Here is a 72,089-nt window from a genome sequence, read left to right as displayed (position 1 = left end):
TATAATGGTAGGTTTGGAGCATTTTTGTGTGGGTCTTTTTGGGATATGAGCTTTCCTAGTGTGTTCTGCAGTGGTTTTCGGCTGTATGTTCATTTTTAGGAAGTTAATTTGTTCAATTTGCTTTGCTGGTAGTTCGTACAATTTTGTTAGGCGAGCACGAAGTTTGAGGTTTCTGTCTGTGGTACTACAGGCCCTGTATGTGGTAGTATCATCTTGATATTGGTTTACTGTAGGTCCAATGGTTTGTTGAGAAATAGGCATGGTCAGGTAGGAGAGTGATAATACCACTAATATGATGAGGGAGGCAGCGTAGAGCGGTAACTTAGCTGTCCTATCTAGTGCAGTGATACTTAGTATGTTTGGTTTTGGAGAGTACATGCTAGCTGACTAAGTCAGGTGCGCAGATAGCAGCACAGTTAGATATAGCTTTCGCTATTAACCTGAAGATAGGGAGTTGCGGCATGCAAATCGAGGCACAGCTAGATTCAGCTTTAAACTAAAGGTATGCAGTTGTAGAATGCAACTAAAAACATAGCTAGGTTCTAAGTTCCATTTTAGCGACTAGAAACATATCACTAAATGCAATTTTAACCTACAATTGAATGGTCTGCAAGCGACCTTAAGGCACAACACAATTGAAATGGTCTGTAAGCGACCTTAAGGCACAACACAATTGAATGGTCTGTAAGCGACCTCAAGGCACACCACAATTAGGGTTGCTGCGGCAGGGTCAATTAAGAAATAACCCCAGAGAGGGCTGACCTAGTGCGGCTTGGAGAGTATGCATAGCAGGCCAGCAGCATCGTAGCAGGATCCTATAATGGCTGCAAATGGCTCAGGTCTATAGACTATAATCTCGGGCAGCACACAAGACATTGATCATGGGGGACCCTAGCAAGATGAGGTAACAATAGGTACAGCCACCTAGGTTCAAGAGTTAGCAAGTGTCATAGTGTGAGGCTAGTGGTAAAGGCAGTACAGAAGTTCAATGGAGAGCATGTAGATCAGGTTGGGTAGAGAGGTAGGTGCGGCCAAGCATGCAGAGCATAAAAATGATGGTAAAGTGTTTACAGTAGAGAGTGATGCAACGTTGCAAATCTAAACCTACGGGCAGCGTTGTCGACAGAATGGCTGCGAAGGGGGGGAGGACAGAGGTATGTGTGGAGTTGCGCTTGATGCTGTGCATGGATTAGGAGCAAGAGGAGCAACATATGCACTGTGAAGTATTTTTGGGCACAGATACATCATGCAATAAGGCATGAGTGCACGAGAATGGCATTAAGAAGCTTGTGGTAACAAAGCCTTTTCAAGAATCAAAGCAGTTCAATTCATCCACGGGCTGCGTAAGCGAAGTGGCGTTTACCGTTGTGGTTGGTCTGGAATCCGGCAGGGGGTCCGGGCGAATGGCGAGGAAGGCTGGGACAGGTGAAGACAGGTATTGGCCTTATTATCCTGGGCCTTGCTGGGAGTGGGCTGGCTTCGCCTACCGGCTGGCGATAGGCTGCTTAAGGTGGCTCAATGGCCAATCGGATGCGAGGACAGTCGGCTGTGCTCAGTTAGGCACTGGGGTTCCTTGAGACATGGCGGGCGGCCATCTTGGAAGTGTAAAAACCTTGTGGTGGCTGATGGTGGCAGGGGCAAACACAGCAGCTGTTGGCATCAATTTTAAAACATGCAGGCTGTGTAGATATTCTTGCAGGTCGGCGGATCAGTGGTGCAATTAGCAGCGAGAAAAAACGAATCTCGCACGGAATAATGATGCTTACCCAAATTCGAGGGCAATTCAGGATGGATCCAGGAAAGGGAGACCACTGCTCCTGCAGGGTCCGGGGGAGCTCCTGCTCCTCTGGTGAAGGAGGGGGTCTGCTCCACGGCTGGGACAGGTGAAGCCAGGTATTGGCCTTATTATCCTGGGCCTTGCTGGGAGTGGGCCGGCTTCGCCTACCGGCTGGCGATAGGCTGCTTAAGGTTGCTCAATGGCCAATCGGATGCGAGGACAGTCGGCTGTGCTCAGTTAGGCACTGGAGTTCCTTGAGACATGGCGGGCGGCCATCTTGGAAGTGTAAAAACCTCGTGGTGGCTGATGGTGGCAGGGGCAAACACAGCAGCTGTTGGCATCAATTTTAAAACATGCAGGCTGTGTAGATATTCTTGCAGGTCGGCGGATCAGTGGTGCAATTAGCAGCGAGAAAAAACGAATCTCGCACGGAATAATGATGCTTACCCGAATTCGAGGGCAATTCAGGATGGATCCAGGAAAGGGAGACCACTGCTCCTGCAGGGTCCGGGGGAGCTCCTGCTCCTCTGGTGAAGGAGGGGGTCTGCTCCACGGCTGGGACAGGTGAAGACAGGTATTGGCCTTATTATCCTGGGCCTTGCTGGGAGTGGGCCGGCTTCGCCTACCGGCTGGCGATAGGCTGCTTAAGGTGGCTCAATGGCCAATCGGATGCGAGGACAGTCGGCTGTGCTCAGTTAGGCACTGGGGTTCCTTGAGACATGGCGGGCGGCCATCTTGGAAGTGTAAAAACCTTGTGGTGGCTGATGGTGGCAGGGGCAAACACAGCAGCTGTTGGCATCAATTTTAAAACATGCAGGCTGTGTAGATATTCTTGCAGGTCGGCGGATCAGTGGTGCAATTAGCAGCGAGAAAAAACGAATCTCGCACGGAATAATGATGCTTACCCGAATTCGAGGGCAATTCAGGATGGATCCAGGAAAGGGAGACCACTGCTCCTGCAGGGTCCGGGGGAGCTCCTGCTCCTCTGGTGAAGGAGGGGGTCTGCTCCACGGCTGGGACAGGTGAAGACAGGTATTGGCCTTATTATCCTGGGCCTTGCTGGGAGTGGGCCGGCTTCGCCTACCGGCTGGCGATAGGCTGCTTAAGGTGGCTCAATGGCCAATCGGATGCGAGGACAGTCGGCTGTGCTCAGTTAGGCACTGGGGTTCCTTGAGACATGGCGGGCGGCCATCTTGGAAGTGTAAAAACCTAGTGGTGGCTGATGGTGGCAGGGGCAAACACAGCAGCTGTTGGCATCAATTTTAAAACATGCAGGCTGTGTAGATATTCTTGCAGGTCGGCGGATCAGTGGTGCAATTAGCAGCGAGAAAAAACGAATCTCGCACGGAATAATGATGCTTACCCGAATTCGAGGGCAATTCAGGATGGATCCAGGAAAGGGAGACCACTGCTCCTGCAGGGTCCGGGGGAGCTCCTGCTCCTCTGGTGAAGGAGGGGGTCTGCTCCACGGCTGGGACAGGTGAAGACAGGTATTGGCCTTATTATCCTGGGCCTTGCTGGGAGTGGGCCGGCTTCGCCTACCGGCTGGCGATAGGCTGCTTAAGGTGGCTCAATGGCCAATCGGATGCGAGGACAGTCGGCTGTGCTCAGTTAGGCACTGGGGTTCCTTGAGACATGGCGGGCGGCCATCTTGGAAGTGTAAAAACCTTGTGGTGGCTGATGGTGGCAGGGGCAAACACAGCAGCTGTTGGCATCAATTTTAAAACATGCAGGCTGTGTAGATATTCTTGCAGGTCAGCGGATCAGTGGTGCAATTAGCAGCGAGAAAAAACGAATCTCGCACGGAATAATGATGCTTACCCGAATTCGAGGGCAATTCAGGATGGATCCAGGAAAGGGAGACCACTGCTCCTGCAGGGTCCGTTGGAGCTCCTGCTCCTCTGGTGAAGGAGGGGGTCTGCAACACGGCTGGGACAGGTGAAGACAGGTATTGGCCTTATTATCCTGGGCCTTGCTGGGAGTGGGCCGGCTTCGCCTACCGGCTGGCGATAGGCTGCTTAAGGTGGCTCAATGGCCTATCGGATGCGAGGACAGTCGGCTGTGCTCAGTTAGTCACTGGGGTTCCTTGTGACATGGCGGGTGGCCATCTTGGAAGTGTAAAAACCTCGTGGTGGCTGATGGTGGCAGGGGCAAACACAGCAGCTGTTGGCATCAATTTTAAAACATGCAGGCTGTGTAGATATTCTTGCAGGTCGGTGGATCAGTGGTGCAATTAGCAGCGAGAAAAAACGAATCTCACACAGAATAATGATGCTTACCCGAATTCGAGGGCAATTCAGGATGGATCCAGGAAAGGGAGACCACTGCTCCTGCAGGATCCGGGGGCGCTCCTGCTCCTCTGGTGAAGGAGGGGGTCTGCTCCACGGCTGGGACAGGTGAAGCCAGGGATTGGCCTTATTATCCTGGGCCTTGCTGGGAGTGGGCCGGCTTCGCCTACCGGCTGGCGATAGGCTACTTAAGGTGGCTCAATGGCCAATCGGATGCGAGGACAGTCGGCTGTGCTCAGTTAGGCACTGGGGTTCCTTGAGACATGGCGGGCGGCCATCTTGGAAGTGTAAAAACCTCGTGGTGGCTGATGGTGGCAGGGGCAAACACAGCAGCTGTTGGCATCAATTTTAAAACATGCAGGCTGTGTAGATATTCTTGCAGGTCGGCGGATCAGTGGTGCAATTAGCAGCGAGAAAAAACGAATCTCGCACGGAATAATGATGCTTACCCGAATTCGAGGGCAATTCAGGATGGATCCAGGAAAGGGAGACCACTGCTCCTGCAGGGTCCGGGGGAGCTCCTGCTCCTCTGGTGAAGGAGGGGGTCTGCTCCACGGCTGGGACAGGTGAAGACAGGTATTGGCCTTATTATCCTGGGCCTTGCTGGGAGTGGGCCGGCTTCGCCTACCGGCTGGCGATAGGCTGCTTAAGGTGGCTCAATGGCCAATCGGATCCGAGGACAGTCGGCTGTGCTCAGTTAGGCACTGGGGTTCCTTGAGACATGGCGGGCGGCCATCTTGGAAGTGTAAAAACCTCGTGGTGGCTGATGGTGGCAGGGGCAAACACAGCAGCTGTTGGCATCAATTTTAAAACATGCAGGCTGTGTAGATATTCTTGCAGGTCGGCGGATCAGTGGTGCAATTAGCAGCGAGAAAAAACGAATCTCGCACGGAATAATGATGCTTACCCGAATTCGAGGGCAATTCAGGATGGATCCAGGAAAGGGAGACCACTGCTCCTGCAGTGTCCGGGGGAGCTCCTGCTCCTCTGGTGAAGGAGGGGGTCTGCTCCACGGCTGGGACAGGTGAAGACAGGTATTGGCCTTATTATCCTGGGCCTTGCTGGGAGTGGGCCGGCTTCGCCTACCGGCTGGCGATAGGCTGCTTAAGGTGGCTCAATGGCCAATCGGATGCGAGGACAGTCGGCTGTGCTCAGTTAGGCACTGGGGTTCCTTGAGACATGGCGGGCGGCCATCTTGGAAGTGTAAAAACCTCGTGGTGGCTGATGGTGGCAGGGGCAAACACAGCAGCTGTTGGCATCAATTTTAAAACATGCAGGCTGTGTAGATATTCTTGCAGGTCGGCGGATCAGTGGTGCAATTAGCAGCGAGAAAAAACGAATCTCGCACGGAATAATGATGCTTACCCGAATTCGAGGGCAATTCAGGATGGATCCAGGAAAGGGAGACCACTGCTCCTGCAGGGTCCGGGGGAGCTCCTGCTCCTCTGGTGAAGGAGGGGGTCTGCTCCACGGCTAGGACAGGTGAAGACAGGTATTGGCCTTATTATCCTGGGCCTTGCTGGGAGTGGGCCGGCTTCGCCTACCGGCTGGCGATAGGCTGCTTAAGGTGGCTCAATGGCCAATCGGATGCGAGGACAGTCGGCTGTGCTCAGTTAGGCACTGGGGTTCCTTGAGACATGGCGGGCGGCCATCTTGGAAGTGTAAAAACCTTGTGGTGGCTGATGGTGGCAGGGGCAAACACAGCAGCTGTTGGCATCAATTTTAAAACATGCAGGCTGTGTAGATATTCTTGCAGGTCGGCGGATCAGTGGTGCAATTAGCAGCGAGAAAAAACGAATCTCGCACGGAATAATGATGCTTACCCGAATTCGAGGGCAATTCAGGATGGATCCAGGAAAGGGAGACCACTGCTCCTGCAGGGTCCGTTGGAGCTCCTGCTCCTCTGGTGAAGGAGGGGGTCTGCAACACGGCTGGGACAGGTGAAGACAGGTATTGGCCTTATTATCCTGGGCCTTGCTGGGAGTGGGCCGGCTTCGCCTACCGGCTGGCGATAGGCTGCTTAAGGTGGCTCAATGGCCAATCGGATGCGAGGACAGTCGGCTGTGCTCAGTTAGGCACTGGGGTTCCTTGTGACATGGCGGGTGGCCATCTTGGAAGTGTAAAAACCTCGTGGTGGCTGATGGTGGCAGGGGCAAACACAGCAGCTGTTGGCATCAATTTTAAAACATGCAGGCTGTGTAGATATTCTTGCAGGTCGGCGGATCAGTGGTGCAATTAGCAGCGAGAAAAAATGAATCTCGCACGGAATAATGATGCTTACCCGAATTCAAGGGCAATTCAGGATGGATCCAGGAAAGGGAGACTACTGCTCCTGCAGGGTCTGGGGGAGCTCCTGCTCCTCTGGTGAAGGAGGGGGTCTGCTCCACGGCTGGGACAGGTGAAGACAGGTATTGGCCTTATTATCCTGGGCCTTGCTGGGAGTGGGCCGGCTTCGCCTACCGGCTGGCGATAGGCTGCTTAAGGTGGCTGAATGGCCAATCGGATGCGAGGACAGTCGGTTGTGCTCAGTTAAGCACTGGGGTTCCTTGAGACATGGCGGGCGGCCATCTTGGAAGTGTAAAAACCTCGTGGTGGCTGATGGTGGCAGGGGCAAACACAGCAGCTGTTGGCATCAATTTTAAAACATGCAGGCTGTGTAGATATTCTTGCAGGTCGGCGGATCAGTGGTGCAATTAGCAGCGAGAAAAAACGAATCTCGCACGGAATAATGATGCTTACCCGAATTCGAGGGCAATTCAGGATGGATCCAGGAAAGGGAGACCACTGCTCCTGCAGGGTCCGGGGGAGCTCCTGCTCCTCTGGTGAAGGAGGGGGTCTGCTCCACGGCTGGGACAGGTGAAGACAGGTATTGGCCTTATTATCCTGGGCCTTGCTGGGAGTGGGTCGGCTTCGCCTACCGGCTGGCGATAGGCTGCTTAAGGTGGCTCAATGGCCAATCGGATGCGAGGACAGTCGGCTGTGCTCAGTTAGGCACTGGGGTTCCTTGAGACATGGTGGGCGGCCATCTTGGAAGTGTAAAAACCTTGTGGTGGCTGATGGTGGCAGGGGCAAACACAGCAGCTGTTGGCATCAATTTTAAAACATGCAGGCTGTGTAGATATTCTTGCAGGTCGGCGGATCAGTGGTGCAATTAGCAGCGAGAAAAAACGAATCTCGCACGGAATAATGATGCTTACCCGAATTCGAGGGCAATTCAGGATGGATCCAGGAAAGGGAGACCACTGCTCCTGCAGGGTCCGGGGGAGCTCCTGCTCCTCTGGTGAAGGAGGGGGTCTGCTCCACGGCTGGGACAGGTGAAGACAGGTATTGGCCTTATTATCCTGGGCCTTGCTGGGAGTGGGCCGGCTTCGCCTACCGGCTGGCGATAGGCTGCTTAAGGTGGCTCAATGGCCAATCGGATGCGAGGACAGTCGGCTGTGCTCAGTTAGGCACTGGGGTTCCTTGAGACATGGTGGGCGGCCATCTTGGAAGTGTAAAAACCTTGTGGTGGCTGATGGTGGCAGGGGCAAACACAGCAGCTGTTGGCATCAATTTTAAAACATGCACGCTGTATAGATATTCTTGCAGGTCGGCGGATCAGTGGTGCAATTAGCAGCGAGAAAAAATTAATCTCGCACGGAATAATGATGCTTACCCGAATTCAAGGGCAATTCAGGATGGATCCAGGAAAGGGAGACCACTGCTCCTGCAGGGTCAGGGGGAGCTCCTGCTCCTCTGGTGAAGGAGGGGGTCTGCTCCACGGCTGGGACAGGTGAAGACAGGTATTGGCCTTATTATCCTGGGCCTTGCTGGGAGTGGGCCGGCTTCGCCTACCGGCTGGCGATAGGCTGCTTAAGGTGGCTCAATGGCCAATCGGATGCGAGGACAGTCGGCTGTGCTCAGTTAGGCACTGGGGTTCCTTGAGACATGGCGGGCAGCCATCTTGGAAGTGTAAAAACCTTGTGGTGGCTGATGGTGGCAGGGGCAAACAAAGCAGCTGTTGGCATCAATTTTAAAGCATGCAGGCTGTGTAGATATTCTTGCAGGTCGGCGGATCAGTGGTGCAATTAGCAGCGAGAAAAAACGAATCTCGCACGGAATAATGATGCTTACCCGAATTCGAGGGCAATTCAGGATGGATCCAGGAAAGGGAGACCACTGCTCCTGCAGGGTCCGGGGGAGCTCCTGCTCCTCTGGTGAAGGAGGGGGTCTGCTCCACGGCTGGGACAGGTGGAGACAGGTATTGGCCTTATTATCCTGGGCCTTGCTGGGAGTGGGCCGGCTTCGCCTACCGGCTGGCGATAGGCTGCTTAAGGTGGCTCAATGGCCAATCGGATGCGAGGACAGTCGGCTGTGCTCAGTTAGGCACTGGGGTTCCTTGAGACATGGCGGGCGGCCATCTTGGAAGTGTAAAAACCTCGTGGTGGCTGATGGTGGCAGGGGCAAACACAGCAGCTGTTGGCATCAATTTTGAAACATGCAGGCTGTGTAGATATTCTTGCAGGTCGGCGGATCAGTGGTGCGATTAGCAGCGAGAAAAAACGAATCTCGCACGGAATAATGATGCTTACCCGAATTTGAGGGCAATTCAGGATGGATCCAGGAAAGGGAGACCACTGCTCCTGCAGGGTCCGGGGGAGCTCCTGCTCCTCTGGTGAAGGAGGGGGTCTGCTCCACGGCTGGGACAGGTGAAGACAGGTATTGGCCTTATTATCCTGGGCCTTGCTGGGAGTGGGCCGGCTTCGCCTACCGGCTGGCGATAGGCTGCTTAAGGTGGCTCAATGGCCAATCGGATGCGAGGACAGTCGGCTGTGCTCAGTTAGGCACTGGGGTTCCTTGAGACATGGCGGGCGGCCATCTTGGAAGTGTAAAAACCTCGTGATGGCTGATGGTGGCAGGGGCAAACACAGCAGTTGTTGGCATCAATTTTAAAACATGCAGGCTGTGTAGATATTCTTGCAGGTCGGCGGATCAGTGGTGCAATTAGCAGCGAGAAAAAACGAATCTCGCACGGAATAATGATGCTTACCCGAATTCGAGGGCAATTCAGGATGGATCCAGGAAAGGGAGACCACTGCTCCTGCAGGGTCCGGGGGAGCTCCTGCTCCTCTGGTGAAGGAGGGGGTCTGCTCCACGGCTGGGACAGGTGAAGACAGGTATTGGCCTTATTATCCTGGGCCTTGCTGGGGGTGGGCCGGCTTCGCCTACCGGCTGGCGATAGGCTGCTTAAGGTGGCTCAATGGCCAATCGGATGCGAGGACAGTCGGCTGTGCTCAGTTAGGCACTGGGGTTCCTTGAGACATGGCGGGCGGCCATCTTGGAAGTGTAAAAACCTTGTGGTGGCTGATGGTGGCAGGGGCAAACACAGCAGCTGTTGGCATCAATTTTAAAACATGCAGGCTGTGTAGATATTCTTGCAGGTCGGCGGATCAGTGGTGCAATTAGCAGCGAGAAAAAACGAATCTCGCACGGAATAATGATGCTTACCCGAATTCGAGGGCAATTCAGGATGGATCCAGGAAAGGGAGACCACTGCTCCTGCAGGGTCCGGGGGAGCTCCTGCTCCTCTGGTGAAGGAGGGGGTCTGCTCCACGGCTGGGACAGGTGAAGACAGGTATTGGCCTTATTATCCTGGGCCTTGCTGGGAGTGGGCCGGCTTCGCCTACCGGCTGGCGATAGGCTGCTTAAGGTGGCTCAATGGCCAATCGGATGCGAGGACAGTCGGCTGTGCTCAGTTAGGCACTGGGGTTCCTTGAGACATGGCGGGCGGCCATCTTGGAAGTGTAAAAACCTCGTGGTGGCTGATGGTGGCAGGGGCAAACACAGCAGCTGTTGGCATCAATTTTAAAACATGCAGGCTGTGTAGATATTTTTGCAGGTCGGCGGATCAGTGGTGCAATTAGCAGCGAGAAAAAATGAATCTCGCACGGAATAATGATGCTTACCCGAATTCAAGGGCAATTCAGGATGGATCCAGGAAAGGGAGACTACTGCTCCTGGTGGGTCTGGGGGAGCTCCTGCTCCTCTGGTGAAGGAGGGGGTCTGCTCCACGGCTGGGACAGGTGAAGACAGGTATTGGCCTTATTATCCTGGGCCTTGCTGGGAGTGGGCCGGCTTCGCCTACCGGCTGGCGATAGGCTGCTTAAGGTGGCTGAATGGCCAATCGGATGCGAGGACAGTCGGCTGTGCTCAGTTAAGCACTGGGGTTCCTTGAGACATGGCGGGCGGCCATCTTGGAAGTGTAAAAACCTCGTGGTGGCTGATGGTGGCAGGGGCAAACACAGCAGCTGTTGGCATCAATTTTAAAACATGCAGGCTGTGTAGATATTCTTGCAGGTCGGCGGATCAGTGGTGCAATTAGCAGCGAGAAAAAACGAATCTCGCACGGAATAATGATGCTTACCCGAATTCGAGGGCAATTCAGGATGGATCCAGGAAAGGGAGACCACTGCTCCTGCAGGGTCCGGGGGAGCTCCTGCTCCTCTGGTGAAGGAGGGGGTCTGCTCCACGGCTGGGACAGGTGAAGACAGGTATTGGCCTTATTATCCTGGGCCTTGCTGGGAGTGGGTCGGCTTCGCCTACCGGCTGGCGATAGGCTGCTTAAGGTGGCTCAATGGCCAATCGGATGCGAGGACAGTCGGCTGTGCTCAGTTAGGCACTGGGGTTCCTTGAGACATGGTGGGCGGCCATCTTGGAAGTGTAAAAACCTTGTGGTGGCTGATGGTGGCAGGGGCAAACACAGCAGCTGTTGGCATCAATTTTAAAACATGCAGGCTGTGTAGATATTCTTGCAGGTCGGCGGATCAGTGGTGCAATTAGCAGCGAGAAAAAACGAATCTCGCACGGAATAATGATGCTTACCCGAATTCGAGGGCAATTCAGGATGGATCCAGGAAAGGGAGACCACTGCTCCTGCAGGGTCCGGGGGAGCTCCTGCTCCTCTGGTGAAGGAGGGGGTCTGCTCCACGGCTGGGACAGGTGAAGACAGGTATTGGCCTTATTATCCTGGGCCTTGCTGGGAGTGGGCCGGCTTCGCCTACCGGCTGGCGATAGGCTGCTTAAGGTGGCTCAATGGCCAATCGGATGCGAGGACAGTCGGCTGTGCTCAGTTAGGCACTGGGGTTCCTTGAGACATGGTGGGCGGCCATCTTGGAAGTGTAAAAACCTTGTGGTGGCTGATGGTGGCAGGGGCAAACACAGCAGCTGTTGGCATCAATTTTAAAACATGCAGGCTGTGTAGATATTCTTGCAGGTCGGCGGATCAGTGGTGCAATTAGCAGCGAGAAAAAACGAATCTCGCACGGAATAATGATGCTTACCCGAATTCGAGGGCAATTCAGGATGGATCCAGGAAAGGGAGACCACTGCTCCTGCAGGGTCCGGGGGAGCTCCTGCTCCTCTGGTGAAGGAGGGGGTCTGCTCCACGGCTGGGACAGGTGAAGACAGGTATTGGCCTTATTATCCTGGGCCTTGCTGGGAGTGGGTCGGCTTCGCCTACCGGCTGGCGATAGGCTGCTTAAGGTGGCTCAATGGCCAATCGGATGCGAGGACAGTCGGCTGTGCTCAGTTAGGCACTGGGGTTCCTTGAGACATGGTGGGCGGCCATCTTGGAAGTGTAAAAACCTTGTGGTGGCTGATGGTGGCAGGGGCAAACACAGCAGCTGTTGGCATCAATTTTAAAACATGCAGGCTGTGTAGATATTCTTGCAGGTCGGCGGATCAGTGGTGCAATTAGCAGCGAGAAAAAACGAATCTCGCACGGAATAATGATGCTTACCCGAATTCGAGGGCAATTCAGGATGGATCCAGGAAAGGGAGACCACTGCTCCTGCAGGGTCCGGGGGAGCTCCTGCTCCTCTGGTGAAGGAGGGGGTCTGCTCCACGGCTGGGACAGGTGAAGACAGGTATTGGCCTTATTATCCTGGGCCTTGCTGGGAGTGGGCCGGCTTCGCCTACCGGCTGGCGATAGGCTGCTTAAGGTGGCTCAATGGCCAATCGGATGCGAGGACAGTCGGCTGTGCTCAGTTAGGCACTGGGGTTCCTTGAGACATGGTGGGCGGCCATCTTGGAAGTGTAAAAACCTTGTGGTGGCTGATGGTGGCAGGGGCAAACACAGCAGCTGTTGGCATCAATTTTAAAACATGCACGCTGTATAGATATTCTTGCAGGTCGGCGGATCAGTGGTGCAATTAGCAGCGAGAAAAAATTAATCTCGCACGGAATAATGATGCTTACCCGAATTCAAGGGCAATTCAGGATGGATCCAGGAAAGGGAGACCACTGCTCCTGCAGGGTCAGGGGGAGCTCCTGCTCCTCTGGTGAAGGAGGGGGTCTGCTCCACGGCTGGGACAGGTGAAGACAGGTATTGGCCTTATTATCCTGGGCCTTGCTGGGAGTGGGCCGGCTTCGCCTACCGGCTGGCGATAGGCTGCTTAAGGTGGCTCAATGGCCAATCGGATGCGAGGACAGTCGGCTGTGCTCAGTTAGGCACTGGGGTTCCTTGAGACATGGCGGGCAGCCATCTTGGAAGTGTAAAAACCTTGTGGTGGCTGATGGTGGCAGGGGCAAACAAAGCAGCTGTTGGCATCAATTTTAAAGCATGCAGGCTGTGTAGATATTCTTGCAGGTCGGCGGATCAGTGGTGCAATTAGCAGCGAGAAAAAACGAATCTCGCACGGAATAATGATGCTTACCCGAATTCGAGGGCAATTCAGGATGGATCCAGGAAAGGGAGACCACTGCTCCTGCAGGGTCCGGGGGAGCTCCTGCTCCTCTGGTGAAGGAGGGGGTCTGCTCCACGGCTGGGACAGGTGGAGACAGGTATTGGCCTTATTATCCTGGGCCTTGCTGGGAGTGGGCCGGCTTCGCCTACCGGCTGGCGATAGGCTGCTTAAGGTGGCTCAATGGCCAATCGGATGCGAGGACAGTCGGCTGTGCTCAGTTAGGCACTGGGGTTCCTTGAGACATGGCGGGCGGCCATCTTGGAAGTGTAAAAACCTCGTGGTGGCTGATGGTGGCAGGGGCAAACACAGCAGCTGTTGGCATCAATTTTGAAACATGCAGGCTGTGTAGATATTCTTGCAGGTCGGCGGATCAGTGGTGCGATTAGCAGCGAGAAAAAACGAATCTCGCACGGAATAATGATGCTTACCCGAATTCGAGGGCAATTCAGGATGGATCCAGGAAAGGGAGACCACTGCTCCTGCAGGGTCCGGGGGAGCTCCTGCTCCTCTGGTGAAGGAGGGGGTCTGCTCCACGGCTGGGACAGGTGAAGACAGGTATTGGCCTTATTATCCTGGGCCTTGCTGGGAGTGGGCCGGCTTCGCCTACCGGCTGGCGATAGGCTGCTTAAGGTGGCTCAATGGCCAATCGGATGCGAGGACAGTCGGCTGTGCTCAGTTAGGCACTGGGGTTCCTTGAGACATGGCGGGCGGCCATCTTGGAAGTGTAAAAACCTCGTGATGGCTGATGGTGGCAGGGGCAAACACAGCAGTTGTTGGCATCAATTTTAAAACATGCAGGCTGTGTAGATATTCTTGCAGGTCGGCGGATCAGTGGTGCAATTAGCAGCGAGAAAAAACGAATCTCGCACGGAATAATGATGCTTACCCGAATTCGAGGGCAATTCAGGATGGATCCAGGAAAGGGAGACCACTGCTCCTGCAGGGTCCGGGGGAGCTCCTGCTCCTCTGGTGAAGGAGGGGGTCTGCTCCACGGCTGGGACAGGTGAAGACAGGTATTGGCCTTATTATCCTGGGCCTTGCTGGGAGTGGGCCGGCTTCGCCTACCGGCTGGCGATAGGCTGCTTAAGGTGGCTCAATGGCCAATCGGATGCGAGGACAGTCGGCTGTGCTCAGTTAGGCACTGGGGTTCCTTGAGACATGGCGGGCGGCCATCTTGGAAGTGTAAAAACCTTGTGGTGGCTGATGGTGGCAGGGGCAAACACAGCAGCTGTTGGCATCAATTTTAAAACATGCAGGCTGTGTAGATATTCTTGCAGGTCGGCGGATCAGTGGTGCAATTAGCAGCGAGAAAAAACGAATCTCGCACGGAATAATGATGCTTACCCGAATTCGAGGGCAATTCAGGATGGATCCAGGAAAGGGAGACCACTGCTCCTGCAGGGTCCGGGGGAGCTCCTGCTCCTCTGGTGAAGGAGGGGGTCTGCTCCACGGCTGGGACAGGTGAAGACAGGTATTGGCCTTATTATCCTGGGCCTTGCTGGGAGTGGGCCGGCTTCGCCTACCGGCTGGCGATAGGCTGCTTAAGGTGGCTCAATGGCCAATCGGATGCGAGGACAGTCGGCTGTGCTCAGTTAGGCACTGGGGTTCCTTGAGACATGGCGGGCGGCCATCTTGGAAGTGTAAAAACCTCGTGGTGGCTGATGGTGGCAGGGGCAAACACAGCAGCTGTTGGCATCAATTTTAAAACATGCAGGCTGTGTAGATATTTTTGCAGGTCGGCGGATCAGTGGTGCAATTAGCAGCGAGAAAAAATGAATCTCGCACGGAATAATGATGCTTACCCGAATTCAAGGGCAATTCAGGATGGATCCAGGAAAGGGAGACTACTGCTCCTGCAGGGTCTGGGGGAGCTCCTGCTCCTCTGGTGAAGGAGGGGGTCTGCTCCACGGCTGGGACAGGTGAAGACAGGTATTGGCCTTATTATCCTGGGCCTTGCTGGGAGTGGGCCGGCTTCGCCTACCGGCTGGCGATAGGCTGCTTAAGGTGGCTGAATGGCCAATCGGATGCGAGGACAGTCGGCTGTGCTCAGTTAAGCACTGGGGTTCCTTGAGACATGGCGGGCGGCCATCTTGGAAGTGTAAAAACCTCGTGGTGGCTGATGGTGGCAGGGGCAAACACAGCAGCTGTTGGCATCAATTTTAAAACATGCAGGCTGTGTAGATATTCTTGCAGGTCGGCGGATCAGTGGTGCAATTAGCAGCGAGAAAAAACGAATCTCGCACGGAATAATGATGCTTACCCGAATTCGAGGGCAATTCAGGATGGATCCAGGAAAGGGAGACCACTGCTCCTGCAGGGTCCGGGGGAGCTCCTGCTCCTCTGGTGAAGGAGGGGGTCTGCTCCACGGCTGGGACAGGTGAAGACAGGTATTGGCCTTATTATCCTGGGCCTTGCTGGGAGTGGGTCGGCTTCGCCTACCGGCTGGCGATAGGCTGCTTAAGGTGGCTCAATGGCCAATCGGATGCGAGGACAGTCGGCTGTGCTCAGTTAGGCACTGGGGTTCCTTGAGACATGGTGGGCGGCCATCTTGGAAGTGTAAAAACCTTGTGGTGGCTGATGGTGGCAGGGGCAAACACAGCAGCTGTTGGCATCAATTTTAAAACATGCAGGCTGTGTAGATATTCTTGCAGGTCGGCGGATCAGTGGTGCAATTAGCAGCGAGAAAAAACGAATCTCGCACGGAATAATGATGCTTACCCGAATTCGAGGGCAATTCAGGATGGATCCAGGAAAGGGAGACCACTGCTCCTGCAGGGTCCGGGGGAGCTCCTGCTCCTCTGGTGAAGGAGGGGGTCTGCTCCACGGCTGGGACAGGTGAAGACAGGTATTGGCCTTATTATCCTGGGCCTTGCTGGGAGTGGGCCGGCTTCGCCTACCGGCTGGCGATAGGCTGCTTAAGGTGGCTCAATGGCCAATCGGATGCGAGGACAGTCGGCTGTGCTCAGTTAGGCACTGGGGTTCCTTGAGACATGGTGGGCGGCCATCTTGGAAGTGTAAAAACCTTGTGGTGGCTGATGGTGGCAGGGGCAAACACAGCAGCTGTTGGCATCAATTTTAAAACATGCACGCTGTATAGATATTCTTGCAGGTCGGCGGATCAGTGGTGCAATTAGCAGCGAGAAAAAATTAATCTCGCACGGAATAATGATGCTTACCCGAATTCAAGGGCAATTCAGGATGGATCCAGGAAAGGGAGACCACTGCTCCTGCAGGGTCAGGGGGAGCTCCTGCTCCTCTGGTGAAGGAGGGGGTCTGCTCCACGGCTGGGACAGGTGAAGACAGGTATTGGCCTTATTATCCTGGGCCTTGCTGGGAGTGGGCCGGCTTCGCCTACCGGCTGGCGATAGGCTGCTTAAGGTGGCTCAATGGCCAATCGGATGCGAGGACAGTCGGCTGTGCTCAGTTAGGCACTGGGGTTCCTTGAGACATGGCGGGCAGCCATCTTGGAAGTGTAAAAACCTTGTGGTGGCTGATGGTGGCAGGGGCAAACAAAGCAGCTGTTGGCATCAATTTTAAAGCATGCAGGCTGTGTAGATATTCTTGCAGGTCGGCGGATCAGTGGTGCAATTAGCAGCGAGAAAAAACGAATCTCGCACGGAATAATGATGCTTACCCGAATTCGAGGGCAATTCAGGATGGATCCAGGAAAGGGAGACCACTGCTCCTGCAGGGTCCGGGGGAGCTCCTGCTCCTCTGGTGAAGGAGGGGGTCTGCTCCACGGCTGGGACAGGTGGAGACAGGTATTGGCCTTATTATCCTGGGCCTTGCTGGGAGTGGGCCGGCTTCGCCTACCGGCTGGCGATAGGCTGCTTAAGGTGGCTCAATGGCCAATCGGATGCGAGGACAGTCGGCTGTGCTCAGTTAGGCACTGGGGTTCCTTGAGACATGGCGGGCGGCCATCTTGGAAGTGTAAAAACCTCGTGGTGGCTGATGGTGGCAGGGGCAAACACAGCAGCTGTTGGCATCAATTTTGAAACATGCAGGCTGTGTAGATATTCTTGCAGGTCGGCGGATCAGTGGTGCGATTAGCAGCGAGAAAAAACGAATCTCGCACGGAATAATGATGCTTACCCGAATTCGAGGGCAATTCAGGATGGATCCAGGAAAGGGAGACCACTGCTCCTGCAGGGTCCGGGGGAGCTCCTGCTCCTCTGGTGAAGGAGGGGGTCTGCTCCACGGCTGGGACAGGTGAAGACAGGTATTGGCCTTATTATCCTGGGCCTTGCTGGGAGTGGGCCGGCTTCGCCTACCGGCTGGCGATAGGCTGCTTAAGGTGGCTCAATGGCCAATCGGATGCGAGGACAGTCGGCTGTGCTCAGTTAGGCACTGGGGTTCCTTGAGACATGGCGGGCGGCCATCTTGGAAGTGTAAAAACCTCGTGATGGCTGATGGTGGCAGGGGCAAACACAGCAGTTGTTGGCATCAATTTTAAAACATGCAGGCTGTGTAGATATTCTTGCAGGTCGGCGGATCAGTGGTGCAATTAGCAGCGAGAAAAAACGAATCTCGCACGGAATAATGATGCTTACCCGAATTCGAGGGCAATTCAGGATGGATCCAGGAAAGGGAGACCACTGCTCCTGCAGGGTCCGGGGGAGCTCCTGCTCCTCTGGTGAAGGAGGGGGTCTGCTCCACGGCTGGGACAGGTGAAGACAGGTATTGGCCTTATTATCCTGGGCCTTGCTGGGAGTGGGCCGGCTTCGCCTACCGGCTGGCGATAGGCTGCTTAAGGTGGCTCAATGGCCAATCGGATGCGAGGACAGTCGGCTGTGCTCAGTTAGGCACTGGGGTTCCTTGAGACATGGCGGGCGGCCATCTTGGAAGTGTAAAAACCTTGTGGTGGCTGATGGTGGCAGGGGCAAACACAGCAGCTGTTGGCATCAATTTTAAAACATGCAGGCTGTGTAGATATTCTTGCAGGTCGGCGGATCAGTGGTGCAATTAGCAGCGAGAAAAAACGAATCTCGCACGGAATAATGATGCTTACCCGAATTCGAGGGCAATTCAGGATGGATCCAGGAAAGGGAGACCACTGCTCCTGCAGGGTCCGGGGGAGCTCCTGCTCCTCTGGTGAAGGAGGGGGTCTGCTCCACAGCTGGGACAGGTGAAGACAGGTATTGGCCTTATTATCCTGGGCCTTGCTGGGAGTGGGCCGGCTTCGCCTACCGGCTGGCGATAGGCTGCTTAAGGTGGCTCAATGGCCAATCGGATGCGAGGACAGTCGGCTGTGCTCAGTTAGGCACTGGGGTTCCTTGAGACATGGCGGGCGGCCATCTTGGAAGTGTAAAAACCTTGTGGTGGCTGATGGTGGCAGGGGCAAACACAGCAGCTGTTGGCATCAATTTTAAAACATGCAGGCTGTGTAGATATTCTTGCAGGTCGGCGGATCAGTGGTGCAATTAGCAGCGAGAAAAAACGAATCTCGCACGGAATAATGATGCTTACCTGAATTCGAGGGCAATTCAGGATGGATCCAGGAAAGGGAGTCCACTGCTCCTGCAGGGTCCGGGGGAGCTCCTGCTCTTCTGGTGAAGGAGGGGGTCTGCTCCACGGCTGGGACAGGTGAAGACAGGTATTGGCCTTATTATCCTGGGCCTTGCTGGGAGTGGGCCGGCTTCGCCTACCGGCTGGCGATAGCCTGCTTAAGGTGGCTCAATGGCCAATCGGATGCGAGGACAGTCGGCTGTGCTCAGTTAGGCACTGGGGTTCCTTGACACATGGCGGGCGGCCATCTTGGAAGTGTAAAAACCTCGTGATGGCTGATGGTGGCAGGGGCAAACACAGCAGTTGTTGGCATCAATTTTAAAACATGCAGGCTGTGTAGATATTCTTGCAGGTCGGCGGATCAGTGGTGCAATTAGCAGCGAGAAAAAACGAATCTCGCACGGAATAATGATGCTTACCCGAATTCGAGGGCAATTCAGGATGGATCCAGGAAAGGGAGACCACTGCTCCTGCAGGGTCCGGGGGAGCTCCTGCTCCTCTGGTGAAGGAGGGGGTCTGCTCCACGGCTGGGACAGGTGAAGACAGGTATTGGCCTTATTATCCTGGGCCTTGCTGGGAGTGGGCCGGCTTCGCCTACCGGCTGGCGATAGGCTGCTTAAGGTGGCTCAATGGCCAATCGGATGCGAGGACAGTCGGCTGTGCTCAGTTAGGCACTGGGGTTCCTTGAGACATGGCGGGCGGCCATCTTGGAAGTGTAAAAACCTCATGGTGGCTGATGGTGGCAGGGGCAAACACAGCAGCTGTTGGCATCAATTTTAAAACATGCAGGCTGTGTAGATATTCTTGCAGGTCGGCGGATCAGTGGTGCAATTAGCAGCGAGAAAAAACGAATCTCGCACGGAATAATGATGATTACCCGAATTCGAGGGCAATTCAGGATGGATCCAGGAAAGGGAGACCACTGCTCCTGCAGGGTCCGGGGGAGCTCCTGCTCCTCTGGTGAAGGAGGGGGTCTGCTCCATGGCTGGGACAGGTGAAGACAGGTATTGGCCTTATTATCCTGGGCCTTGCTGGGAGTGGGCCGGCTTCGCCTACCGGCTGGCGATAGGCTGCTTAAGGTGGCTCAATGGCCAATCGGATGCGAGGACAGTCGGCTGTGCTCAGTTAGGCACTGGGGTTCCTTGAGACATGGCGGGCGGCCATCTTGGAAGTGTAAAAACCTCATGGTGGCTGATGGTGGCAGGGGCAAACACAGCAGCTGTTGGCATCAATTTTAAAACATGCAGGCTGTGTAGATATTCTTGCAGGTCGGCGGATCAGTGGTGCAATTAGCAGCGAGAAAAAACGAATCTCGCACGGAATAATGATGCTTACCCGAATTCGAGGGCAATTCAGGATGGATCCAGGAAAGGGAGACCACTGCTCCTGCAGGGTCCGGGGGAGCTCCTGCTCCTCTGGTGAAGGAGGGGGTCTGCTCCACGGCTGGGACAGGTGAAGACAGGTATTGGTCTTATTATCCTGGGCCTTGCTGGGAGTGGGCCGGCTTCGCCTACCGGCTGGCGATAGGCTGCTTAAGGTGGCTCAATGGCCAATCGTTTGCGAGGACAGTCGGCTGTGCTCAGTTAGGCACTGGGGTTCCTTGAGACATGGCGGGCGGCCATCTTGGAAGTGTAAAAACCTCGTGGTGGCTGATGGTGGCAGGGGCAAACACAGCAGCTGTTGGCATCAATTTTGAAACATGCAGGCTGTGTAGATATTCTTGCAGGTCGGCGGATCAGTGGTGCGATTAGCAGCGAGAAAAAACGAATCTCGCACGGAATAATGATGCTTACCCGAATTCGAGGGCAATTCAGGATGGATCCAGGAAAGGGAGACCACTGCTCCTGCAGGGTCCGGGGGAGCTCCTGCTCCTCTGGTGAAGGAGGGGGTCTGCTCCACGGCTGGGACAGGTGAAGACAGGTATTGGCCTTATTATCCTGGGCCTTGCTGGGAGTGGGCCGGCTTCGCCTACCGGCTGGCGATAGGCTGCTTAAGGTGGCTCAATGGCCAATCGGATGCGAGGACAGTCGGCTGTGCTCAGTTAGGCACTGGGGTTCCTTGAGACATGGCGGGCGGCCATCTTGGAAGTGTAAAAACCTCGTGATGGCTGATGGTGGCAGGGGCAAACACAGCAGTTGTTGGCATCAATTTTAAAACATGCAGGCTGTGTAGATATTCTTGCAGGTCGGCGGATCAGTGGTGCAATTAGCAGCGAGAAAAAACGAATCTCGCACGGAATAATGATGCTTACCCGAATTCGAGGGCAATTCAGGATGGATCCAGGAAAGGGAGACCACTGCTCCTGCAGGGTCCGGGGGAGCTCCTGCTCCTCTGGTGAAGGAGGGGGTCTGCTCCACGGCTGGGACAGGTGAAGACAGGTATTGGCCTTATTATCCTGGGCCTTGCTGGGAGTGGGCCGGCTTCGCCTACCGGCTGGCGATAGGCTGCTTAAGGTGGCTCAATGGCCAATCGGATGCGAGGACAGTCGGCTGTGCTCAGTTAGGCACTGGGGTTCCTTGAGACATGGCGGGCGGCCATCTTGGAAGTGTAAAAACCTTGTGGTGGCTGATGGTGGCAGGGGCAAACACAGCAGCTGTTGGCATCAATTTTAAAACATGCAGGCTGTGTAGATATTCTTGCAGGTCGGCGGATCAGTGGTGCAATTAGCAGCGAGAAAAAACGAATCTCGCACGGAATAATGATGCTTACCCGAATTCGAGGGCAATTCAGGATGGATCCAGGAAAGGGAGACCACTGCTCCTGCAGGGTCCGGGGGAGCTCCTGCTCCTCTGGTGAAGGAGGGGGTCTGCTCCACAGCTGGGACAGGTGAAGACAGGTATTGGCCTTATTATCCTGGGCCTTGCTGGGAGTGGGCCGGCTTCGCCTACCGGCTGGCGATAGGCTGCTTAAGGTGGCTCAATGGCCAATCGGATGCGAGGACAGTCGGCTGTGCTCAGTTAGGCACTGGGGTTCCTTGAGACATGGCGGGCGGCCATCTTGGAAGTGTAAAAACCTTGTGGTGGCTGATGGTGGCAGGGGCAAACACAGCAGCTGTTGGCATCAATTTTAAAACATGCAGGCTGTGTAGATATTCTTGCAGGTCGGCGGATCAGTGGTGCAATTAGCAGCGAGAAAAAACGAATCTCGCACGGAATAATGATGCTTACCTGAATTCGAGGGCAATTCAGGATGGATCCAGGAAAGGGAGTCCACTGCTCCTGCAGGGTCCGGGGGAGCTCCTGCTCTTCTGGTGAAGGAGGGGGTCTGCTCCACGGCTGGGACAGGTGAAGACAGGTATTGGCCTTATTATCCTGGGCCTTGCTGGGAGTGGGCCGGCTTCGCCTACCGGCTGGCGATAGGCTGCTTAAGGTGGCTCAATGGCCAATCGGATGCGAGGACAGTCGGCTGTGCTCAGTTAGGCACTGGGGTTCCTTGAGACATGGCGGGCGGCCATCTTGGAAGTGTAAAAACCTCGTGATGGCTGATGGTGGCAGGGGCAAACACAGCAGTTGTTGGCATCAATTTTAAAACATGCAGGCTGTGTAGATATTCTTGCAGGTCGGCGGATCAGTGGTGCAATTAGCAGCGAGAAAAAACGAATCTCGCACGGAATAATGATGCTTACCCGAATTCGAGGGCAATTCAGGATGGATCCAGGAAAGGGAGACCACTGCTCCTGCAGGGTCCGGGGGAGCTCCTGCTCCTCTGGTGAAGGAGGGGGTCTGCTCCACGGCTGGGACAGGTGAAGACAGGTATTGGCCTTATTATCCTGGGCCTTGCTGGGAGTGGGCCGGCTTCGCCTACCGGCTGGCGATAGGCTGCTTAAGGTGGCTCAATGGCCAATCGGATGCGAGGACAGTCGGCTGTGCTCAGTTAGGCACTGGGGTTCCTTGAGACATGGCGGGCGGCCATCTTGGAAGTGTAAAAACCTCATGGTGGCTGATGGTGGCAGGGGCAAACACAGCAGCTGTTGGCATCAATTTTAAAACATGCAGGCTGTGTAGATATTCTTGCAGGTCGGCGGATCAGTGGTGCAATTAGCAGCGAGAAAAAACGAATCTCGCACGGAATAATGATGATTACCCGAATTCGAGGGCAATTCAGGATGGATCCAGGAAAGGGAGACCACTGCTCCTGCAGGGTCCGGGGGAGCTCCTGCTCCTCTGGTGAAGGAGGGGGTCTGCTCCATGGCTGGGACAGGTGAAGACAGGTATTGGCCTTATTATCCTGGGCCTTGCTGGGAGTGGGCCGGCTTCGCCTACCGGCTGGCGATAGGCTGCTTAAGGTGGCTCAATGGCCAATCGGATGCGAGGACAGTCGGCTGTGCTCAGTTAGGCACTGGGGTTCCTTGAGACATGGCGGGCGGCCATCTTGGAAGTGTAAAAACCTCATGGTGGCTGATGGTGGCAGGGGCAAACACAGCAGCTGTTGGCATCAATTTTAAAACATGCAGGCTGTGTAGATATTCTTGCAGGTCGGCGGATCAGTGGTGCAATTAGCAGCGAGAAAAAACGAATCTCGCACGGAATAATGATGCTTACCCGAATTCGAGGGCAATTCAGGATGGATCCAGGAAAGGGAGACCACTGCTCCTGCAGGGTCCGGGGGAGCTCCTGCTCCTCTGGTGAAGGAGGGGGTCTGCTCCACGGCTGGGACAGGTGAAGACAGGTATTGGTCTTATTATCCTGGGCCTTGCTGGGAGTGGGCCGGCTTCGCCTACCGGCTGGCGATAGGCTGCTTAAGGTGGCTCAATGGCCAATCGTTTGCGAGGACAGTCGGCTGTGCTCAGTTAGGCACTGGGGTTCCTTGAGACATGGCGGGCGGCCATCTTGGAAGTGTAAAAACCTCGTGGTGGCTGATGGTGGCAGGGGCAAACACAGCAGCTGTTGGCATCAATTTTAAAACATGCAGGCTGTGTAGATATTCTTGCAGGTCGGCGGATCAGTGGTGCAATTAGCAGCGAGAAAAAACGAATCTCGCACGGAATAATGATGCTTACCCGAATTCGAGGGCAATTCAGGATGGATCCAGGAAAGGGAGACCACTGCTCCTGCAGGGTCCAGGGGAGCTCCTGCTCCTCTGGTGAAGGAGGGGGTCTGCTCCACGGCTGGGACAGGTGAAGACAGGTATTGGCCTTATTATCCTGGGCCTTGCTGGGAGTGGGCCGGCTTCGCCTACCGGCTGGCGATAGGCTGCTTAAGGTGGCTCAATGGCCAATCGGATGCGAGGACAGTCGGCTGTGCTCAGTTAGGCACTGGGGTTCCTTGAGACATGGCGGGCGGCCATCTTGGAAGTGTAAAAACCTCGTGGTGGCTGATGGTGGCAGGGGCAAACACAGCAGCTGTTGGCATCAATTTTAAAACATGCAGGCTGTGTAGATATTCTTGCAGGTCGGCGGATCAGTGGTGCAATTAGCAGCGAGAAAAAACAAATCTCGCACAGAATAATGATGCTTACCCGAATTCAAGGGCAATTCAGGATGGATCCAGGAAAGGGAGACCACTGCTCCTGCAGGGTTCGGGGGAACTCCTGCTCCTCTGGTGAAGGAGGGGGTCTGCTCCACGGCTGGGACAGGTGAAGACAGGTATTGGCCTTATTATCCTGGGCCTTGCTGGGAGTGGGCCGGCTTCGCCTACCGGCTGGCGATAAGCTGCTTAAGGTGGCTCAATGGCCAATCGGATGCGAGGACAGTCGGCTGTGCTCAGTTAGGCACTGGGGTTCCTTGAGACATGGCGGGCGGCCATCTTGGAAGTGTAAAAACCTCGTGGTGGCTGATGGTGGCAGGGGCAAACACAGCAGCTGTTGGCATCAATTTTAAAACATGCAGGCTGTGTAGATATTCTTGAGGTCGGCGGATCAGTGGTGCAATTAGCAGCGAGAAAAAACAAATCTTGCACGGAATAATGATGCTTACCCGAATTCGAGGGCAATTCAGGATGGATCCAGGAAAGGGAGACCACTGCTCCTGCAGGGTCCGGGGGAGCTCCTGCTCCTCTGGTGAAGGAGGGGGTCTGCTCCACGGCTGGGACAGGTGAAGACAGGTATTGGCCTTATTATCCTGGGCCTTGCTGGGAGTGGGCCGGCTTCGCCTACCGGCTGGCGATAGGCTGCTTAAGGTGGCTCAATGGCCAATCGGATGCGAGGACAGTCGGCTGTGCTCAGTTAGGCACTGGGGTTCCTTCAGACATGGCGGGCGGCCATCTTGGAAGTGTAAAAACCTTGTGGTGGCTGATGGTGGCAGGGGCAAACACAGCAGCTGTTGGCATCAATTTTAAAACATGCAGGCTGTGTAGATATTCTTGCAGGTCGGCGGATCAGTGGTGCAATTAGCAGCGAGAAAAAACGAATCTCGCACGGAATAATGATGCTTACCCGAATTCGAGGGCAATTCAGGATGGATCCAGGAAAGGGAGACCACTGCTCCTGCAGGGTCCGGGGGAGCTCCTGCTCCTCTGGTGAAGGAGGGGGTCTGCTCCACGGCTGGGACAGGTGAAGACAGGTATTGGCCTTATTATCCTGGGCCTTGCTGGGAGTGGGCCGGCTTCGCCTACCGGCTGGCGATAGGCTGCTTAAGGTGGCTCAATGGCCAATCGGATGCGAGGACAGTCGGCTGTGCTCAGTTAGGCACTGGGGTTCCTTGAGACATGGCGGGCGGCCATCTTGGAAGTGTAAAAACCTCGTGGTGGCTGATGGTGGCAGGGGCAAACACAGCAGCTGTTGGCATCAATTTTAAAACATGCAGGCTGTGTAGATATTCTTGCAGGTCGGCGGATCAGTGGTGCAATTAGCAGCGAGAAAAAACGAATCTCGCATGGAATAATGATGCTTACCCGAATTCGAGGGCAATTCAGGATGGATCCAGGAAAGGGAGTCCACTGCTCCTGCAGGGTCCGGGGGAGCTCCTGCTCTTCTGGTGAAGGAGGGGGTCTGCTCCACGGCTGGGACAGGTGAAGACAGGTATTGGCCTTATTATCCTGGGCCTTGCTGGGACTGGGCCGGCTTCGCCTACCGGCTGGCGATAGGCTGCTTAAGGTGGCTCAATGGCCAATCGGATGCGAGGACAGTCGGCTGTGCTCAGTTAGGCACTGGGGTTCCTTGAGACATGGCGGGCGGCCATCTTGGAAGTGTAAAAACCTCGTGATGGCTGATGGTGGCAGGGGCAAACACAGCAGCTGTTGGCATCAATTTTAAAACATGCAGGCTGTGTAGATATTCTTGTAGGTCGGCGGATCAGTGGTGCAATTAGCAGCGAGAAAAAACGAATCTCGCACGGAATAATGATGCTTACCCGAATTCGAGGGCAATTCAGGATGGATCCAGGAAAGGGAGACCACTGCTCCTGCAGGGTCCGGGGGAGCTCCTGCTCCTCTGGTGAAGGAGGGGGTCTGCTCCACGGCTGGGACAGGTGAAGACAGGTATTGGCCTTATTATCCTGGGCCTTGCTGGGAGTGGGCCGGCTTCGCCTACCGGCTGGCGATAGGCTGCTTAAGGTGGCTCAATGGCCAATCGGATGCGAGGACAGTCGGCTGTGCTCAGTTAGGCACTGGGGTTCCTTGAGACATGGCGGGCGGCCATTCTGGAAGTGTAAAAACCTCGTGGTGGCTGATGGTGGCAGGGGCAAACACAGCAGCTGTTGGCATCAATTTTAAAACATGCAGGCTGTGTAGATATTCTTGCAGGTCGGCGGATCAGTGGTGCAATTAGCAGCGAGAAAAAAACAAATCTCGCACGGAATAATGATGCTTACCCGAATTCGAGGGCAATTCAGGATGGATCCAGGAAAGGGAGACCACTGCTCCTGCAGGGTCCAGGGGAGCTCCTGCTCCTCTGGTGAAGGAGGGGGTCTGCTCCACGGCTGGTATTGGCAATACTCCATCTGTGCTGGCACTACTACATCTGTGCCATGGCTGGGAGGCCACAAAAGGTGAGGGCCGCCTCAGCTGGGCGTACTCCAAGTGGCAGGCGTGGTCAGGGACGTGGCCAGGGTGACCAGGGAGTAGGGGGACTCCAGGGTGTCCAGGGTCGCTGCAGAGGGGGAAGAGGCAGGGGTGCAACAGTTCGGCATGATGTTGTGCCACGTGTTGGTGCAGTCATGCCACCACCCCCTGCAGCTCCAAGAGATGCAGTTCTTGCATCTGGCACTGGCGCCCATGTGACCCGGCAGTCCGTTTCAGTGACTGCCATGGGCCCAAGGGTAGTGATAGGTGCAGGTGCAGCTGTGGACACCACCACCCAGGCTCAGGGTCTGCCAGCGCATGCTGCATTGGCACATGAAGAGTCCCAGGAAGAATTCCAGGAGGTCAGGAGACACACCGTAAGTGCACGCAGGGCTGCCCTGACCGAGGCACGTGTCCCTAGGGCAGTAATGTCATCTGCTGCCCCGATCAGCTGGGTGTTGGCAAGTGCATGGGCAGATGCAGCTGACACCACCCCAGTTGTGAGTCTACCATCCAGGACAGTCCTGGTCAATGACCCTGGCACAGCGGATGTTGCTGTGCCAGGGTCCATTCCTGGGCACCCAGCAGCCACTGACGCAAGTCAGGGATACCGTCCTTGTTCCACCTGCCACTCCCTCGGTTCAATCCACCAGCGCCACTACCCATACTGATCAGGGCGGCATTTGCCAGCCAGGGTCCGTACCACTGTCCAAGAGGAGAAAGGTTGCACCTGCAGTAGAGGATCGGACCCCAGACACAGCTCCAGCATCTGGCACGTTGAGGAAGAAGCCTTTCTGCGTGCAGGAACTGGACTCCCTTGTGATCTACGCATGGGACCACAACCGTGATATGCTAGTGGGGCCGAATTGGCAAACTACTGCTGCCCATCGTATGTCCCAATGGAAGCATTGTGTGAGTGCATTCGGCCATGAGGTGCGCATAGCTCAAGAATGCAAAAAGCGTTGGGATTACCTCAAACGCAGTACTAAGTCGAAGGGTGCCTCTAATTACAACATGACTCCGGGGACTGGCAGTGGGCCACCACCTAAAGAGGAAGACCTCCCTTTGCACGAGTCAGTTGCTGCGGTGTTCATACGGGCAGGAATGGTCGATGGAGTGGGAGAGATGCGGGACTTTGATGCCCCGTCCAGTGAGTGTTGTTGCGTGTTTGTCGAGTCCATGTGTGGTTTGCTTGTGTGATGTGTTGTGCTTGACTGCCACTACATGTCATGTGTACATAGTTCTCATGTGCAAGTCATGCAATGCTTCACTGATGCATGCCTGCTGTGCAGGATGCTGGACATGTAGAGCAGACGGGGACTGTCCTCATCACCACACTTGCACCCAACTCACATGCTACTCGGCCGGCTGCCCCTCCGGTCCATGTTCCAGCTCACTGGCCTTCTGCATGTAGCCTGGGGTGTCTTTCCTCTCAGCAGTGGGACTATGTCATTGCATGACTGACGTGCATGTGTCTTCTGCCTGCATGTGGGTACTCCACATAGGCATGCTCCCTTGCCCCTCCACCCCCACTGCACTCCAATTTCATCATGGCACTCCAATTTCATCATGGCATCATTTTGGCGTACTGCAATGGCCTGTTCAAGGCTCCTGTGTACACGCAAAGTTCCACCAGACAACCTGCCAGACACATACAGTGGGGTACATCCTCTGTCCTTCATGCAGGGTGTCTCACTTGGACTGTGTAGATGGCAGAAGCTCTGCAGGCACATGCGTGTCGATTCACGCTCCATATGCATTCCATGCATGCCCCTATGTGTCCTTGACTGGATGATCATTGTAGTATGTGTCCAGGATGACCTACATTTAATGGCATTTGATCATCCATTCCATGTCCACTCTGGCTCAGTCCTGCATCACACACATGTTTGGGGTGTCACAGTCTCTGTGGGGCACAGACCTCCCCCTGTTTAAGGCCCACTGACTCTGTTCAACTGGTGTAGTGGCTTCTGCACACATGGGTGTACTACTGAGGGTTCATCATGTGTCCTGCTTACTGTCCCATTATCATCTGATGTGTTGTCAGTTGACTCAGATGATGCAATTGACGCTAGTCAACACTGTCTGCCAATACACAGGTGTCTGCTCACCCTTTCGCAGCCATGCAATGCCTAGCCGCATTTTCACTTAGGGGGCTTGGGGGGTTTGCTTGTAGCCATGCAACCCATTGCATGCACATTGCACGTGATGCCTGAACTTGCCCTTGCACTGCCTTCACATTTATTGATAGACATCGTAATGTAATTGTTCATGTAGATAGTGGGTAACGTACACATGTTATGCACTGCATCAACCCACTTCTGAGCCATGTTACACCGTTCTACATGCCTACTCACTGATGCAATGTCAAAGTGACCTGGCATGTATGGTCAGTGTTTCATCCCTTCTCTGTCATGAATGCGACGGGCACATGTTCATCCTGTGACACATGTACTCAGTATTGGTACTCCCTAGTGGTTGTTTAGATGAGTTGATTGGTCAATCTGTGGCCTATACCAACTGGCATAGGGCGCTGATTGAATGTGGCCTGCCAATCGGGTTGTAATGACTGTGGAGCTTCCTTCACGTGTGTATGTGTGCACTTCCACATACATCAAAGCAAGCAGCGTTGTAGCTGCTTACTTTGGTGTATTGGATGCTGGTCATGTACACAATACAGGTGTATGGGGAAATGGGTGTTTTGAACGCTTTCTCATGTACATATGCAAGCAGCTTCAACGTTGTGTAGTGCAACATTGCGAGTACTCACTTATGTGTTTGTGAAAGTGTTCATTTACACATGTGTCTTCTGCAGCTTTTTTGTTGACTGACTAATATGTAGTTGATTGACGTTTATGCTGGTGAGATTTCTGCATTGTGCACGTTATGTGGAACTGGCATGATCCTGAAGGTTCACTGTTGTGCAGTATGTGTATGCCCAGGCCCACTTAGCTAATTTGCTGGGTTCTGGGTTTTACACAAGGAATGATGGAATAGGGCACATTCATAGCCCAATGTGCTCTATCAGGCCCTGAGGGGTGTTGTGGAGGCCTCATGTCCTGCAGCTCGGATGGTACTGGGCATTATGGTCCCTCATGCCTGGTTGCAGGCCCTTGCTTTGCTTGTGACATTCACTATATCTACATGGCCCATGCCACCTGGTACGGGCCGAGCTGCAGATCGATGGAGCTATATTGCTGATGATGCTTTAGTGATGCATGTTTACATGCATGTTACCTGTGTCATTGTGTGTTTGGTTTCACTTGCAGCAGTGGTCAATTTGCAGTTCAGAAATGCTTATGGTGTGTTGCATCTCTTAGTACCATCTGTCTTTTCTGCCTGTGACATGTGCTGACAGAGGTGGTGTCTGATTGAGTTCATATACTACATTTTGTACTTGTGTAGGCTTTTCTATTTAGACACATCCATTTCTGCTTTTGAGATGTGTTTGCATATCAAGGCCACTGGAAGCAGGCCAGGTTCTCATTTGTGTGTGACATGTGTGCGTCATGTGTTGGCTGTCTATGTGTGTGTGTGTTATGTGCTTCTGACATGTGTACTAATGTTTATTCTTTCTCCACTGTTAAGATGATGACGCAATGGAGCCAGAGGATGGTGTTGTCATGCCAGGCACAGGGTTGCTATCACACCAGAAACCCAGCACAAGTGGGGGTCGTGGGGTGGTAGACCACGAGAACCCACTTGTGTTCCAGACCATCGTGTCTAGGGCTGGCAATGAGTCTAGCCCGGATGATCACTCTGACGACAATGTCGAGTTGGATGTGCATTGTATACTGAGTGGGAGCAAGTCATGGTTGCCAATTTCGAACACCAGGGGGCAGCAATTGATAACATAGCTGAGAGCATGGAACTTGTGGCCCAATCCATGCTCCCCCTTGATAGGCAGGTGGAACTCCAGCAGTGGGCGGCACAGTCCACGGCCCGCTCACTCACGCTGGGCATGGCGGCCTCAGACAGGGAACGCCGGGCTGATATGGTTTCTTTGCATCAAGCAATTGCTGCTCATGCAGAGACACACATGGAGGCCATGAGGGTTGACAATTAATCCCTCAGATCTACTCTGGGTGTGCTCTTTATGTCCCAGAGGCAGCGGTCAGAGGAGAGGTTGGAGCAGCTAGAGAGTACCATCTCGGCTGAGCTACGTGCTTGCTGGGAGGTATACCAGTTGTCCAGCCAGGCCATGCAGGAAGAACTCCGTGTTACACGTGTTACCTTGCAAGAGGAAGCACGCGTATCACACATGGTTCTACATGCTGACCTACGTGTCATCGCTGCACAGAACCAGGCTCATCCGTCCCACAGACTTGCTGCCGTCGAGGGGCAAGCTGTGCATAGGCGTGGTCAGGGTACTGTGCCACATCAAACTTTTCAGCCAGAGGGTGATGAGGAAGACAAGTTATCTCCCACACAGGTCGGGCTGTGCAGGCGTTGAGCCCATGGAGGTTTTTTTTTTCTCAACATCATCGCATGTGGGTGTTGAGGTGCACCCTGTAGCTCCCCCCTTCTGGGTGCCTCCCCCCCCTGGGCTGTATGTGGCCATTTTTGATTTTTATAGTTATTTTAATTAGTTAATATGGTTTATTATAGTTAGTTTAAATAGGTAAGTTAGGTTGTTTACAGTTAGTTTAATTAGTTGATATAGTTTTAAATTGCTTGTCTATTGTGCATTCATGTGACGGTATGGTGCTTTGTGGCTTTTGAAAGCATCCACTGTCTGTTCCAGCTGGGCCCTTCAAGCTTATCTTGTGTATGGGTTTGCAGCCTGGGGTCCTGACTCACATATGCCACTCCTGCTTCCCTTATCCATGGGCTCGCAAGGATGGTTCGGTGTAACAACCATTTACATAAGGGCATTGGACTTTCGTCATATCTGTGGCCTGCCTGCTGCTGTTCTACTTGTGTTAACACCCCTAGTGGGGATTAATTGTGTTTTCTCCACGGCATGTATGCAATGAATTTGGGTGAGTACGTGATTGATATCTCCATTAATTGATGTGGATTGTGATGTATGTTCTTTTCTTGCCTGTATATGTGCTGGATGCACTTCATGCTGTAGACAGTAGCCTGCACCCTTTGGCTGTCAAAGTCACATTGATGGTGGGAGGAGTTCGGATGTAGGTCTCAACATGGCCCAGTGACAACCAGCATGAAGACACACACACAGGGAACTTTCCAGCTTATTAATATCTTTTATGCCCTTTCTGCAGGAAAATGAACCTCCAGACTACCTTTCCCAGCAGACACGGGGCCACGTACTACTGAAACCTGGCCACGTTGGGTGATGCACATGTGCGCATGTGTGTGCAAGCAGAAGCTCAGGGCTTGTGCTCAGACGTCCGACAGAAGCAGATGTGTTTCCAGGAGCTCCAAGCAAGGTGAGCAGCACACGGGGCCACACCGCAGCCAACCTTCCACCAGGCCACTTGCACATGCATGCTAAGTAGTGCCAGTGCTGGGGAGCTTGGTCAGGTATTGTTGTAGAAGCGCACAGTACAGCTAAGATGCGTTGAGGAACCAATTCCAAGTAGCTTTACAAGTTGTCAGGGACACACGCAGGAGCCGTCGCACATATCCTCGAGTCCCCCTTGCTCCATAGAAGCTGCGTTATGAGCGCAGTAGCATTCCTAGCCAGAAAGTAATACAGCGCACAGGTGCACCCAGCGAGGCACAGCCTCGAGTGCAGTGCATATCATTTGCATGTGCAAATTGCCACGTGCACTACTTATTGAAATCCACGGCTGCCAGAACACATCTTGTACTGAAGTCGTACCTCGCTATCCGCGTCTAGCAGGTCACTCAGGGACCATTCTATCATGCTAACGTCTACGTACAAAGCAGCAGACAAGAGTGTTTGTTTGTGGAGAAGTCACTTAGTTTGGGGCATGAATGGTGTTGTGTGTGTGTTGTAAACACACACAGATTAGTAACTCACACTCTCTTTGCAGCATTGAACTGCTCCTGTTACCGGACCTGAGAATGCGCAGGCAGGAGGCCAGCACTCACCCCAGAGATAAATCTCTCTTTGTCTTGCATTTGACTCATTTAGTACAATGTGCATGTAGAACATGCTTTCTCTGATTGAGTATGTGTTATTATCAATAGTTGTATTTTGTATTTTGCCTACTTTCCCTTGCCAATCCAACTCCCCTCTCCTGCTCCTCTTTCCGGTTATCCTGAATACCAATGCCTGTCCAAACAATGTATCCCTGACCCTCTTTCCCCGCCGGGGTCTTGGAGGCCTGTGTAAGTTTTACCTTGCAGGCACCCAGACCACAGAGGGGGTGGTTGGTTCGTGCCACTCCTGTGCCTGGAGACCGGAGCTGTGACACTACCCATCAGTTGTTGCATCCTCATTGTATATTGTGTCCTGAAAAAGGTACCCATCCCGTGAACCATTGTTGAACTGTGCTACCTTGGTTATTCTATCATTCTGCTTGTGCATGTGCTTGGACATTTATTGCTACTTCAATTCATCTACTGGAGACTCTTACAAAGTTTTTTTGTGCCTAGAGGCTTTTTCCCTGGTTTGGGGGTTTGGCTCCTTGGTGTTCTCTGCGATTTGGTATTTTTACCAGTCAAGGTGGCCTCTGAGGGGGCTGGACCCTATTTACATGCAAGGTGGAACATGAAGACCAAGGGGTAGTGGGATCCTGTAGCCAGGTAGACTAGAAGGAAGAAGGCTACATACCCAGACACAGTTGTTCAGAAGGTCATGGTGATGTGTAAATGAGGGAGGGCCTTTTGTTGTTGGACAGTAAGCCTGGGCTACAGTGTTTGGGCACTGTCTGACATTGTCATTGTGGGGTTCTATGTACATGATGTTTTCTGCTGGTCAATGGCTGTTCCTGTGTTGTATTTACTTTTCAGGTGTCAGGGGATTGTTGTGGTTTGACATGCTGGGGTGTACACATGAGCAATGTTCGCATGTGATGTGTACAGGACACTGAGGGTCACTTGATTTCACATGCATATATTGAGTGCATGTCCCTACTGACCCACAAGGTTACACAATGCTCCACCACACGTACAACCACCCTCCCATGCCCACAGGTGCACACAGATTGCCTTCTCGGGCACGCCGTGTCCCTGCAGCGCATGATCAATTGCCATTTGTGGATCGAGTATATGCGTCAATAGGTTGTTTATTTTGTTTGTCCTTTTGATGTGATGCTCAAGGTGTATCCCAACACAATGGCTGCTCACTGTGCTGTGTGCTGAGCAGTGTGTTGCAGGAGACACACACAGCACATGGGTTAGGGAGTAACCATTTTAGCTTGCCCAATGTGCATGTGAACAGGTATTCAGTCTTTTGTTCATGCTACCACTGGTGGAAAGAATTTGTGTATGACTTGCTATGTGTGGGAGATTGTTGGTCAGTCATTTCATCTGATTCCATGTCAGGCGTCATTGTCTCGGGCCACTTTCCATTTATCACATGTCACTTTGTATCTTATTGGTCATATGTTGGGCTTTTGCTGTTGCATGCCATGTCATGGTGTGGCAGACAAGGGTGATGTTGGTTGGGAGGGTTTGGGTGACGTACCAGTGATTGTCATGGCCTGTTTTGCAGGGGTGGTGTGATACACACCTTGCATGTGTTCCTTTTAGTCACACTGGATTGGTTATGTTTAAGTAGCTAGGGATGCACACTATGTAGCACTTCCGTGGCAACATTCTCAGAGTGGTAAGGTTGTGACAGTTGACTGCCTCTTTGTATTCATCAATTGTCACCTGGTATGTGCCAGGCCTGTGTGCACTCCGCAGGGGTGGGAGTTTAGGTGAAAAATGTGGCCACAAGCTGGGTCCGAGCTGCCTCGCCACGTGCCCTTTCCCCTCCCATGGGCAGTGCCTGTGCATGTGGTTGGGGATGTGTTGCACCACCATGTCCACCGGTACATCCCGCCGTGTTGCAACATTGTGCAGGACACATGCTGCCACAATCATCCTGCACACTACTGGGGATGCATATAGTAGCTGGCTGCCAGAGCAGTCAAGGGAGCGGAAGCGTGACTTGAGCACTCCGAATGTGCGCTCCACTATGCCCCTGGTTGCAATATGGGCAGTGTTGTATCTTACCTGGGGTGGTGTGGTGGGGTTCCAGATTGGCGTCATCATAGGGCTGCTCAGAGGGTAGGCACTGACCACTGGGGAGGTGATAATGGTTGTGATTAGTTGGGTTTGTGTATTTGTCTGTGTGTGACATGCATGCATGTGCACAGGCATTTGTACTCACCTAGGAGCCATGTGTCGCCAGGCTTCCAACCTTCCAGGGCTCGGCTCAGGGTGGACATTCTGTATATGAAACTGTCATGGGTTGAGCCAGGATAGTTTGCATAGACAGAGGTGATGATTCCCTTGGCATCGCATACAACCTGCACGTTGATGGAATGCCAGTGCTTGCGGTTTCGATAGATGTGCTCAGTGGCCCTAGGTGGAGGTAGGGCCACATGGGTGCAATCTATGTCACCAAGCACTTTGGGGAAGTGTGCCACCCTGTAGAAGTCCTGGACCACGGCCTGCTTTTCTGAGGGTGTTCGGGGCATGCATATGTGCCTGCGGACTGAGGGGCACGCATTCATATTTGCCAACACCTGGTGTAGGCAGCGTGACTGCGTGGCATGTGAGACCCCCCCCACTATGGCAGCTGTCCGCTGAAATGACCCAGTGGGCAAAAAATGCAGGACATTGAGTACCTTCTCCAAGGGGTACAATGCTTGGGAGCACAGGGTGGGGGATGTAAGGTCATCTTACCACTCCCTGACTAGGTCTAGAATGATACGAGGTGGAAACCTATACCTGCCATAGGCATCCCAAAAAGGCTGGTCCGGGGCAAGAAAATGTAGGGCCTGGCTATTCTCCTCCTCCTGTGGTGTCCCACGATCAGTGCTGCGACAAATGGGCATTCAGCGTAGCTGTACATACGTGTTTGTTGTTTGCACGCACTTTTATACTGCACGCGGGGACGCTTCCGCCTGCCTTCGTGTGGCAGACGTGTTGACGCCGGTGCACGTCTTTCAGCGTGTGCTGGTTTGCCGTATTCGATTCCATGAATACTTGTTGTTCACGTGCGTGTGGGCGTTCCATGTATTTGTCTGCAGTACTTCCCCAGTTATGCCTTCTTTTTCACGCGTTGTTCCCCATTCCGTGTGTTACGCCCCATGTCCCGCTCCTTTTTTGGTGTGTGCGCCGACGTTGTGCGCTTTCGCTGTGCGTGTCATGCACTGCATTCGGAATGTTGCTGTGACGTGTGCGCCAGTGCACGCCATGCTCGGATTTGGTGCACATCCCGCAGTAAACATGCGCAGGCCCTTCCATGAATCACACGCATGCGCGTGCGCTTGCTTTTTCATGCTTGCGCCGGCTTGCGCCAAGATTTTCGGCGCACATTTGTTCCATGAATCAGCCCCTGCATCTCAATATACATCTGGCCTGTCCAAACCTAAATAGTTTTTTTCCGAATCAAAGACCACCACCACTTATTTTAAAATCCTCTTGCAAATGGTGCCACACATTTTTAGCTATCCAAATGTGTACCACGGTATATTTAAAAATGATATTAAATGAGAGAAACCAACACACCAAAAGCCATATTAAGACCATATTAAAAACGACACCAAAATGGTAAATGCAATGAGTTCTCTTTCATGAATAACAAAATAATAATATGGATTCTGTACAGTTAAACAAATAAATGATCCCTTAAATAAATGGCCATGCAGCAGGGCATGTAATCTTCATTAAAAAACAAATGTGTAATCTTAACTTAAAACAAAAATACTAAGTATATCTTACACACACCACACTGCAAATAAACCGTCAAATATGTAAATATTTACTGACACTTTCAACGTAGCCAAAAGATCCAAACATGTTCACAAAAGTCACAAAGTGGCATGTGCACAGTGTGAGTTCTGCAATCAGAATGACAAAAGTCTTCAACATGGTCCCTATGATACTTTCCAAAAATCAATGGCACACAAACAGGGCTGTAGTAAGCAAAGTACTAAAATGGCAGACATATTTGCACTGCATACTATCAGAGGCAAGTACACAATTGCAACATTAACACCAACCAATAGAAAACTCCAAAACATAGACATCATGCATGCCCCATTCCTACTATTAGTAAAAAATTAAAACTAAGAATTATTTTCCTAGAAGTGCAGATATCATGGCTGGTTGTAAAACTGTATTGCTGATTGTAGACAGTTGACTCTGTTTGTGACAGGTTTTTGGTGAGAAACAAAATATTAACATGGACCTGGTTTTGACCCATTTTTAGAATGAAATGATGGTTGGAGGTTTTTTCTAAATTGTTCAGCCTGAGAAGCACAGGACATCCAGATGTCATACTGTTTAACTGTGGAGGCACTGATTTGGGTAATAAACAAGGAATGTCCCCTGCTTTAATGAAGAAACAGGACTTGCAAAAACAAATGCAACTTTTTCCTCACACCACCTTCATCTTTTCTAACCTGACTCAGTGGTAAAAATGGAAGTGGACCACCAGATTGAATTCCGAAATTGAAAAATCACATAGAAATGTTAACAAGGTAATTTCAGCTTTCATCAGAGACCGAAAGCAATTATGGATATTGAAAAACAACATCCATCAACAAAAGCCAGCTCTTCTACTTCTCTCATCTCTGATTGCCTATCTGCCATTCAGGATTGGTGTGCAGCCAATGACCTCTGCCTGAAAGCCAGCAAGACGGAGATCCTCCTCATCGGTACACGTCACTCTACTTTCCTGTCACTCTCTGGCTGGTCTCCCTTGGCCCTCCTCCCACCCCCACCTGTGAGGCTAAGAACCTCAGGGTCATATTTGACTCCACACTTTCCTTCTCTGCTCACATCTCTGATGTCTCTAAAAAGTCAAACTTCCTACTGCACCTCCTCAGAGGTATTCTGCCTTTCCTCTTCTTCCCCCAGAAGCTCACTGTCTCTCGAGCCCTGGTTTTTTCTTGGTTGGATTACTTCAACAGCCTCTTTCGAAATCTATTTGCTTCTACTCTCTGCCCTTTGCAACTTATTCAGAACAGGACTGCGAGACTTCTCCTTGGCCTCAAGCTTGGGATCAAATCTCTCCAGCCCTGAAATCTCACACTGGCTCCGAGAGACTGCCAGGATTAAATTCAGGACCCTTTGCATTGTCCACATGGCTTTCTGAGGCCTGGGTCCAAAATGACTTCAGCTGTCCCTCCATAAATACCTTCCCTCCCGAGCTCTTCACTCCTCCACCTCTAACTCCACCAGGGTCAGTCGTTTTTCAAAGAAATGAGCTGGGAATAAATATGTGTCTTTGGCTGGGGCCTCCCTCTGGAACAGCTTCCCTGCCACTCTAAAACTTGAGGAGAACCATCTCCGTTCCGAAAGCACGTCAAGACCTTCCTCATTGCTTCTGCCTTTGCTCCTCCTCTCGCCTGCTGATCTGTTCTTTCTCTGCATTGTGCACCTGGTTACCCTCTGACTTTCGGGCAAAGGTACCTCCTCACCCTGCCACCCACTTGCACTGCCTACTGGTAATCCCTTACACTGGGGTCTGTATCTGTAACCCTACGCCCCCCCCCTTTTTTTCTGCACTTATCAGGCACCCCCGTCTGTTCCCTTAAACCTAGCACTTGCTGGCTGCTTTTTTATTATTTATTTATTATTTATGTGTATTCCTTTGCTTAACACTTTCCACTTCTCGTGCACTTTCCCATGTCCCTCTCCCATGCACTTGCGCGTTCTCAATGTCGCTGGGCCTAGTAAGATCATGGTTTTGTTCTCCCTTGTTCCCCTCACTTGCCTCGTCGTGTTCTGAAACACTTGTGTACGAGCATGATACAAATAAAATATCAATATCAATATCCAGTTCTACACATCTAACCTATATAAACAAGATGGAGTACACCTAACTGATGAAGGTAATGCTGTGTTCCTTGATAACATCAAAACAGTAATCCAAATGTGCTGAAATACTACACTCATTGTACACCAAAACAGTCCTTTGAAGAACTACGTATTACATACATATAAAAACATACATAACTTTTTTTTAACTATCATGTCATAACCACGGATAGGCCATGCTTTGGAATAGGCACTCAGGTCCATAGACATAGTTCAGATATAATTCTACTTGCGGCTATAAACACCTTCATTTAGCCATGGGTACCCCCAAATTTGTTTAAAAAGCACACATTGCCAAGGCTTCAAAGTTCAAATGACACAAGGGTAGAGGTGAAGGCATGGAATCAGAAAGACATGTACACTTGTGTGGTCTAAGGATTCAGCAGCAGCCACCTGAAGATTTCCCTAAACTGCAATCATGGATACATTAAAAGAAATTAAAGACATTTTGATTAATATTTAAAGTGATATACAATCTGTTAAAAAGGACATGAGAGACCTACAAACTAAAATAGATAGGACTAATGTGGACAATTGGGCAAATGAAGAAAACATATCAGGTGAGCACACTAATAGAAAAAGAATACCCTCAACCACTTTCCCCCCAAATAAATATATGTATAAAAAATGGGGCTTGCATATTTATTTAACTTTTACAAATTGTTAACAGTTAATGTGTCGGCAATGAAGAGAAAGTCATTAAACTGTTACTCTAACTTTGCACAAATACTACACTCAATATATCTCAGAATAGTACTTTCAAGGTCTACCTATTATAGACATATATACATATATATATTTTTTTAAACATAATTTCATAACCGGGGCTAGAAGACACCATGGAATAGGCTCACTGGGCCCATAGACATTCATTATAGCCATGATTATAAAAAAATATTGCATATATGGCACTTTTCCCACATAAACTTATTACATGATTTGTGATATGATATGATATGATGTGAAAAGTAATTTATAACGCATCTGTACACAAGTGTTTCTAGGCACAACAAGACAAGGAAGGGAAGACAGAAGGAGGACAAAACAACAATCTTACTAGGCCTTGTGTCATTCAGATTGTGCAAGTATGAGGGGAGGAAGAGAGAGAAGTGCCAGCGGGGCAGGGGAGAGTGCAAAGGAACTTCTAAGTGCTGCCAGGGAGGTGGCTTATGAGGTCAGAGAGTCAGGGGATTGTAGGGTTGCATATACAGTCCCTAAGTGGTTGGGAGGCACGGAGGCAGTGCAAGGACAACTGGTTGGGCAGGAGCCTGGTCCTGTAAGTTCAGTGGGTGGCCAGGTAACCAGTATGCGCAGCAGACAGGGACATCAGCAAGGGAGAGGGAGCGAGAAAGCAGAAGCAAAAAGGAAGGTCTTGAGTTGCTTCTGGAACCTTAAGTGGTCCTGCTAAAGTTTGAGAGAGGCAGGGAGGCTGTTCCAGAGAGAGGCTCCAGCCAAGGAGAGAGATCTACCCCAATTATCTGTCTGGAGAAGGGTCTGACCCTCAAAGAGTTGGAGGTGAATGAGTAGAGGGCTTGAGAAGGAAGATGCTTAGGAAGAGAAAGTTGTATGTAGTGTGGTCCCCAGTCCCAGAAAGAATTGTGGACAATGCAGAGTTCTTGAACTTGATCCTTGCAGCCACAGGGAGCCAGTGGAGAGATTTTAGGGCTGAAGAGATACAATCCCTGGGCTTGAGGCCAAGGACAAGTGTCAAATTCCTGTTTTGGATTAGTTGTAAAGGGTGAACAGTAGAGGCTGGCAGATTTAAAAAGAGGATGTTGCAGTAGTCCAGACTAGAGAGTACCAGAGCTCTGGAGACAGTGAGTTTCTGGGGGAGAGTGAGAAAAGGAAGAATAGCTCTGAGGAGGTGCAGCTGATAGTGTGACTTTTTAGAGACACAAGAGATGTGAGGAGAGAAGGAGAAGGTGGAGTCAAAGATGACACCAAGGTTCTTAGCCTCACAGGAAGGTGCAGGTAGATGGCCCAGGGTGGGTGGGCAGAGTGAGAAAGGAAAGGCGGGAGCATCTGTCCCAATAAGAAGGATCTCAGTCTTAATAGCATTAAGGCAGAGATGGTTGGAGGCACACAATTCCTGATTTGCAGACAGACACTCAGGTATGAGAGAAGGAGCAGGAGAAGCTGAGGGGAGCTGGAAGGAGAGCTGGTTGTCATCAGCATAACACTGAAATTTAGAACAGAAGGTAGAGATGCAGAGTTTCAGATGTGCCAGGTACTGTTTGAAGAGCCTGGGAGAGAGGTTGGACCCCTGGGGAACACCACAAGTAGAGAGAGAGAGAGATAGAAGAGAGGAAAGACCAAGTTGGACCTGGGAGGTTCCATCTGAGAGAAAGGAGGTCAATCAAGCTAGGGCCTGACCGGAGATACCCAGGTTGTCACGGAGACCATTGAGCAGGATGGCATGGTTGACCATGCCAAAAGCAGAGGATAGATCAAAGAGAATGAGGACAGAAGGGAGGTTAGAATCTAGATTAGAGAGCAAGTCTTCATGGGTGTTCAGGAGAGCAGTACCATGCTCTGGCTGCTCTAAAGCCATACTGGTGTTCCTGGAGACAACCAACAGATTCAGTATGTAGATTAAGCTGGGAGATGGCCAGCTTTTCCAGGAGTTTGCCCAGGAAAGGCGTGATGGAGATCGGGCGATAGTTTGCCGGAGAGGAAGGATCAGCAGAGGGCTTCTTAAGGAGGGGGTGCACAAAGGCATGCTTAAGGGGGAAGTGGAAGATTCCAGTGACAAACAAATCATTGCAGAAATTTGACAAGGCTGGATCAAGGGTGTTGATATCATCCTTCATGGTTCTGGAGGAGCAGGGGAGCACTTGCTTTGTTGAGACTTTCATGAATCAGACTTGTCTAGAAACATCATTGGGAGTGAACAGGGGGAAGGAGGAGAAAAGAAGAGGAGATACAGCCGAGAGGGGTCTGGAATGGTAGAGGGAGAGGAAGAGGAGAGAATGCACAGGATATCCTGGGTTCTAGTGGTGAAATGAGATGCCAGAGCCATGCAAAGGGCCTGGGAGGGAAGAGGAGAGGTGAAGACTGCAGCAGGATTGGCCAGCTCCTTGCAGATTTTGAAAAGTTTGGCAGAGTTGCTAGATGCCACCGAGATGCGGGCTTATATGTAGGCTATCTTCCTATAAGGGATAGGCAGTCTGTATTGTCTTTGGAGCAGGTGGCAGGCCAGTTTGTCAGAGGGTGAGCCTGATGCCTTCCACTTCATCTCAGCCACCTTACACTTGTGCTTAAGGGTGGCAAGGTTGGAATAGTACCAAGAGTTGCACTTGGATGCAGGCTTCAAACAGATCCTCATGACTGGGGCAAGGACATCCAGAGTGTTAGAGATAGAGAGATGAAGGTTGGAAAGGGCTGTGTCAGAGTTGAGTCAGTCAAAGTAGTAGGAAGAGGAAAGAAAGTAGCAGTGAAGAACTCCACTGACACCCACTTCATGGGCCGGATGACCGAGAAGGTGGGTGGCAGTGCTGGGGTCAGCTTAACCTGAGGGGCAGAGATTGACAGGTGAGTGGAGACAAAAAAGTGGTCAGTCCGAAAGAGTGGAGTGGTGAGATAGGGGAGGGCTGACGAGATCAGAACATCCAGGGTGTGCCCTGCAGAGTGAGTCAGGCCAGAGGGAAGAATATATATATATATATATATATATATATATATATATATATATATATATATATATATATATATATATATATATATATATATATATACAGAGAGAGAGAGAGAGAGAGAGAGAGAGAGAAAGAAAGAGAGGGGAAGAGGGGGAGAGGGGGAGAGAGAGACAGAGTGGCAGAGGTTGCAAAAGAGCCCTGAGGAGGGTCTAGAAGCATCTGCGTGGATGTTCAATTCTCAGAGGAGGAGCAGTTGAGAGGTAGAGGCAAGGAGGGAGGAGGAGAGGTCAGCCCAGTCAGAGAGGAAGAGGGTGACCTGACCAGGTGGCCTGTAGATGGTGGCCACATTGAGAGAGAGGCCAGGAGAGATAGAGAGCCTGCAGACCAGGCATTCAAAGGTGGAGTAGACCTGGATAGGAATGACAGAAGCAGGGATCCACTACAGGAAGATCAGTGATACTCCCCGTCCAGGACGGTTGGTTCTGGGTTCAGAGAGGATCTTGAAAGCCATCAGGGAGCAGCGTGTCAAAACCTATGACAGAGCTGGCCATACACCATGCCCGGTAACACCTAGTACATCCAAATCAGGCTCTTCGAGGAGATAGCAAATGTCCGAGGAGTGTTTAGCAGCAGAGCAAGAGTTAAGAGTAGCGACATGGAGTAGAATTCCACCTTTGCAAGACTTCCATGGAGGGGTACAGGCATGATATATGCCCAGCGAAAGTGTTAGAGGTGCCCGAGAATGGGCAGAGGAGGAAGAAGCAGATGGCAGAGTAGTCAGAGTTGAAGAAGATGGTGCCGGAGAGCTGGCGGAGGAAGGAGAAGGCAGAGCGGCAATAGAAGCATCGGAGGGTGCCAGATAGGTAGCAGAGGAAGGAGGTGGCAGAGGAGCAAGAGAGGTAGGCAGATGCAGCAGGAGAAGCAAGGAAGTTGATAAGGCACGGGAAGTGTCTACCAAAAAGGAGGAGATTGACCTGAGGGCCCTGGACCAAAACAGTGCCATTTAAGTAGACATTAATGATGGTCTTGGAGGAATGGAAGGGGCAGGAGGGCCACCCACCGGGTGCCATCATTAATGGAAGAGGAGGAAAAAGGAGAGAGAGCAGAGACCATATGTGGGGGGATCCATTGGCCTGGAGAGTGAACAACAAAGAGGATGTCAGTGAGGGTCCATCTGGAGGAAGCACTGGTATAGGTATCAGCGATAGGGAGGCCTGGGTTAGAGACCAGGATGTCCCTTTTGACCTTCCTGCTACCAGTCTTAGTGAGAGGGATAGGATAATTGATAGAATAGCAGTTTGAGAAGATAGGGGAGACAGAGAGCACCACAGAGGGTGCGGGTGAAGAGTCAGGGGATGGGGGCGCAGCCCAAGCAGGAGGGGGAAGGGAGGGTCACACACTAGGGGCAAACAGGAGGGAGGCACATGGCGGTCACACACAATATAGGGGGCAACAATTAAGTACATGACAGAAAAAGAACACAGGATCCTTGCGGGGCCCTAGCGTGAGTGAAGAAAACATTGCAAGCAACACATATACACTACAATGGTACTCAAGGACGTGATAATGCAAGTACAATACAGAATACACAGCTGGTAATCCAAGGGTACATAGAGGGGAAGAAGAGAAATGCACACGATGCAGCACGTAAACAATACAATGCTAACATTACAAAAAAAATTACGCAAAATGCCAGGAGACCTCGAAGTAATAGGAACAAGCAAACGATGCAGTGGAATGACAATACAATAGTTATAGTATGAAAGGGAGTGGAATGCAGAAACACAAGCAGGGAACAATACACTGGTTGCAGCTCAGGGCAGCCAGAAGAGGAAGGAGAGGAGGGAAGTGGGCTTGGGCTGCGTGTGGAGCAACGCTGAGAAGGTTTTGCAAGGGCGGGGGAGAGGGGACAAATTTTGTGGGGAGCAACGCAGAGAGGGATGTGCTAGGCCAGGGGAGCGAGGGCAGTTGCATGTGGAACAACACTGAGAAGGATGCGCAAGGCCGGGGGAGTGGACAAGTAACAGGGGGAGCAATGCAGAGAGGAATGCACTAGGTCAGGGGAGCGGGGACATGTTGCATGGGGATGCACATGGCATGAAGAATGGGGGAACAGGGCCTAAATTGTGAGGGAACGCATGTGGCATGCAAGACAGGGGCAACAGGCCTAAGTTGAGAAGGAAGGCAAGTGGGGAATGGGAGTGGGCACGGGTGTGCAGGTGGGGGAAGCCGGGAACAGTTTCAAGGGAGGATGCACATGTGGCAAGATCGGGAACGGGACAGACGTGTAAGGTCAGGGAGTTGCGTGGAGTGCAGCAATGCTACTCTCCCTCTGTGCAACTTCTTACCTTGCAGAAGCAGATGGAGGGTGAAATCATCTGCACTCTCAAAATCTGTGCCGCTACCCCATTGATGCCTAACATCTGCGTCGCACAACACTGCAGACTTGTCCTTCGAGGGCTTTGCTGTAGAGGGTGCGATCCTCAGTTCTTAAAGGCTCTGGAGCAAGGAAAGTTGCATTGCATGCTATGTGTCGCCGGGCAACTCCTCAGCTTTATCATCTGGGAGCTTTGCCACAGAGGGTCCGTTCATCGGTTCTTAAAGTCTCAGAAAAGTGGAAAGTTGCATTGCTTGCTACGTGTCATCAGGCAGCGCCTCATGCGTACCTGCGTCACACAACACCGCAGCCTTATCATGCAAGGGCTTTGCCACAGAGAGTCAGATCCTTGGTTCTTCATGACTTATATAACAAACATTCATACATTTAAACAGTTTCTGTTGTCTAATGTCCATTTTTTTTTATCTTAGAGGGTGGCCCTTAAAAGGGCTGTTTTGGGGGTATGGAAAGAGGAGGGAGGAACTGGGAAGGAAACAACATTAAGGATGGAACATAAACTGAAAATGGTACTAAAAATCGTTCTTTACTCTGACAATCTGTCTACTTCGGTAATCCCCTTAAAAACTCTTTAGAAGTATCTAAATAAACTTCCAACGTATCTCTTTGATATTCCTTCAGATGTTTTATTAATTTTCTTTTACCCAACATAAAATAACCCAAACTCCAAAGCAAACATATCTGTCCACAATCCTTACAGATAGCTACTCTTTCAAAAACTCCTTCCAGAGATCTGTGGAGATACCAGATGCAGGTACTTAGCCAAAGCAACTCCCATACTTTCCCAATTTCCTCAGCATCACTGTTCATTGCAGTTTCACAATAATTATTTACTCAATATTATCTGATGAAGGAAATTCATCACCTGACAAATCAGTAAATTCACCTTTCTCAAAAAATACTACATACCTCAAATGTCCTCCAATAACAGTCTGTATGTACTCTTCAACCCCTACAACTGCAAATGACACAGTTCTCTCCCAGTAGATTGTAAAATAAATATAATCATCCAATACCATAAAACCTTTCAACATGTAGCTTGGAACAACCAATGAAATAATCACTTCAAACTACCATTGTGATTGGAGATAAATTACACACTTATAATGTACCTTTATTCATGGCTATTCTGTACCCGCCGCTGCCATGACAGTTATAACTGTGGCTGCACCAAAATACATGAGACACATGTGCTTGCCGGTAGCCGTGAGTATAGATGACAGTTATAGCCCACAGCATGGATAGCCATGGCAACTGCAAAGAAAACAAAATATAAATATACCCGCGGCAATAACACAGGGAATAGCAAATTGAAACCGCATCACAGAAAAATAGACTGTGCTCAGGGAGGGCGGGAGGGTAATTCACATCATGGGGAGAAGGGCAGCACTTAAGTTGGGTATGGGGTGTTGGAGGGAGGACAGAATAGAGTCTTGGATGTGCATGCAAAGAAGAAAGCTCCCCCTTTATAGCTGCGGGTATACAGCATGGTATTTATCCTACCTTTTGCTATTATAAAAAACACCCCAAAACATGTTTTTTTTTGCACATACTGTATAAAATGGATCATATAAAGTTAATATATCTGTTTAACTCACCCTACACTTTAAAGCACACAATATTACTGTAGCAATATAACAACATGTTTTGCTTTTTCTTGGTCACGTGGGGAGAACTCAGACTTAGGTTCCCCTGACCCTTGCAAAATAAGTGATCGGACTAAGCAACTCAAAGAATTATTCATAAAACGCTGGTTATAATGATAATATAAATGGCTCATTAAAGGCCCTTTAATCACTCATAACATGCACAAAGAAAGAAACACATTAGTCTCATCACAAGTCCAGTGGTAACCCTGCTAGTTCTGCCGGCAGGTTACCACCGGACTTATAATATCTACCGGCACCTGGCTTGCCGTAATCATGTGAGATTGCGACCCCGGGGATCCGGGATGTCAGGCGCTGGTAAATTGGTAATCCCCATTCCCATTGAGTCCGATAGGAATCAATGAGAATGGGGATGACGGAAGCACTGGGGAGAATGGGGATAACCCATTAACAGTGCCGTTACTTCTTTGAAAGTTTGCGGGCGGGTGCCATTTCCACCCGCCAGGTCTGATTTGACGGGTGGGACGCCACCTGCCCGCAGACTTGTAGTGTGCTAGTCCGGTAAAAATAGTGCCAGTAGGCTTACCGGCACCGTTGTTACCGGATCAGCACACTTGTAACGAGGCCCATAGTCAGTTATACATAAACATAGAAAAAGATCACCAACGTTAGGATAGTTGCAGAAGACATCTTCATCCCGGTCACCACAACACTGCGTAGTCCTACAGCAGGTAGGCAAAGAGAACACTCATGCTAACAGTGTCTGGGGCGGAGAATCTACCCTCTCAGCGAGACTGCAACACCCGTTGTCCATGTTCTAGCTGCCTTTCCAAGAGCAATACCTCTTCTCTTTATGGGGCTAATACCCGCCCCTCATAGGTTACCAGACTGCCCTTAGTTGAAGAGCAGACAATAAGCATAAGGAGAAAAGAGTGGAAAATTCCAGCTCAAAGTGGAAAAGATCCAGCATCTCTCCTTGCCTTGGTTCCCAGTACCCCTTATCACTGCACCTGCAGAATGCTCCGACTCCCTTTCCTGGCTTGTCCTTCAGCGGACAATACAAAAACTATTCTCCACAGTCAGTTCATCTGACATCAATATGTGACCTAGGCTTTCATTGCTGTAATGGAAGTGAATGTGCAAGATGGCCGCACAGTGGCACCATGTTTTCTCTGCTCATTCTCGCACATGCACTACACATCACACATAAAAACAAGTAGTCCTATAAAATGTTAAATCCTTCAAAAGTACAATAGACTTATAATATATGTTAATTAAATGTATAACATATTTTTGTAATACAAAATTACTACACAATAACAAACTTAAAATATAACATACACAAGCATAATTCCTCTAATAAAATGCAATTGAAAATATACACAGAATATCTAAAAAATATCCAATAACAAAATATGCATAAGCATTCAAGTGTCATACTTTCATGTAAAACAATATCAATTAACAACGTACATGTCATCATTGTAAATACATACAATTTACTAAAGAATACAAATAACATTATAAAAAGAAAGCATACACTAAACAATTTAAAATGAATTAACAATATCATAAACAGTACAACCTTAGTAAGCCCCCTTTCCAAGGTCTGGAACAGAGGGTAACGGCCAGCAGCCCAAGTTAACAGCCTGAGCGAAGCAGGGGCCATTAACGAGTGCTCCAGGTAGGTACCCCCATTCCAGCACTTGGAACCAAAGCGGTAACCCGGGGTACTAAAAAAAAGGATTTTCCATCATTCAATGGAACGCGTGCGGCATGCTGTTGTACAAAGGAAAATCCTTTACAAAGATGGGCGCCATGGAGAGGGAAGGTGGGGCTCCCTTTCCATGGTGGCCTGTGGGAGGCAATGGGAAGGAGCGAATGCGGCGGCGGCGCCTGCCATCGCCGGAATAAGGTAAATCGGAAGGTGGGGGATGAAAAAAGTTATAAAAAAAGGGACAGAGGGTTGGGGGAAGATGGCAGCGATGGGAGCTAGCCTTTAGGCGGAATGGAACCCAGCTTTCACTGACAGTTCAAGCCCACATTCCTTGCCACCTGATAGGCAGGAACTCCCCACCAGGGTGCTAATAATCATTAAAAACATAAATGAAAACAGTTAAACATTTTTATTTTAAAAAAAATATTCACACAACACATTAGATTATGTTCACTATAAAGCATTTCAGAGCAAAAACAAAATATTTCAAAACAACTAAATGGTGGGTAAACGTTACCATGATATTTGACTTTAATATAATATTCTTTAAATTGTTTTAATAATTATGCTGCCTTGATGTAATTGGTTCTGATGTTTGAGGCCTCACGTTTTTGTTGATTTACCTTAACTCTAAATAATGTGTATGCATATATATACTAACAAAACACGTTGTTAAAGGGATATTATGGTTAAGTTGCACTACTAAAAAACCTATGAAATTCAATGGAAAAACGTTGCTACAGGGACGTTATGGTTACAGGTAAAACCTAAAAAACCCAGAAATGTGCAAGTTATGGTAAGCTAAGCAACCATAACTCGCACCACCAGTGTTCAATGCAAGGAATAACACCCATGACATCAAAGATTCCATCACAAATCTCATTCATGAAATCGCTGATGACATCACATGTGTGGCTCCCTCTTTTTTGTTCACTGACATAAGTAGGCCAGGTGCTTTTCTTCACTAACAGTCAGTAAGTAAGAGTTAAAAAGGTTCTGTTTTTGTGGACGGCACCCTTTTGATATGTTGTTACTCTACTTTACTTAGGGTACACTCATATGATGTGATAAATAGGGCCTCATTACACGGAAGGCGGTGAGCCATGGCGCTATTAGCGCCATGGCTCATGCCGGTAAAATACCGGCACCGCCTTGGCGGAAAGGGGATTTACCGCCCCATTCCAAGGTTGGTGGGGCGGTAAATCCCCCTTCCGCCATTGCCCTTCCCCATTCCCATTTCTGCCCCATAGGGCTCTATGGGAATGGGGAAGGCGCTAATTACGGCACCGCAATTTTGCGGTGCCGTAATTAGCTCCGAGGTCCCTTAGCGGGTTGGTTTTTAACGCCTGCAAAAAGCAGGCGTTAAAGCACCAACCCGCTAAGGGACCTCGTAGTAAGGCGGTAATGGTTAACGGTCACCGTTACCATTAACGGTGGCCGTTAACCATTACCGCCTTCCGTGTAATGAGGCCCATATACTTATAGGGGAAGAAGAAAGTGTAGAGCGCAGCCAGCATTTCTGTGCATGACGATAATCAATTATGTTATTAAAAGTTTCTGGTAATAGTGGTCCTTTTTTGCTTACTTTAATTTCCCTGTATATGCTCATATTGGTATGCATTGTGGTGTCTTTATGTTTTCTGTACAGTAGTGCAATTTTGTAGTTATTAAGAGAATGATAGCTACTTCTTACATGTTTCACAGTGCCCAAAACCTTAACACGAAAGCATTCATGATGTCACTATGTGACATGGGAACATTTTCAATATTACACTTCAATGGGCCATGGTGCAGAGAATGGCTTAATTGCCACTTGAGTTGGTTGATGTACTGCAAAGATAAGTGTAATACAATGGTGTGTACAGCTATGCATTGGTCAATGAACTACTTCTCTCTTGGAAGTTCTTCCAATGATGTTTTATAGTTTTTTGCCACCTTAACAGTAACAATCCCATTTGGGGGCTTCCCATGAAAACTAAATACATATGTAATGTCATCAGTGATGTCATGAATGAGATTTGTGATGGCATCTTTGATGTCATGGGTGTTAGTCCTTGCTGTACACTGGTGGTGTGAGTTATGGTTGCTTAGCTTACCATAATTTTCGAATTTCTGGGGGTTTTAGGTTTTGCCTGTAACCATAACGTCCCTGTAGCAACGTTTTTCCATTGAATTTCATAGGTTTTTTAGTAGTGCAAGTTAACCATAACGTGCCTTTAACAACGTTTTTTTGTTAGTGAATTTCATAGGTTTTTACTAGGGCACTTTAACCATAACGTTGCTTTAGGCTACTTTTTCAATAAAGTGGAAATGTTTTTAGTAGCACAATTTAATCATAAAGTCCCTTTAACAATGTCAATGTTTTTTTCTTAGTGAAGTACATAGGTTTTTACGAGGGCACTTTAACCATAAGGTTTGTAAATTATAGTTTTTTTATGAAAGGGGATAGGGTTTCAGTTGCGCAAGTGAACCATAGGGTCCCAGTAACAATGGGTCTTTAAGTGAATTGCATTCGTTTTTTTACAGTATACGCTTAGTTTGTAAAGATGTACTATACAACATACTGAAGCCGGTGACTGTATAGTAATAGGCACAAAGGTTGGGAACACAGCGTCCGTTTGTGGAGATCAGGTGGAGTCCAATGTGCCCAGAAAGGGAGGGTTGGTCATAAAAGGTAGTAACTTGCAGCAAAGACAAAAAAACATATACAAACAGAAGCAAGTGCGGTAATGGGAAGGGAAAATGCAGTAGCTACACAAAATCTGTACTTTCACAACAAAGTGCACAAAGGCATAGGGTATGCAGCATAATGGAAAACACCAACAAAAGAAGTACATTTTGCCTTCATCAATGTTACCACACACCTGCTCCACAATCAAACAAAGAATGAAGAGGCAGAGGAGCAGGAAACAACTACCGAGTACAGAGTGTCAGAGCAACTTGGTAAGTACACAAAAGTTTATGTTGTAATTGCACAGGTCCGGTAGTGTACAATAGTAGGAAAGCATGATGTTTTCTGTTTGTGCGCAGCAATGGCTTCCACCCTAGAATGGCTGGAGGAGAATTTTCTGCATGAAGAAATGGGTGATGACAATAGGCCCATTGTTACCCACCGCACTGTGAAAAGGGAAAGAGTCACTGCAAGGGCAAGTTCCCTGGAATGGCTGGGGGCGAAGTACCTGCATGACCAAATGGGTGAGCATAGTAACCCCATAGATAGGGTAGCAAAATGAACACAATCACAATTAACCACATTTGTCGTCTTTTAACAGAACATACCGGAATGCAAAGCAGTACACCAGAAGCGGCACCTTTTCCACGAGAACATACGGCCACCGAAACTGAAGTGAACACTGGGCATATACAAGTTGACTGCCTGGATGCCAAAATCGATTAGTTGCTTCTCCAATTTGCCACCATGAGAAAGTTTGTAGAGGAACATATAATGGGGAAAATAAGATATCAAACGTGCACATGCCTGCCTTCTCCATTTTCCAGCCCCCCTTCCCCGCAAATTGAGTGTCATGAGAGACGCTTCAATGAGACCTCAATCACTTCTTCCCCTCACCAGCAGCTTGGTAAAATGGGAAAATCCCCAATATATGTATCTGTTTCTTGTCTCCCTTCTATTTCCGAACAGTCACTATGAATGTGTGCTAATAAAGATTGATATATTCATTTGTACTGATTGTGTATGTCCCTTTTTTTATTTAACAAGGCCATTGTAAGTGTGAAGGGGACAGCATTAGTGGGGATGATTGCAAATAAGAAAAATGGAGGTGGTGGACGGCTGCCGCACCTTGGTTCCCTATGCACAATCACAATGAAACCATCCGCAGGACACCATACCAAACGGGCAGCATGTTTGCATGCACACAACCGCCTGTAAATAGTTGCATGAGCATCCGTATATCTGTGGTACAATTGTGCACATGCGTATATCGTCCTGTGATGCCTGATAACACTGTCCATAGTGAACATATGCAAATAAACGTGTGATGTTGTTGTAGTAGCTGGAAGCGTGCACCCACGTCCTGCGAGTATTTTTGCACCCAAACAATCCACCTACTGTATCGTGCTCACAGCAAGTGCAGGTAGAAATGTGCAATGTGCCTGTGCCATATGTTTAAGTAGTCTGGGGATGGCAAGAGTATACATAGGACAAATATGCATGTGGCAATAAAGTATAACGGGCAATGTACATCTGGCAGACAAGCTTGCAAATGGAGAACGATGGCCATGTCACCATGGTAACGGATCAACGGTGTGCATGGTCCCTTATTTGGCGGACACGCCCCAGATCTGTACAAATCGAAAGAGGACATGTTTCTGCACTGTATGGAGTTTTACAGTGAAAATGCACCCTTACAGATATCCTCCACTCTTCCTTCTACATGTAGATATTGTAGGGAAAGAGTTAGTGCCACTTTGCGGTGTCACATGCTCCACATCAACCCTATAAAAGGACACACCCCACAAGTGCTCTGTTTGGCTTTCTAGAGAAGACCACTGGTGCACATTGGATGGGGCAGAAATTGCTTTCTCACACAAAATTGTGCCTGCAAATTACTTCTGCAAATAATGCCACCAGAGCTTTTGCTACTACCTCTGAGTCAGAAGCACCCACACCCTCACCACCAAGACCTACTTCTGAATGTCCTGAGCAAGGAGACAGGCGTCATAATGTGGAGGGACATTGAAAAGGAAATGAGAATGAAGTCGAAGGAATCCCCATTGCCTACAGCCAGCATCAATCCTGGGTGTGGAAACTATTTAGGACCGTTGGAGATGTGCCAAAATCTTGTGCAAACCAGGTGCAGTGCACTCAGTGAAACATAGTACTCAGCCACGGAAAACCTGGCTTGTACAGCTATGGCACCACCTCCACGCGGCGGGACCTGAAAACTAACCACCAGGCAGCTATTTGGAGGGTAGTCCCCTTCCAAGTAGGCAGTAGGTTATTGTCCTCTACAGCGTCCTCCGCATCTGCTCCTGCCACCACTAGGGAGACTCCAGTGGGCCACCGTGTTCTGCAAGCAGCCGTGGACAACATACACAGTGCAACAGACCCCTACCTTTCAAAGGTCACTGTATTTTGCATATATTGTGACGTGGTACTGTGTAGGGGAGAGCATTTACGAAGTGCTTTTGAGGCTTCTGTCCGGGAGAATGGCAAACAATATCCCCTACCCAAGTAAGGTACACCCCACATCTTCTGCTCTCCATGTCTGATTTCTTATCCCTTTGGTTGGCACCCTTTGCCAAATCTCCCTTGCACTGCTGGATTTGGATTTAATGGCGTGTCTTATAACAACAACAACAGGAAAATGCTAAACAGCCAGAAGGTGTGGGCAACAAAAAGGCTTTTTTCAGAGGCACCTTCCACTGTTCAAAAATAAAAGTTGAATACAAGCATGCAGGCTGCCTATAAGCGCCGCGTACAGAGATGGCAACAATGGGTGGCAGGACGCCGTCAAAAGCATTATACGCATTTGCTAAAAGAATTGGTCACTCTTGAAAGAGCCTTTTTGTGCTGGGTGAATTTTCAACAGTAAAAGCAGTAAACACCCACAAGGAAAATGCTTCCTGCAGTGCACGCCATTTTGGATATTACACAGAAAGATCTCATTGCCAGCCTCAGTCAAATGAGCTCCATCTAAACGTAAAATGTTCCTTCTACTAAATATAATGTTTTCATTGTGGAAGGAGAACAGTGTCACGATCCATGCCAATGACCCCCTCAGGTATACAGCCCACTGGCAGCAGTGGGGCTAAAGCCCTTCACACTGCCCCAAGGGCCTTAAAACTCCATCAGAAACATACTTGGAGTCAGTCCTGGTGCCTTTGGCACCAGGCTCATTATCAGGAATTAAACAATACCACTTTTGGACCTTAATACAACATGGAGGCCTATTACACAGCTCAGTTCTTTAGAACCAAGCCATGCGGTCTAGTGTTTTGTGTGTGGCTGGGTCTGGAACTACTTGGCTTGGAACTACTTTACCTGGGCTATTTAAACCACACCCAAACAGCAGAACACGTTTCATGTTATTCTACACTCCTGCAGCGTATCCCTAACCGTGTCCAGCTCCTGCTCATCTGCTTCTCTGGCGGCCCGATCCTGAAGCCCTAGATCCGATTCCATTAATAACCTGGAAGAACAAGAACAGCATAAGCAAGCAAGAACACTTACCTCACCCATCTCCGGAGTTCGCCACAACCTGCAAAGGTAAAGAAACAAGGACAGCATTAATAACAATTCTTACCTGGGCAAGCAGCGAGTCCTGGCAGCACCCTGCGCTTCTCTTACCTCGCCCATCTCCGGGTTTCGTTGCGACCTGCAAGGGAGAAGGAACAAGGTCAGCATTTACAAAGCACTTAGCTGGGCAAGCTGCTTCGATCGCTCATCAATCCGGAACATTACCGCAACCTGTACAAAGAAGAGAAGAGAACACAGGCTAGCAATTAGCACCAATAAACAGTGCAGCGCTCTGCGCATTCAATAACTCACCGTGGTCTTCGCCATCAGCGCAGCAACTCTGAGATCACATCCATCTCTGTGTAAACAAAAAGAGACATTGTTAGGAAACAGCGTAGTGGAGCAAGACGCAGAGAAGACAGTGAAAACGGATGGAAAGAAAGAGACAGAATAAAGACAGAAAAGACATTATAACTCACCTGGAAGACAGCAAGCAGAGTCAGAGTCACATCCGGTCTGGACCCGACATAAGGGAACACGGACCAGTGAAGCAACTATGTCCATGGAACGCCCGCACCAACCACGTGCCCCTGCACAGATACGCTGTACAGAGAGTTCAATGCACAAAAACCTAAGGTGAGCAATAACCCCAAGGGAGGGGATTTGGACCAGAGGGAGGTGGGAGTCCACCCATCACAGAACCAGTATCTTAACCCTCCATTCTCCTGTTATAGGTGCTACCCAACATCTGGCACATAACCAAGAAGAGAGGGGTCCAGGATAGCGCTTAGACCTCCATCCAGTATCATGTGGCGCCCCCGTGGATACCAGGTGAGCGTAACAAAACGCCTTGTTCACACTGCGCCAGGCTTTCTCCATTTGTGGGCCACAGAAGGAAGAACGCAGCCACATCTGTCACTGGGCAATGCGAGAAAAAATTATGTAAGATGTTGGAAACATTTCCCTGTGTTGCCAAAATGTCTCCTTCATTGCAATCTGCAGTGAAATGCCAGCAACACGCCCTAAACTGTTCCCTCCACAATGAACAACAATAATGTCTGGATGAGCAAGCGTCACCAAACTGGCACAAAGAGGACACACATGGAACCACTGCATCCCATGTATTCCGTACCAGTGTACATCGAAATTATGGAAACCAAGATGTGCTGCTAGTGCACAATGTTCTGAATAAACCTGTACACAATGTATCCACGAGTCGCCCCACAGCCTTATAGTCTGCCTACTTAACAACACACCCATCCCCATAACATGTCCACTCCTCTTGGCAAACAGACGTTCTGGCACAATCTGTTGCTACACACCACACCCATAAATTAATGTTGACCAATCCCAACTCCTGCACAGTACCATTTCCATTGCAACCACCCAAAAGACCCAGATGTAGCACGTCCGCCCCCCAAAAGGCGCAGCTTTCGCCAACATATTTCCCTTTATACGGGGCTGCACAAACACATTTTAAGCATCATAGAAAGTGGGCTTCTTCGTAGAAATTGTTCAAAGTGTTTTTTCCTAATTTTGCTAAAGGGACCTATAAATAAACACCTTTTTGTGTGTTTCTTGTTAAGGGTTCCTCTTGGCGTGTTCTCCGTACATTACTGCACTTGTGTCTGCAGCGTACATTGCAAATAGTGAAACAGATTACTAATTGCAATAGGGGAGAAAAAGAATGCACTCCCACTGACAAACGTCACACTACAAGCACTAATATTGCTTTGGGCACAGAAGAACAGCCTACCATGGAACACAAAAGCAGACCCACACGTGAATCAGTAAACCGTAGTGCCATTTCCATAGCAAGCACATTAGGAAGGACAGCATTTAGCACGTGCAATTTCCCCAACTACCGCGAGGGCTGCAGTGCAGTAAATCAGGGCCAGTCCTTCTTCCCTTTCAAGTACTCTTTCAGCAGCACTCCCTGATTGGCTACTGTTAAATTATTACATACGCATCCACCAATTACATCCAAGAACTGTGCATGTAATGCTATCACATCTATTGAACAATGCGTATCAGCCGTTAAACACGCAGAGGTGAAATATCCTGTAAATCAAAAACACCTGCACGAGAAAATACTGTACAACGATGTGTTCTGCACCCACAAACATCAGCATCGCTACCCATCACCACACCCAGTAAGTATTACAATTTTTTGTACAGTACAGTTCCAACTGTGTTGTACCAACGGAGCAGCAGTGTACCCAGGAGTAAATCTCCACAACGTGCTCAAAATTTGTACAGTTGATTCTCCCATCACCTACCATTAAATCGCTCCTACAGTGGTAGGTGGTTCCAAAGGTTCCATTTGCCCACAACAGGCATTGGTATACGAAAAAGGTTACTCTGTTCTTTTGTTCCGTCATTTTTACAGTGCTTTTCCTCATTAAAACACCTCCTAGCAAATTTGTACAAATCGCACACAACACTATCAGGCAGCCTTTCCAACCAAACTGTAAAAAGTGAATACATTTCAAGCATAACAACAGTTTCCACCCACACGTTATACACAACAACAGCAGTTTAGCAATAAAAAAGGTTTCACCACATTCACAACAGTAACAGTCGTAAATATGCATAATGAAATTAAAACCCAAAAGCAATGCCTGCACTCATGTACTAAGCATACATATGCAAATAACTGCATGCAAATGGCCCCACGAAAACATTGTGCTTTCCGCACCTTGTGTCTCATCCTTCCACAATTTGCACTACTACATTTGTGAAGTAAATAGGCCTACAGTAATGTACACACGTTTTTCATAACAAGTGATACACTAAACTCCCAAATAGGCCGTCTACTCCCTTAACAAACATGCTTATTCTCCCAAGCGCCCTCCATATTGTACACCTCCCTTTCATACAGGCACACTTAATCTTCCTGCCAAGACATCCCCCTATAGTTTTAGAAAATGGAATGTACAAATATAAGCACTGTCATTAGCAAACATTTCTTTCTAACTATCCGATGCAGGAGCAGTACCCACCTATCTGTGGAAAGCCACTGGAGTGTGCCCTTCAAAATACAGCCTACAATACACCTGCTCTCTGCAATCAACAAAGTAAGTACAATACCAGCATACTCTTGTTTATCTTAGTAAACAAGTGCCCTATTGTTGTACTGCAGCATATAAATGTGTACCCGTCAAGCAATATGTACCTCATTGTTACTCATCACAGTGTTTGTTATATCGCCACCATTAGAATAATGACCACATACTAACATAGGCTCCCCAACCTAATCTTACACACCACTGCACAGCCACTCCCTTGAAATTAAATAGCTGCCTACCCACCCATTCACCCACTGACTTACATTACACACATATACATGTGAAAATTTGCACACCCACACTTTCCCTTTCTTCGCCAACAGCTACTACACAATGCCCACCAAACGGCAAATCCATAGACAGCAACGCAGAAAGAGAGCCACACTACCTACAAACACAGAAAGTAGCCATCCACTGCAAGCTGAACGTGAACAGAAAGGCGAAAGAAAAGAGGTAATTCAGTCATTAAGTAAAACGGATGCATCTACGAGTAAGAACAGTGTAGGCCATCTGCCAAAATGTGAGAATGTAAAGAAAACCACTACATACAGTGGAACACACACTACTGCTTAAAGAGCACATACAAATGGTAACGTAGTCACAAGCAAGCATTCTAAAAAAGTAATTTTACAAAAAATGTTTCACCACAGAGTCCTTAAGAACCTTACAAGTAGAGGGCAGAAATCACCCTTAAAACCTACCGCAGAAAAGTCATCCTAGAAGCTCTTGTAGACAGTGCTATAAATGTGAAGCGGAAATTGTTTATAATAATTGTGGGAGAATTAAACCACTAACAAGATTAATTAGTAAATTTCAAGCACAACTTTGCAACAAATGCAACATGAGCATAGATACCTTTGGCCACATTTCTACAGGTGAGCGGAGTCACACCACCAACACAGATCCATACTTCAATGAAGAATCATACAAACAACAACAAATTGACCCAATTGCCTTACATCGGAGTAGACGAGGGTATGAAAAGATACAAAATAGCATAATGGAAGAGGAAACACTGCTTTCAGAAATATCCACATCAAACTTAGATGTCACTCTCCAATCCACCAAACCAACACGCCTCACCTACAAATGGCCTCGTACATCAATGTGCAACATTTGCCAAAGCCTCATCAAACATGTGCAGAAATTCCTCAATCAGTATGTCAAAGGCAGCGACAAAAGAAGAATGAAAATACTGCAAAATATGGACTCCTGTTCAGTACTCAACTGCAATACGAGGACATTCTTAGCCTGTATTTCTGGACCAGTTTGCAAAAACACCTTCCACCCTATTAAAATGTTAGCAACCCACCATTCAACAATCAAAAATCTAGTGTACAAACTGTACTATGCAATAATTCCAGCATTATCACTCCAACATGTAAATGATATTCTCCTGCACGGTACAGCCAAAGAAGTGCTCAAAGAAATTCAGCACATCCAAAGGAAATACTGTGGAACTGAAGAGCAGTTACACACTCCAACATTTTCAAACAACAGTACTGACAACAGTGCAGCTATCAACTTTTTATATTACACATACAGAAAAGAATACAAAAGTTCAAAAGCACTTCTGCTGAAATGCCAAACCAAGTATGTGTGTGTTGTCTTAGAACTTTCCATAAAAAGAGCACCAAAACTGTAGACAAAATGCAGACAATAGAAGGCAATGAAGAATCCCAATTTTTTCAATGAGCTCTGTACCTTCTAGCAGAAAACAAGTACAACATTATCATCACCTCCATACTGTGCACATACTGCACTGCAAAACCTGACAATAACCAAAGGCCTTCACGGGCAATTAGTAATAATTTGGAACTATTTCCACTGCCAAACACACTTCAGCAGCATAATTTGTATGAGAGCATTATTATACAAACAGTGCACCCATTTCAAGCAATAATACGTCTTCAACCAAAAACTGCAAAATTACCTCCCACCAAATTACTGAAAGGCATTCATGGTAAAGTGGTCTATTTATCGATAGATCACAAAGAAAATGTAGACACTCGATGAGCGCAAAGGCCAATACACAAATCTTTTATTATCCTGGTGAATGGTGTACCTACAAAAGACAATAAAATGTGGCAACACCTAGTGGAATTAACCAAAGTTAGAGAGGTGTTGCAGTACCTTAAAGAAAACAATGAATAATACAAGGAAATAAACGTTCAAGAAAACTTGAGAGAAACAACCAAAATAATTCAGGACTCCTCAACAAGTGGCCAATTTCAGCATCTAGAGCCTAGTACAGCCTCCAGTATTTTAGACCATTAAACAATTCACCCACTGCACTCCAAAGACACCATAGAGGATGCACTAGAAACATATCAAATGCGGCAAGCCGAAGGAGCGCCAATCAGTACATGGGAAAAAAGTGTGGAAGCACAAGCCTTTCCTCTACTGTTCCCCAGTGGAAAAGGTGGACAATATGATGAAAGAAGTACACAAATAACAGCATCAGAATACTGCTGTTTACGAATGTATTCTGAAGACCCTAATTTAGACAGAATGTGGAGTACATATTCCACCTGCTCTTTGAAAGTGAACTAGCAACACTATGTTATGGAGTTGACCACACATTAAAAGCAGGTTCCCATTTCCAAAACATGTCTGCTACACAACTACTTCAAAAGGTGCAAGAGAAGGACAAAGTTTTACAGTCAAGCGCTACAAATTTATTGGCAAACATGCGTGGTAAGAAAGAGTACTGGTTTTGACGCAGGCAGATGTACGGTGTATGCTATGCAACCTTGGCCCTCCGACATGGTTTGTCACTTTAAGTTGTGCTGAGTTTGCATGGGAAAACTAGCACACTTTCCTACGCATAGCAAACCAAAACAAAACAGGTATAGACATGAAAACACCAGGAGAGCTGTGCTCTCTCAATCCAGTAAATGTTTCAGGCTACTTTCATCATCGCTTCCTTGCCATGCTGCACTTAATTTGCAATAAAAACACTTCCTCCCCTCAGAGAAGTGGAACACTTCTTTTGGAGAAAAGAATATCAAGCCAGAGGAGCACCACACATCCACATGCTTTTGTCGATTAAAAATGCTCCTAAATTTGGTGAGGAAAGTGATGAAACTGTTTCGCAGTTCATTCACAAATATGTCACTTGTGAAATCCCTTCGGAAAGTATCCATAGTGACCTACATGCACACGTTTTGCAATTCGAATGACACAAGTGTGGTAAGTATTGTCGACACAAATATAAGAAAAGAGGCAAATACTACACCAAATGTCGCTTTGGTTTCCCTAGGCCAGTTTCAACAACAGGCCAAGTAAACAGCTTCATGTCTTCGGTTTGACACAGTGTGAAAGGAAAATCTCCTAACAACACATAATGCATAAAAATGAGCGAAACATCAAAGTACATCATTGATTACAATGTAATTATTGCCCTCTTATGGAATGGCAATGTTGATGTACAGTACATTGCAGACAATTCCACTGCTGTTGCATGATATGTCACCACCTACTTAACCAAAGCAGAGAAAGCAGAGCTGGAAGACCTCTGGGATGACATATCCTTTGACAAAACACTGGCACAAACATTGTACATCTTTGGCATTAAAATGCTGTCCCATAGAGAATATGGCAGCTACACTGCCGCTGACCGCTTAACCGGCACAGCCTTATATGGGAAATCAGTGTGGCTAAGTCTTGGGCCTGATGCATCCAGAAGAACAGTACTTAAATCGTACGAAGACATACAAATAATAGCCAAAAGCGATCCCAACAGCCAAGACATTTTGAAAAACAATTTATTTGGACACATACTACCCAAACAGAAGTAGTACTTTAGAAGCCTTGTGCTTGTACCAGGTAGCCCAAAACTTCTCATACAAAAACATTACACCAAATGAGGAAAAAGGTAGATACAGAGTGGAAAGTTGTGAAAGCAGCCTGGTGAGACTTATCAAATGCAGCCTAATTAAACACATTAAGCTGTCCTTAAAAACTCCTCAACACAAAGAACTGTACTACATGGCTCTACTGCATCTTTTTAAACCATTGAGAAAAGAAGATTTATTAGCCACCTAAGCCTCCTAGGAAGATGCTTTCAAAGCCACTGAAAGCAAAATTACAGATGAAAACTTTACACGGTACAAAACCATATTGGACAGTGAAAGCCAACAAGAAGAAGAACTTCAAGTACAACTAACTGTAGACACTTCTGAGAGCAGTGAATCCTCGCAAACAGGCAGCCAAGAACCACTTGGAGAGCCACTCATAGCAAATGAGGCAGAATTAGCCATGACAGAGGTAACCACCACTATGCTTCAGTATGTGCACTCTACAGAAGAGTTGGAAGTACTTAAATCCCAGCTAAACTGTGAGCAGCATGCCATTTTTGTAGAGGTAAGTAAAACCATTGAACATGGTATACAGCACAAAAGTAAAACTTGTACCTGTGACAACTACAAACCAGTACTGCTGTATGTAAGTGGTGAAGCTGGGAAAGGTAAAACATTCTTTAAAAAAATTATCAGTAAGTACCTCCAACAATTAACAAACAACAACCTTGTTGCGGTTATAACCACCCCTACAGGTTTGGCTGTCTACAACATAGGTGGATTGCTCTACATCACTCTACACCGATTGCTATTCCTTCCAGTAGAACACCAAAATAAATTAGAGTACTATAAACTTTCAGCAGAATCTGCAATGGAGCTATGCAGAGTTTTGAAACAAATGAAAATGCTCCTTGTACATGAGGTGAGCATGGGCTCCAACCTAATGTTGGCTTTGTTTCACCTCGAATTGCATGAGGTACTCAAAACAGACTATGAACAACTCTTTGGAGGAAAACATGGCATTGTTTTTGGAGATCTCCTTCAATTGACACTAGTCAAACGTGAACCTATCTTCAAAACCTTAGGACACAAACAGTGCCATAAAAGTCTTGGAAGCATCATGAATGTAAATTGTTGGCAACATTTCCAATACAGAGAACAAACTCAAAACATGTGTCAGTCTGCAGACCTCACCTATGCCAAAATTTTAAAAAATCATATGGATTGGTGTACTATCAAAGGAGGTACAGTCTACCCTCAATAGGAGATGTATCCATAAGCTGTACTGGCATAACACATGTGCTACAGATGTCATGGAACAATTAGCTCATAAAAATGTCAGCTGTATGGCCTTAATGCCCACTCTAGCAAGCTGTGCGCAATAAAATGCAACAATGCTGCAAAAAGAAAAACAATCACTAGTGCAAATTCATGCCACAGACAAACTGGACGTACATGGTGTGATAATTCCTATGTGTCAACACAGCATAGCATGACAACAAGCCTTGGAGAACTCCATTTCAAGCACAGCTGGTTTGGACACAATTTTAACTTTATGTGTCAACTGAAGAGTTATGCTAAAGCGTAACATTGACGTAGAGCAAGGTTTAGTTAATGGAGCACTTGGTACAGTTGCTAGCTTCCAAACATAGCCACGGGACAACAGCATTCAGTTTATAAACATCAAGTTTCATAAACTTTCAGAAATGAAAAATATAAGACGCACAACTGTCAGAATCCTTCTTTTCAAATGCATGTATGCATGAAGAGAACAATTTACTCTCTCACTAGTTTATGCAGTAATTATTCATAAATCGCAAGGTCTCACCTTCGATGAATCATTGATTGATATTAACCACACAGTCTTCAAAGAAGGCATGGGTTACATATCACTGTCATGGCTACGTACACTGGAAGGAGTGTATCTAGTTAATTTTGATGCAACTGCAGTCAGTGCAGACATTCCTGCCATCAGAGTACAATAGAGCACTGTACACACCCCATCTAAAAATGTACCATATTCCTCAAAAACCAAAAGGTTTGAAAAAAAGAAGGCTCATTCCATCAGAAGTACTAAATGATTTTGCCACAGTACCATCAAAAAAATTGAAAGTCATACTACAGCAATGACCAAATGCACATACAAAAGGAGTAAAATAGACAAACCATACCCAACTCCACCCACAAAAAAATGCCTCTGCAAATAAACCACGTACCCTTCCATCAAAGGGCTCAGACACAGAAGTACCTGGACCATTCACATTTTTCAATACAACAGGTGTTAATTGCTATGCAAATGTAACAATCAATGTTCTATTCCAAATACCAGCAGTGGTTGAAATCATTTGTTTAAATAGCGCAGACCAGTTGTGTTTGCAAATGCTCGTCCTTCACAGTAATGCAGTAAGTAATCGTGACACCATTTACAGTGTCACAGGAATAAGGCAAGAATTGGACTACAGTGCCAGAATGTTGAAATTCAATTTTAACCGACAAGAACATCCACATGAATTTCTAATGTACTTACTACAAATACTGGAAAGAAGAAACATACTTATAAATGAAATCTTTCACATTTCCTACATGTGAAAACATACATGCACTCTTTGCAACCATGCCATTGAGGAGCAAGTCGCTAAAACATTTTTTGTGTATTTAGCAATACCTAACTGTGACTCCATTCCATTTCAGCAACTGCTACAAAATGCAAACCATTGCATGTGGTGTACATTGTGCAATTCTGATATTCGTTTGATGCTACATATACACTCACATAGTCAATATGTGATATTAATGCTCTTAAAATACAATGCCGACGGTACCAAAAACAACTGCAAACTTACTGCCTTCACACACAGACAGGTATCACTTGGTAAAAAAACCTTCACAACTGCAGTCATAATCTACCACACAGGGGACTCCACCGATGGAGGCCACTATACTGCATACATTAGAAAGCAATCATCATAGTGGGAATGCAACGATACTTCCATCAGTCCAAAGCACAGACTACCTGCAAATCTTGCAAATGCCTACTTAATATTCTTGAAGCCAAAATGTACTTGTTGATGTACAAACCTACTATACCGTACTCCCCAGCAGCAACCAGTACCTTCCTAAGTGAAAGGTATTTCTCCTTCCACACTATCAACCTAAAGCAACGTACCATACCAGAAGCATTGACGAAATGCACTACAGTGTGTGTTGGACAATTTTATCCCCAATGAACCCAAGGAGTACAGTCACACAAACAGTACATGCACACAAAACAGAGTACCAGTATTTTCCACTGGATACGTGGAAGGGAAAGTGCTCAGTACGAGGGTTCAAAACTATCCTCATTAACCTCTAAAATCACCACTTGCGCAAATTAGTCACCAGCTCTCCAAGAATAGTCATCCAACTCCAACACATATGGACGTATGACCACATAAATCCACAATTGGACATTAACACTTCAAAATGTACACAGATGTCCAAGTAACCACAGGAATGCACAAGCTTCTCTGCGTACCCTTTATGAACGTGACACTGCAAACAATTAGAATACTCCACCTGGTATCTAACTGCAACCTAAATATGACAATGTTATTTGCAGCATCACAACTACCCAACTCAACCTTCAATAAGTACTGTGCTACAAACATAGCGTCAAACACTTCCAAAGTATGAGCTGTTACAGTACGCCAACAAGTAGGTAACCTCCATCACAATACTGCACTAGCAGGGACTCCGCCAATAGAGGCCACTATACTGCATACATTAGAAAGCAATGGTCATGGTGGGAATGCAATGATACTTCCATCAGTCCAAAGCACAGACTACCTGCAAATCTTGCAAATGCTAAAATGTATTCATTGATGTACAAACATACTATACCTTACACCCCAGCACCAACCAATACCTTTGTGAGTGGACAAAACATATTTTTCCTTTCACACTATCAACCTAAAGAAATGTACCATACTGCAAGCATTGACTAAATGCCCTAAAGTGTGTGTTAGACAATTTTATCCCCAATGCACCCAAGGAGTACAGTCACACATACAGTACGTGTGCACAAAGCACAGTACCAGTATTTTCCACTTGATAGGTGCAAGGGAAAGTGCTAAGTATGAGGGTTGAAACCTATCCTCAGTAATCTCTAAAATCACCACTTACGCAAATGAGTCAACAGCTCTCCACAAATAGTCATGCAACTCCAACACATATGCACGTACCACTACGTTACTCCATAATTGAACAGTACCACTTCAAAGTGTACACAGATGTCGAATTAAACGCAGGAATGCACAAGCTTCTCTACATACCCTTTACAAATGGGACACTGTAAACAGTTATAATATGCCACCTGGTACCTAACTGCAACCTGAATACGGCAAGGTTATTTGCAGCATCACAACTACCCACCACAACCTTCAACAACTACTCTACTACAAACATAGAGTCACACACTTCCAAACTATAAGCAGTTAAAATACGCCAATAGGTACGTAACTACAGTCAGAATTCTGCATTAGCACAGAACAATGTCATAATACTTGCAAACCACCACCAGCAACCAAACGCATAAACAAACAGTGGTACAAAAAAGGAAGCAGGAAAACAGTTACAAATCACCACCTGCTATACAACGCCACCCATCCTACCAACATATATAGTCCAGATATTGTACACCCTTACATTTCCTCCTACTTGAAGAGTACACCTTACAAAGTGCCCCAAGCACTTCAAACGTCACTATCATTCATTGTGCACCATAGTAGCAACAAAATTTCGATTTTATTTTTTTTAATCCAGCATGGATTTTTTTCCCCACAGACCCAATGATTATGCAAAGAACCACAGGAACTGCGCTGATTGCACCGTACACTGGGTCAAAGCATAATACTAACAACGTACTAGTTATGAGGGTCACAAAATAAAGAAATGTATACTATGTAATGGACTGCAAACTAACAAATATCTGCACTAACATATTCTGTTCTCTTTTCCCACAGATAATAGAGCAACCAGTACCACAACATTTTACACTCCATACACAAAACACAGTGCAGGCCTTCCTCAATCCAAGCAGTAAGTCTTCAACAATTGCTATTGTACCTCTGTACAATATCCATACTGCAATAAGTGCACTTATTTGTGCTACACACATACCAATAGCACCATTTACAATGCACACCCATATTACGCTATGCAGCTTGTGCCTACGCCCTACACGCTTCACTACACCCTGTACATTGTAGGGCCTCCAACCATACACTAAACATTGTACACCACTGCACTGCAGAACTACACATACAGACATCTATCCACGTACCACTAACCCCACACATAACACAACCACCTACCCCTTAGCCAGTACAGTTGACATTGGCTGCTATTTATTCCACAAAATACATAACCTGTGCCCTACGTACGCCGGTCACCTAAGCGTATCATAAGTGCACAAACTGAATAAACAACTCTGTAGTAAGCTTCCCTACAATCTGCACAATCACAATCACAACAATGCAATTTCATGCATGCATCAATACATCTAACCTAACTGTCCTAACTGCTGCAACATTTGGCTTCTTGCTTTCTACTGGCACAGTGTAGGCCATTGCCAGAGCCACAATTGGTGCAAAACTAGACTACTGCATCATCCTATTCCTTGGCACCTCCGCTAACAACATCAACAGATTGCAAATAGCACAAAACAATTCCCTTAGAGCGGCACTCAGCATCCCTAAGAGAGAACATATCTCCCAAGCAAGAATAGATGTCTACTGGATCCCGGTCAAAGAGCGCATAACATTCAAAGCCCTCACAATCACACACAGATACCTTGCCCAGACCGCACCAGCCTACCTAGTAGTGAGAATACACCAAGCGCCAACCCACAGACCAAAACTTAACAAATACTCACACCAACTCTCAGTCCCAGCAGTCAACAGAGCTAGAGCCGGTGGATCCAGCTTTGAAGTTCTAGCCCCTAAAGCCTGGAACTCGCTTCCGCCAAGTCTAAGAAACGAAGAATCCCTCATCACATTCAGGAAAGCACTAAAAACAAAGCTGTTCAACTAAACTGTTACCATTCTGCACTGCCTCCAACACTGTTCCTCTGTAACCATGGAACACACCTGGACAATGTAATACATATACTTGTTTTTCCTTGTAACTAATGTCAATAACATGCACTAAATTGAATATTCTGTAACAGTACCACGATGCCTCCGGGCCACTGGGCGCTTGATAAATCCAAATAAATAAAAAAATAAATACATTAGATCATTTTCATTGTTATCAACACCATTTCCAAGAAATCCAACCCATATTTCACTGCAGCTCATACAGCATAGCTTCCCAGCCATATTGCAACAGCTGCCTTACTGCTTAACTTTTTAAACTTCTGTTTCCCTTTTTCATTGTGCAAAGGAAACACCATTTAAAGCCCATAACCGCCTTACAATGTTAGACAAACGTTCACACTAACTGCTTTCCTTTCCTGAACAGTAGCCCCAAAGAAGGTCATGCAGCACAACACCAAACTGCATACGATGGACCACCCACCAACGTCTTCTAAAACAGTGAACACAGTCTGACATCACCCACTATTGCCTGTTAACACATTGCACATATAACCGGTCCTTAACGATTGTAAAAGGACATTTTATGAATTTTGCCATCTCTGCATTCACAGAACCGGTTGTAAGGCACCATCATCTAAACTTGTACATTGCACTACCTTCACTGTACTAACACTACCAACATTCATAAATACATACTATAATCGCAACACGTTGCCGGCTGAGTCCATCTCAGAAATTGAAACCTAACATACCTCTCCTTCAACAGAACACACGCTCATTGTAAAACAGCCTTGAGGGGAAGCATGTTTAGCTCCAACGTCAGATATTGTATAGAAGACTAGCAAAAAAAGATACAGAACTTACACTGCAGTTCCTCTGTCCATATGCCCAAAGGCAGTCTGCAACGATCCCATACTGCATATACTGCAATCTCACGGCTACCCAATAGAAGCATGGAATTCGCCAAAATTATGTAAGTACACCTTTACATCACATGTGTATTACGATTAACATTTCTTAACATGCTCCTCATTATGCATGTTTGCCAATGTATTCTACCGCTCACTTCCTCTCTCTACCTTACACTGACCTTTGTGACGGAGGTAAAAACATGGTGTTACACTGCCATATCTCCACCATTCCCAGTAAATTGCAACTGTCATTGTACTTTATTTTGCTGCCATTCTTTGCTGCCCTCTCCAAATACACATATACAATGCAAGACGAACATGGAGCGCAAGTCGTACAGTAAAGCATCACACCTTCTGCGCACTGGTACACTGCTGCATTCCCTGTTCTGCCCTTTGTATGCCCTATGACACAATTACTACTTCTATGCACCCTCAGTGCACCATACGTTATAATGGCCACAGGTAGATGCAGAGGTCACCTGGCACAAAAACATGAACAGCCCACATTTCATTGACACACTTATTACCAAAGCCGCTCCTCCATTTGCCAGCAATCCGAGGTGACCCCCATTACGTTTCTTATTGTATTACTTTCTTTGCGGACACACAGACCCATTGCGCTATGCGTCCAACTACACTTGCTACGACTGTCAACTTTTGTAAAAAGGAAACACATGAAAACAACATCTAGTCCCAACAGTTCAAACACATTTTCTTCTGTGCAGCCATACAATCACAGTATTACCTACAAACCAGAGACCAAGGCAGTGGGTTAACATATGATGCTACACACTAACACACAGTTCATCGTCCATCAGGCATGCAGCTATTACTACATTATCCTTCCTGCAAAGTTTTGTCCTGTACTCTGCAACTAATACCCACTACTTACATCTGCTCGTATTCCTCTTTCTACTCAGATATCTAGCACCTTACTGCACGTGCCACACCTTCCACATTCCAATAGACGGCTGGTGGACCAACCATTGTAAGATTACCATAAGCAATTTCTTCTCCATCGTTATTATCTAGGCCGACCGGTATGTACACTTGTAGTTCCTGCTATAAGAACCAACCTGAAAACCTTTACTCTGTAAACCATCCCAGAGGCACAATATGCTACCTTCGCTACCTTTCACAGAAAATGTATTCTTCCAAAAGGCCACCAAGCACCACTATGTACTCCTTCTCCCACTTTGCTAGACCAGAACAGAAGTACAGAATTTCACAGACAGCATTGTTCACTGGATTTTGTTTGAGAAATAAAAGAGCGGTGAATGCACCAATGGGCGCATTGTCATTTACATTGTGTGGCAAAATAAAGCATTTCTAACCACTCACTGTACTGTTAGTAAATTATGGAATGTTCTGGAACCGTACACTCTGTGTGCGCATGTCCTCTTTTGCTTTTGTTTATTTTTTTCCTTTCCAGAGATACGTGCTCAAATAAAACAGTGCGTACGCTTGACACGCACATAAAATAAATACCTAGATTGCACACCATGAGGAACGACTGTCCATAAGTGAAGTCACTGATGCCAGTAACTGCTGCAATGGTGTATGCGGCACACAGACATAACTAACAGAAGCAATGAGCACATTAAAATTGCACACACTAACAGCTTCCGTTGCCCATCTGAACAAGTACGCCAAACAAGGGTATCAGTCTGATGGCCTGCCATCGTGTATATAGCTGAACTTAACAGTGTTCATAATCTTATCAGCTGCAAATGTATGTGTGTTGTACTGTACATTATTCATACTTTACATGTGTAATGCTTATTAACTCGTGTCATTTTGCACTACCTTCCTTCGCTCTCAAAGTACAGGGTATCACGAAGGGTATGCCATACTGTACATTAATTGTTGCATCTCAGTATGTGAATGGAAAAAGGCCAATGACGTTCACCATATTCAGGTGCAGCGACTTCACGCCACCTCTACTGGTTTGCCACTGCAAAATTAACACCACAACCATGCTGTCATAGTGAGCACCCACAGTGCACATACATATTTTCAACTGTGTATGCTGCAGTTACATATCAGTATAAGAACAGATCCAAAGAAGGCAAATTCTGAAATCTACTTCCAAACAATGTCCACATTGTTACTTCAAATGCCTGTAGCCATCCATACACGCAGTATATGCTTGCCACTCCCAGCACAACATGATACACCGATTACAAAAATCCATATCTCATCTGCAATACATGCCCCATCCCCAATACCTCTGAAGGGTGTCGCCTGCGCACCTACCCCACAACTCTTTATATGTTAGTATCTGGGCCATGTCGCAAACATTACACAAGGAAACAATCCTTTCATGTCCCACTTACTTACTACACTCCCTGAAGCAAAGCTCTATTCACGTCCACACCACTCCTAATGCAAATGGTGTCTTTTCTCACCCATGCTGCTTTATGAACTGTACCATGTCCTCCAAAGTGATTCTGCAAAGGTGGGAACCTCACGACACTTACATATGTACAAGTGTAGTGTATGGCACAAGATATGCTTATAATAAGTGATGCAAATGACCTAAGGCAAAGTGAAAGTACTCTTTGTACATATGTCTGCCATCCACATACAAATATTACAGTACTCCCATACATAGCAGCATTGTGTTGCCGGTTTGTAAGCAAAATCTTACTCCTTCACCACACCCACTGCTCAGCAATAGACCCATGCATGGAAACATGTCACCACTTACCTTTCCCGTTCACACGCATATATTGATTCAGTAATGAACCCAATCAAGGCAACTTTCTGTTACCTACTTCAACCAGTGTCCACCCTTTTATGTTCAAGGGCCCCACCCATGCACACAAGCCACTATGGGTTTTGCAGGCACATACAACATAGCACTTGTACTGCAAATATCCTCATATTGCCTCCAATGCACTCCCTATCCCCAATGGAGTCTCCCTGCAGTCACCAAAAAATGATAGTTGCCTCTGCAAGTACCCACTGATACAGTATATGTGAATACATGCATACAAATTCCTTCCATGGGCTAATGTCTGACTGCCCTATCTAAAACAAGGCAGTGCCCAAGCCCTACGCTCTTGGGTACATAGGCGGAGGCATACGGGCTACACCCACACACCCAACAGCCTACTCCTTCAACACACCCATTAAAATGCATGCCCCATCCCCAATAGCCTCTGAAGGTTGTCGCCTGTGCACCTACCCTACAACTCTTTATATGTTAGTATCTGCGTACATGGGCCATGTCGCAAACATTACGCAGTGAAACAATTATTTCATGTCCCACTTACTTACTACACTCCCTGAAGCAAAGCTCTGTTCACATCCCCACCACTCCTAATGCAAATGGTGTCTTATCTCACCCATGCTCCTTTTACGAACTGTACCATGTCCTCCAAAGTGATTCTGCAAAGGTGGGAACCTTACGACACTTACATATGTACAAGTGTACTGTAGGGCACAAGATATGCTTATAATAAGTGATGCAAATGACCTAAGGCAAAGTGAAAGTACTCTTTGTACATATGTCTGCAAGCCACATACAAATATCACAGTACTCCCATACATAGCAGCATTGCGTTGCCGGTTTGTAAGCAAAATCTTACTCCTTCACCACACCCACTGAAAAGCAATAGACCCATGCATGGAAACATGTCACCACTTACCTTTTCCGTTCACACATACATATTGATTCAGTAATGAACCCAATCAAAGCAACTTTCTGTTACCTATTTCCAACCAGTGCCCACCCTTTTATGTCCAAGAGCCATGCCATGCACACAAAGCAGTATGGGTTTTGCAGGCACAATACAACATAGCACTGCCACTGCAAATACCCTCATATTGTCTCCAATGCACTACCCAGCTTGGAAAGACCCTTGCATGGAAACATGTCACCACTTACCTTTTCTGTCCACACATACATATTGATTCAGTAATGACCCCAATCAAAGCAACATTAAATAACCTACTTCGAACCAGTGGCCACCCTGTTATGTCCAAGGGCCCAAGGCAACATTCTATACCCTACTTGCAACCAGTAGCCACCCTGTTATGTCCAAGGGCCCCAGCCATGCACACATGCCATTAGGGGTTTTTCAGGCACAACACAACATAGCACTCCAACTGCAAATATCCTCAGATTGTCTCCAGTGCACTCCCCATAGTAACCTCTACAACTGGCCACCGATACAGTATATATGAGTACCTCCGTACAAAATCCTTCCATGTGGCAATGTCTGAATGCCCTCCCTACACCAAGGATGTGCCCAAGGCCTAGGCTCTTCGGTACATAGGTGGAGGCCTACGGCCTCTACCCATTCACCCAATAGGCTACGCCTTCAATACACCCAGTGAAATGCAATAGAGGCATGCATGGTACCATGTGGCCACGTACCTTTCCTGACTACCGGTACGTATGGGTACACTAAAAAACTCACGCAATGCTACATTCCCTAACATACTTCCAACCAATGCCCACCTTGCTATGTCCAAGGGCCCCAGGTATGCACACAAGCCGGTATGGGTTTCGCAGGCACATTGCAACATA

The sequence above is a fragment of the Ambystoma mexicanum genome, chromosome 7q (genome assembly GCF_040938575.1).
Source record: "Ambystoma mexicanum isolate Mex_15411 chromosome 7q, UKY_AmexF1_1, whole genome shotgun sequence".
NCBI classification, from domain to species: Eukaryota; Metazoa; Chordata; class Amphibia; order Caudata; family Ambystomatidae; genus Ambystoma; species Ambystoma mexicanum.
The sequence above is the reverse complement of the archived record's forward strand: the minus strand, read 5'-3'. Positions refer to the sequence as shown.